The sequence below is a fragment of the Bombina bombina genome, unplaced genomic scaffold, assembly GCF_027579735.1.
Source record: "Bombina bombina isolate aBomBom1 unplaced genomic scaffold, aBomBom1.pri scaffold_708, whole genome shotgun sequence".
In the NCBI taxonomy this organism is placed as follows: domain Eukaryota; kingdom Metazoa; phylum Chordata; class Amphibia; order Anura; family Bombinatoridae; genus Bombina; species Bombina bombina.
In genome coordinates, this window is record NW_026510833.1 from 1 (window position 1) to 72,089 (window position 72,089).

The following is a 72,089-nucleotide window of genomic DNA, read 5'->3' on the forward strand; positions in this document are numbered from 1 at the left end:
CTCTCCTCTCCCTCCCCCTCTCTTTTCTCTCTCTCCTCTCCCCCCTCTCTCCCTCCCCCCCTCTCACTCTCCCTCCCCCCTCTCTCTCTCTCCCTCCCCCCTCGCTCTCCCCCCCCTCTCTCCCTCCCACCCCCCTCTCTCCCTCCCCCCCTCTCCCTCCCTCCCCCCTATCTCCCCTCCCTCTCTCCCTCCCTCCCCTCCTCTCTCCCCCGCTCCCCCTCTCTGTCCCTCCCTCTCCCCCTCTCTGTCCCTCCCTCTCCCCCCTCTCTGTCCCTCCCTCTCCCCCCTCTCTGTCCCTCCCTCTCCCCCCTCTCTGTCCCTCTCTCTCCCCTCTCCCTCCCCCCTCTCTCTCCCCTCTCCCTCCCCCCTCTCTCTCCCCTCTCCCTCCCCCCCCTCTCTGTCCCTCTCTCTCTCGCTCTCTCCTCTCTCTCCACAGTTTATATTTATGATACATACATATCTTTGGCAGACAAAGGGTTGAACCTCATGTTTTCTGTATTCTCTCACAGCTGTAGGTGTTTTTGCAGCCTCGGCTACAGTTATTGTGGGCGGAGTTTCTGTTTCACGGCACCTTCACTCTAAGCTTCTTCACAGCATCCTCCGATGCCCACTGAGTTTTTTTGAAAGAACTCCAAGCGGGAACCTTACCAACCGATTTGCCAAAGAAATGGACACAATTGACAACATTGTGCCCCAGGTCTTAATGCTGTTTATCATGATGTTTCTAACTATAGTGGAGATTCTGTTAGTCATTGCCATAGCCACGCCGCTTGCTGCTATAGCATTCATACCTTTGGGATTGCTTTACTTCTTCCTGCAGGTAAGTACTGTGTAGCTTGTGGACTCAGTTATACAAAGACCTCGTTTTTAGGAAGCTGTAGCGAAATGTTGTTTAGCTCCCTGCAGTGCATAAGGGTTTTGGACAAAACAAATTTCAAAGGGACATTTAATCAGCCATTAAATTGTTAGTGAAGGGAAATAAACCATTCCAGCCCACATTCCTTTTTTATTTTTTTTCCGCTTATTTTGCTGTAAAATACCTCTATAAATTATTCTTTTTCTGACCCCTGATTGAGATATATATATTTCATGTTAGTGGCAAGAGTCCATGAGCTAGGGACGTATGGGATATACATTCCTACCAGAAGGGGGCAAGGTTTCCCAAACCTCAAAATGCCTATAAATACACCTCCCACCTCACTTATACTTCAGTTTTACAAACTTTGCCTTCGTTGGAGGATGGTGAAGCAAGTTGTCCTTGATTTCTTGTGTGAAAGGTGCTTCTAAGCATTTTGAAGCCCAATTCCTCTAAAAGTACAGTGTTTGTCTGAGGGATGTGAAGGGAGTATTTACCTGATGATGCCATGTTATCACCTATGGGAAATCTATTCTAAGGCTCTCTGTAAATTTGGTCGTGGGGATTCATCTGCCACCTTCCTTTACAGATCGACATTATACTCCTCTACCATATGTTTCAGTACTGGTTTGGCTGTCTGCTATATGTGGATGGGTGTCTTCAGGTAAGTATATATTATTTTTTAAGACACTCTCAGCTAAGTCTAGCACTTTATATTTTTAAGTTTTTATATATATTGCATATAATTGCCATGAGTCAGGTCTATGTTTATTTCCCTTTTGCAGTCTAACAGTTTCAGCATGGAAATTATGTTTTTGGGAGTAATTTAATATTTTGTTTCTTATCTGGGGTTTCAGCTAGTTGTAACTTCGGACTTGCTTTTTCAAATTTTCGTGGGCAAAATAGGCTCGCGATGGCGCAAAATGCTATGATGCGAGTTGTGTCATTTCTTGTTAACTTTGGCGCCAATAGTTTTTTTCTCGTTATTTACGTCATCTTTGTTTGCATTATCATTGGCGCCAAAAATTTGTTATAGTAAGTCCCTCCCTCTTTTGCTCTCTGCTCTCATTTGTTTACAGAGGGCTAAGATGTTTGCTTTTTGATTTTATTTTTATTGAAGTATTTTAGCATAAGCATTTTTTCCCATTCCTGAAACTGCTATTTTGAGGAAATTGGATATTTTGTTTAAATGTTATTTTTTCTTTTTTTGTTACATTTTGCAAGATGTCTCAAACTGATCATGCCTCTGATGTTACTGTAGGAATTAAGCTGCCTGTACACAATTTCTACCAAAGCTAAATGTGTATATTGTTTAATTAGCTGATTTTATTTCTTCAGCAAATATGTGGCACTTGTTATGTTTTATTATTTCATACTGTTATTGTTTCTATAGTACAAATACATCTACTGTTAAACCTTCATAGTCTAATGTACATGATATTCCTGTAAGATATAAAGGATTATATTGCTACAGACATAGAGAAGGCTATGACTGCTATTCCGCCTTCAAATTAATGTAAAAGATCTCTCCTAACTTCTCATAAATCTAATGAAGTTTGTATTGATCGACAGCATACCGAGGTATTTCTGCTGATGAGGATCTCTCTGACTCAGAGGATCCTACTTCAGAGACTGATATTGATTAATCAACCTTTCTATTGAATGTATTAATTGTTTATTTAGGAAGTATTGTTTACTTTGAGTATTGAGGAATTTAATCCTTTTGATAACAAGAATAGTAAATGTTTGAATTCTGTTTGTTTTTTAAGCTTCTGAGGTTACCCTTGAAGTTTTTCTTATTCCAGATGCTATCTATAATATGTTTAGTGAGAAATCTAAACGTAGTGCTTCTTTTTATCTTTCTTCTAGGTTTAAAAAGCTATATCCTTTACCTATGGCTAATTTAGAGTAAAAGTCCCTAAGGTGGGGCTATTTCTTCTCTTACCTTATTTTAGAGAAGCATATTTACATATTGGCTATATTTTTAAACCTGCCATTTCTATGGCTGATGTTGCTGCTGTTTCCACTTTTTGGTTGGACAGTTTAGTTATCAGATCTTGAATTGTCTAAGCATCATTCTTTTACTTCAACATGCTAATCATTTCATTTGTGATGCTAATTTTATGTCATTTTAATTGATATTAAATCTTTGTTTTTAGCCATTTTTACTAGAAAAGTTTTATGGCTTAAATCTCTTATATGGTGTTTACGTTTAGATTACTACTTATTATTTTAGGATAGTATTTTTTTAGGTTTTCAATTGGTTTTTATTATCTCCTTTATTACTGGGGGGAAAGGGAGTCTTTTCTGAACCAAGATAACAAATCTAAGGATAATTTTTAAGCTCCCAATTGTTTTTTCATTCCCCAAGGCCTCTGTCTCTAATTTGCGATTTTCTCTGAGTTTGAATAAATCCAAGCCTTATAATTAAACTAATTTCAGCCCCTAAAACTGCATGAAGGTGCAGCCTTTAAACCAGATCAACTGGTGGGGGTGGGGCAGATTGAATTTATTTTAACACATTTGAACAGTTTCTGTTCAAAATCAGGGGATTCAGAATATTGTTTTCTCAGGGTTTTCAAATAGGTTTCAGAATAAAAACCTCCCATGGGAAGATTCTTTCCCATGTTAAAACAAACCCTATGAAAAGCTCAGGTTTTTCAGAAATGTGTTTCAGATTTAGATTTCTATGGGGTGATGGTTCCAGTTCCTCTGCAGGAACAGAGTTTGGGGTTCTATTCAAATCTATTCATTGTCCCAAAGAAAGAATTTGTTCAGACTAATTCTGGATCTAAAATTTTTAAATCGTTTTGTAAAAGTCCCAACTTTCAAGATGGTGACTATAGGGACTTTTCTGTCTTTCTATTCAGCAAGGTCACTTCATGTCCACAATAGACTTACAGTGCGCTTATTTTTACATTCCAAATGTTAGGGTGCCAGGAATCAGACTGAGACAAGAAGTGCAAAAATAATCACACCTTTATTAATAGCAAAAAATAATAAAAAGTCCAAAAGTCAAATAACGAGCCAGGAATGAAAACCAGAACTGGTAGTCAGACGAGCTGAGTCAGGAGCCAAAGCGAATAGTCAGACGAGCCGGAATCAGGAACAAGGAGAACAGCAGAGTCAGGAACAAGCCAGGGATCAGGAACCAGGAGGGACGTCAGACAGCCAGGTAATACACAGGAGCTCTCACAAACAGGTCTGAGACAACGCAAGGGCAAAGCATACTGAACAGAGGCCCTTTAAATAATAAGTGATGACATCACAATTCTGAGACTGCATCCTGTCTCACACGGATGATGTTCACCAGTCTGGCCATAAGAGGGCATGCAGGAAATGAGCAGCATCACACAGTATGTACCAGAGCCAGCAAGAGAGGTGAGTAAAATGGCTGCCAGCAGCACATGGCAAACAGATCAGGGAAAAAACCCTGACACCAATTCATTCAGACCACTATTGTTTTCTGATATTCTCTTTTCTAGATAAGCATTACCAATTTGTCTCTCGTCATTTTGGGCTAGCGACAGCCCAGAGATTCTTTTCAAAGATTATTGGTGCCCTTCTATCTGTAATCAGAGAGCAGGGTATTGCGGTGTTTCCTTATTTGGATGATATTTTGGTACTAGCTTTAATCTTTTCATTTAGCAGAATCTTATTTGAAACAACTAGTGTAGTTTCTTCAAGACATGGTTGGAGGATCAATTTACAATAGAGTTTCTTGATTCCTTAGACAAGGGTCACCTTTTAAGGTTTCCAAATAGGATTTAGTGTCTATGATTCTTTCTCTGATAGACTAGAGATGAATTAAGTTAGTTTTAGTTTGTCTAAACCTTCAGTCTCTATTATTTCCTTCAGTGGTTATGTGCATGGAAGTTTTAGGTCTCATGACTGCAGCATCAGGTGCGATCCTCTTTGCTCGTTTTCGTTTGAGGCCTCTATAGCTTTGCATGTTGCACCATAGGTGCAGGGATTATTTTCAGATATCACACCTGATATACTTAAATCCCAACACTCTTTTCTCTCTGATTTGGTGGTTGGACTATCACCGTATTGTTCAGGGAGCCTCATTTCTTCATCCTAACTGGACTGTATTCTCAACAGATGCAAGTTTTTCAGGTGGGGGAGCTGTCTAAGAGTCTCTGACAGCACTATGGGTTTGGAAACCTCAGCAGGTGAGGTTACCAATCAATATTTTAGAACTCCTTGCTATTTTTAGGGCTCTTCAGGTGTGGCCTCTCTTGAAGAGATAACTTTTACATTTGTTTTTAAACAGACAATATCACAACAGTGGCATATGTCAATTATCAAGGAGGGACTCGCAGTCCTTCAGTTATGTAGGAAGTATCTCAGAAACTTTCTTGGACGGAATACAACTCTTGTCTAATTTCTGTGATTCATATCCCAGGTGTAGACAATTGGGAAGGTGATTATCTCAGCCGTCAGACTTTATATCTGGGGGAGTGCTCTCCATCCGGATGTGTTTTTTTCATCTTGTACAGGTGTGGGGTCTTCCAGAAATAGATCTGATGGTCTCTTGTCTAAACGAGAAGCTTTCCAGATACCTTTCCAAGTCCAAGGATCCTCAGGCGGAGATGGTGAATGTTCTAGCAGTTCCTTGGTTTTTACCAACCTTTTTAAAAATTTTCGCCTGTGGTTCTTTTTCCAAGGGTGATCTCCAAGATCATAATGGAACAATCATATGTGTTTCTAAAAGCACCGTCTTGGCCTCTCAGGTTTTGGTATGCGGACCTTGCCAGGATGTCCAGTTGCCAGCCTTGGCCACTTCCTTTAAGGCCTGACCTTCTGCTTCAGGGGCCGTTTTTCCATCAGGATCTCAAATCTCTAAATTTGAAGGCATGGAAATTGAATGCTTAAGTGCTTAGTCATAGAGGTTTCTCTGATTCAGTTATTAGCACTATGATACAGGCCTGTAAGTCTGTTTCAAGGAGAATTTATTTTTGGGTTTGGGAAACCTATATTTCATGATGTTCAACTCATGATTATTCTTGGCATTCTTTTAGAATTCCTAGGATTTTACAGTTTCTTCAGGATGTGTCAGGGTGCCAGGAATCAGACTGAGACGAGGAGTGCAAAAATAATCACACCTTTATTAATAGCAAAAAATAATAAAAAGTCCACAAGTCAAATAACAAGCCAGGAGTCAAAACTAGAGCTGGTAGTCAGACAAGCTGAGTCAGGAGCCAAAGCGAGTAGTCAGACAAGCCGGAATCAGGAACAAGGAGAACAGCAGAGTCAGGAACAAGCCAGGGATCAGGAACCAGGAGGGACGTAAGACAGCCAGGTAATACACAGGAGCTCTCACAAACAGGTCTGAGACAACGCAAGGGCAAAGCATACTGAACAAAGGCCCTTTAAATAATAAGTGATGACATCACAATTCTGAGACTGCATCCTGTAAACCAGTCTGGCCATAAAAGGAAGTACAGGAAGTGAGCAGCATCTCCCAGAATGCACTAAAGTCAGCAAAAGAGGTGAGTAAAATGGCTGCCAGCAGCACATGGCAAACAAGTCAGGAAAAAACCCTGACAGGATGGTTTGGATTAAGGTTTTGTCTGCAAATACTTTGAAACAACAAATGTCTGCTCTTTCTGTCTTATTTCATAGAAAGATTGCTAAACTTCCTGATATTCACTGTTTTGTTCAGGCTTTGATTCATATTAAACCTGTTTTTAAATCTATTTCTCCTCCTTGGAGTCTCAATTTTGGTTTTGAAGATTTTACAGGCTCCTCCTTTTTAACCTATGCATTCTCTAGACATTAAATTACTTTCTTGGAAAGTGTTATTTCTTTTGGCTATCTCTTCTGCTTGAATAGTTTCTGTTTTATCTGCTCTCTCTTGTGAGTCTCTTTATCTGATTTTCCATCAAGATAAAGCTGTTTTGCAGACTTCATTTAAATGTTTGCCTAAAGTTGTGAATTCTAGCAACATCAATAAGGAAATTGTTGTTCCTTCTTTGTGTCCTAATCCAAATAATACTCTTGAAGGGTCTTTACATTCTTTGGATGTGTTAAGAGCTTTGAAATATTATGTTGAGGCTACTTAAGATTTCACATCAGAAAGCCTCTGTTATTTCTCTGGCTTTTTGGTTGAGACTTTTGAGTCACAAAGCTTATTTGGAGGCGGGGCAGTCTCCGCCTCAGAGAATTACAGCTCATTCTACTAGATCAGTTACCACTTCTTGGGCTCTCAGTAATGAAGCTTCAGTTGATTAAATTTGCAAAGCAGCAACTTGGTGGTCTTTGCATACTTTTTCTAAATTTTACCATTTTTATGTGTTTGCTTCTTCGGAAGCAGCCATTTGTAGAAAGGTTCTTCAGGCAGTTGTCTCAGCTTGATTCTAATGCCTTTGATTTGAGCTTGTTTGAAATTTTTAAGAAAACTTAATTATTTTTTGGGAAATAGTTGTTTTTATTTTATCCCTTCCTCTCTAGTAACTCGTGGACTTCCACATTTTGGGTATTATATCCCATACGTCACTAGCTCATGGACTCTTGCCACTTACATGAAAGAAAACATAATTTATGTAAGAACTTACCTGATAAATTAATTTCTTTCATAGTGGCAAGAGTCCATCAGACCCACCCTATTTTTGTGGTTATGATTTTTTTGTATAAAGCCCTTTTTTTCCCCAGTTCCTCTGTTTGTAAGCTTTTTCTCCTTTTTACCTCACTTCTTGGCTATACGTTAAACTAAGGTATGAGTGTAGTGGGGGGTGTATTTAAAGGCATTTTGAGGTTTGGGAAACTTTGCCCCCTCCTGGTAGGAATGTATATCCCATACATCACTAGCTCATGGACTCTTGCCACTATGAAATAAATTAATTTATCAGGTAAGTTCTTACATAAATTATTATATATATATATTAACACTAACAGCACTAATTTTGTGATTGGTGTAACAAAATTCAAAACATAACTTTTAATGAAAAATCAAATATTTTATTTAGTTACAATCATTCTATGTATAATAGTGAAAACTTGACAAAATTGTTTTAGTGTGACATAGACGTTTCTTCACACAAAGAAAATTCTTATCCATATTCGCAATGAAAACAGACTGAAAACAGACTGAAGGGTATTTCACACTGAACGGTTTATAAGTTTGTAAACAGTCAAGCAGCTGAATTCATCAGGGCAGCAAAAAGGAAGGAAACAGCACTCACTGGGCTTTACTTCAAAAAGTGTTCTTTATTCCAGTATAAAGAATATATATATATATATATATATATATATATATATATATATATATATATATATAAAGAAGAACACTTTTTGAAGTCAAGCCCAATGAGTGCTGTTTCCTTCTACATATATATATATATATATATATATATATATATATATATATATATATATATATATATATATATATATATGTGTGTGTGTGTGTGTGTGTATATGTATATATAGCAATAGCGGGGCAAAATCGGCCCATATATATGTGTGTGTGTGTGTATACATGGGTATTTGTGTGTGTTTATATGTGCCTTTTTTATATATATACAGGGAGTGCAGAATTATTAGGCAAGTTGTATTTTTGAGGATTAATGTTATTATTGAACAACAACCATGTTCTCAATGAACCCAAAAAACTAATTAATATCAAAGCTGAATATTTTTGGAAGTAGTTTTTAGTTTGTTTTTAGTTTTAGCTATTTTAGGGGGATATCTGTGTGTGCAGGTGACTATTACTGTGCATAATTATTAGGCAACTTAACAAAAAACAAATATATACCCATTTCAATTATTTATTTTTACCAGTGAAACCAATATAACATCTCAACATTCACAAATATACATTTCTGACATTCAAAAACAAAACAAAAACAAATCAGTGACCAATATAGCCACCTTTCTTTGCAAGGACACTCAAAAGCCTGCCATCCATGGATTCTGTCAGTGTTTTGATCTGTTCACCATCAACATTGCGTGCAGCAGCAACCACAGCCTCCCAGACACTGTTCAGAGAGGTGTACTGTTTTCCCTCCTTGTAAATCTCACATTTGATGATGGACCACAGGTTCTCAATTGGGTTCAGATCAGGTGAACAAGGAGGCCATGTCATTAGATTTTCTTCTTTTATACCCTTTCTTGCCAGCCACGCTGTGGAGTACTTGGACGCGTGTGATGGAGCATTGTCCTGCATGAAAATCATGTTTTTCTTGAAGGATGCAGACTTCTTCCTGTACCACTGCTTGAAGAAGGTGTCTTCCAGAAACTGGCAGTAGGACTGGGAGTTGAGCTTGACTCCATCCTCAACCCGAAAAGGCCCCACAAGCTCATCTTTGATGATACCAGCCCAAACCAGTACTCCACCTCCACCTTGCTGGCATCTGAGTCGGACTGGAGCTCTCTGCCCTTTACCAATCCAGCCACGGGCCCATCCATCTGGCCCATAAAGACTCACTCTCATTTCATCAGTCCATAAAACCTTAGAAAAATCAGTCTTGAGATATTTCTTGGCCCAGTCTTGACGTTTCAGCTTGTGTGTCTTGTTCAGTGGTGGTCATCTTTCAGCCTTTCTTACCTTGGCCATGTCTCTGAGTATTGCACACCTTGTGCTTTTGGGCACTCCAGTGATGTTGCAGCTCTGAAATATGGCCAAACTGGTGGCAAGTGGCATCTTGGCAGCTGCACGCTTGACTTTTCTCAGTTCATGGGCAGTTATTTTGCGCCTTGGTTTTTCCACACGCTTCTCGCGTCCCTGTTGACTATTTTGAATGAAACGCTTGATTGTTCGATGATCACGCTTCAGAAGCTTTGCAATTTTAAGAGTGCTGCATCCCTCTGCAAGATATCTCACTATTTTTGACTTTTCTGAGCCTGTCAAGTCCTTCTTTTGACCCATTTTGCCAAAGGAAAGGAAGTTGCCTAATAATTATGCACACCTGATATAGGGTGTTGATGTCATTAGACCACACCCCTTCTCATTACAGAGATGCACATCACCTAATATGCTTAATTGGTAGTAGGCTTTCGAGCCTATACAGCTTGGAGTAAGACAACATGCATAAAGAGGATGATGTGGTCAAAATACTCATTTGCCTAATAATTCTGCACTCCCTGTACATATATAAACACATAAATACACATGTACACTCATATGAACGTGTGTGTATGTATGTATATATATATATATATATGTGTTTATATATATATATATATATATACACACACATATGTGTAAATAAATATATATATATATACATACACACACATATTTAGACACGTATATACCTATTATAGCCCTTTCCAGTCAAACATCTTATTATCATATACCATATATCTTTTAACCCTGATATATTTTTTTTATAAGATAGTGTATAAATGATTGTAATACTTTCATTTTTGTTGTTATTGTGTTTAGTGTATCTTGTTGGCACTAATCCTTTACGCAAGGTCTTCACTTGTGCTAACCAGACAAGCACAAATTTAGATTGCGGTGCACGTTTACTTTCAACTTGTAATATGAGCGCAAGATAAAGCGGGCGTGATATTGCTTATTGCGTCCCACACTAATATTAGTGTGCCACTTGTAATCTAGCCTGTTATATTTAAAGTTCAATTTGTACAGTTATACAAAAACCTAAAGGATCAATAATAATATGTGTAAGAGCATTACATTATTGAATAATTGCTTGAACAGGACTATGTGTTTAACATGCACAAATGGGTTAAATGCATAGTTAAATTCAGCTCTGGAGCAGCAGTACACTTTCACTCTTGAGTTAAACACAGGCTAGTGATTGGTGAATATTCACATAAGATTCACATGTTTGGCTTAGCAGCCACATTAATCTATGAACCATTGGTGCTAGTCTCCTCTAGAGTTGACATTAATTATGTGTTTAACCTTTTCTTTTTGGGACGGGGGCTTTAAACCCATGGTTCTGTTTAGATTGCAATTCTAAAACACTCTAGTACCATAGGGCATATCCCTTTTAATGTATTCTTACAACTTTCTGCCTTGTCATGCGTATATTGTTTGTCACTTTCCCTTGTGTATTTTGGGACAGTTTATTATATGTTTGAAGAAATAGTTGTGTTTTTAGAATGAAGGATTTGTACCAAGTACCAATATTTAAAAGACAATTAAATACAGTAAAATTGCATAATCAGCAAATGCATAATAAATAGACAGTGCAACAACTTTTACTCTGAATATTAAATAAGCAGACTTTTTTCTGACAAATTTAAAAATTTCCTTCCATTTTCCTGAATGATGTGGCAGCCAATCGGCCAATTACAGGCTTATATATGTATACATTGTGAGCCCTTGCACATGCTCAGTAGTAGAAGATGGTGCCTCAGAATTGTGCATATAACTGTATCACGTGACAGCCATCAGCCAATCACAGACTCAAATAGGTGTACTGCAAACTCTTACACATGTTCAGTAGGAGCTTCAGAAAGTGTGCATATAAACAGACTGTGCACAATTTGATAACATAAGTAAATTGCATGCTTTATCTGAATTGTGAAAGTTTAATTTTGACTTTAATGTCCCCTTTAAATGTATATTTTAATTTTAGAGATTTTATGTAGCTACTTCTCGGCAGCTGAAACGTTTGGAGTCAGTCAGCAAATCCCCTCTCTACACACATTTCAATGAAACGCTACAAGGTGTGAATGTCGTCAGAGCCTTCAGAGAGCAGGAGCGCTTCATTCGAGAGAGCAATTTACGTCTCAACACAAACCAAAGATTTTATTACTCCAGCTTTGTTGCCAACAGGTATTTAGGTAGCGACATACTGCCAGTCATCTTCACTTATAGCGCTTCCATTCTAATTCTGCCGAATTCCTGAGCGAAATGCGTGGTATTGCTTTTTGGTGCATTTTATAATTCAGAGCCATCTTATTCTATTAGAAAAAATAGGTGTCCTTTGAAAATGTGTTTAACCCCCTCAAAAATGATTACACATCGGAAGTCCCAAAGCATAAAATCTCCTGAGCAGGAAACAGCTTGTGATTGACTGCTACATGCGTATGCTGTTCCAAATTGTCTCACTGCATGGGATGACTGGCAACAATTGGTCAAGGAGGCAAGTACAACTAAGTGACCACCAGGTTCAGCAACTCTGCCCCCCTTTACTGAAGCAAGTATCCAGGGAGCTGTTCTTAAATTTTAAGTGGTGCAGCACATCCCAAACACTTAAGAAGTAATTTCAAATGCTTTTAAGAAACAGGCACAGGAATAATTATTAATAATACATTATTAATATGTCACACTAATGTACCGATACAGAAATGGGTGAGGGTTCTGCTTTCATGGTAGGTGGTGAATGGGGTGGAAGAGACAAAAAGTTAGCCAATTATATTAGTCCTGATTATCTCCTATTTCCTTATGGGCACATTGTGCTATGTTTTTATTTTCTTTCTTTAAACAATAAAATAGATGTGAAGGTTCATGTACAAGAACCCCCCACCACCACCACCTGAACTCTGGAAGCTTTCCATAATGGGAATCCCACTGTGATTTCTAATTTTTCACAAACACTCTTTGATAATCCCTCTTGTCTCACGAGGTTTCTTTAACATACACATAGCCAGGCACAGACTGAGCATGGCGCATACAGATAATTTTCTTGGTGTTCCAGGGCATATTGTGGGTTGGTTCCTTTTGCCTTAGTTCCACCCAGTCACCTTCATAATTATTTGTGCATGATGTATAGCCACCTCCGCCCTGCTTCTCACTGCCTTGTTGTGTCTTTTTACACAAGTAAGGGCCAGTCTTGCCCTCCTCAAGTGCCTGTTTTTTTGACTACACAGACCGATGAGCAATAAATAGTTATTCTTTATTTAAATAGCTTCTGTTTTTTATCATTACATTTAGCTTTTTTACTATTTGATGACAACAAATGTATAAAATAACATGACAGAAAGATGTTTTAAGCTTTAAATGTTTTTTGTAAATCAAACTAGTACATTGTACTTGTCAGTTTTGGGGTGTGGTTAAAAAAGGGGGCTGCTCTGGCTTAAAATGCCCAGGCCTATGTTTGGTCCCGGTCTGGCCCTGCACAGACATAGCACGATACCCTCACATTATGTTGCTACTTCAGAGATGTCTTATCTTGAACACAGTACATGCTATTGTGCTATAAAATGAAAAAAAAAGAAAAATAGGTTCCAGCCTCCAAATTTTCTTAAAACTGTTTTTTTATTATTTCATAGCAGGGCCCAAGGGACAAAATAACAATATTTCAGGCCTACACTCGGCCCTTAAAGGGACACTCAAGTCAAAATTAAACATTTGTGATTCAGATAGAACATGCTATTTTAAACAACTTTCCAATTTGCTTCATTAACAAAATTTGCACAGTCGTTTAATATTTACACTTTTTGACTCACCAGCTCCTACTGAGCATGTGCAAGAATTCACAGAATATGATATGCATTAGTGATTGGCTGATGGCTGTCACATGATACAGGAGGAGTGGAAATAGACATAACTGAAATCTGTAAGAAAAAAAAAATCCACTATTAATTTAATGTCCAGACTAAGTGCTTTTACATTGTTTTTTTATCATGCATTTGTACATTATGTAAATTTACTGTATTTACTGGTCCTTTAAGTCAGTCATGCTATGAAATAATAAAGGTCCCTTTTTAAGAAAATTTGTAGGCTGGAAGGTATTTTTCTTTTCTGCAGCTGTGTGTTCCATAGCCAGTATTGTGTGCTGTTTTCCACTGATGATATTGTGTTGCTAAGAAATAATATTCATTCTGATTTCTAGGTGGCTGAGCATACGATGTGATCTCCTTAGTAATTTCATCGTTTTCACAGTATCAGTAGTTGGGGTCTTGTTCAGAGACAGCATCACCCCAGGACTTGTTGGCCTTGCAGTAGTAAACTCTTTACGGGTAAGTATTTTGCTTACAGCTCAGTTAAAGGGACGATCTAGACCCAATACATAGTTTTGATTACTTATTGTTACATACCAGAGAAGCAACTGGTCCCACATCTATACGCTTGTAAGGGGTACATGAAACATTTAAATATTCATGGTTTGTTAGGAGCCAAAATAGCTGCCAAACTCTGCCCACCTATTGCGTATATATGTTGGTATGTTAAGTTTCTCCAATCACGATCAACTCTCAAATGGACAGCCAACACCAGAATTTTGTTGTTTTAAAAGATAGATAATCCCTTTATTATCCATTTCCCAGTTTTGCAAAACCAACACAGTTATAATAATACACGTTTTACTTCTGTAATGACCTTGTATCTAAGCCTCTGCAGACTGCCCCCTTATTTCAGTTCTTTTGACTTGCATTTTAGCCAATCAGTGCTCACTCCTCGGTAAATTCACGTGCATGGGCTCAATGTTATCTATATGAAACACATGAACTAATGCCCTCTAGTGGTGAAAAACTGTCAAAATGCATTTAGATTAGAGGCGGCCTTCAAGGTCTAAGAAATTGGCATATGAACCTCCTAGGTTTAGCTTTCAACTAAGAATACCAAGAGAACAAAGCAAAATTGGTGATAAAAGTAAATTGGAAAGTTGTTTAAAATTACATGCCCTATCTGAATCATGAAAGTTTTATTTGGACTTGACTGTCCTTTAAATAAGTTTTCCTACTCGCAACATGTTTTGTGTATGTAAAATTTGAAATAGCTAACTGAAAAATATTAGACGTGCACTACTAAACAGTCTTATAAGAAAACGGCTAACTAGATAAGAAAGAAGGTGTGGGCGGAGCTTGGCGGCCATTTTCAGCTGCTAACAAAAGATGATTATTTAACTTTATAGGAACATAAATACTAGAGCAGGGCCAGCACTGGGTATCTTAACCCATTTGTTCCTTATTATGACACCACTAATGTGCAGTCATTCTTAGCAACCAGAAAATATGTTTCTGCTGTAAAAGAGCCTAAACCCGTATCCACATACAGAATGTAAGGTTATGGAGTTGAATGATTTGTCCCTGAGTGCTTCGGTGCATTTGCCACATATGTAAGGTTGATTTAAAGGGCTAGATTTAATTTCCCTGTAGAGGGGCAGCTTTGCAAATAGTGAACCTGCTCGCCTGCAATCACAACTTGTGATGTTACATCGCACAGCGAAATTTAACATTGCACAAGAGAACTCTTGTGCAGTGCAGCCGCCTGCTCCGGCGCAACCTATTGCGCTAGAGCAGGAAATGTCAATCACCCCGAACGAGTTGGGTTGTATGATCTCGCCGCTTCTGAGGTGGTGGAGAGGAAAAAGTAGCGGTTATTGCTTCTTAAAGGAACATGAAACCAAATTGTTTTCTTTCATTATTTAGGTAGAACATACAATTTTAAATAACTTTCCAAATTACTTCTATTAATACATTTTCTTCACTCTCTTGGTATCATTTGTTGAAGGAGCAGCTATGCACTACTGGTTTCTAACTGAACATATGGGTGAGCCAATGACAATCAGTATATATATGCAGCCACCAATCGACAGCTAGAACCTAGGTTATTTGCTGCTCCTGAGCTTTCCTAGATAAACCTTTCAGCAAAGGACAACAAGAGAAGGAAGCAAATTAAATAATAGAAATAAACTGGAAAGTTGTTTAAAATTGCTTGCTCTGTCTAAATCATGAATGTCTAATTATGACTTTACTGTCTCTTTATATCTTATATATGCAAAGCAAATAGAAGCAGGAATGCGTTGCATAAGATCTGCATACAAAATAATACTATTTTGTTTACTATGCATTATGACTTTACTGTCCCTAATACCACAGTAACATTATCTTCTCTCTGTGTCAAGTTAACAGGTGTCCTAAACGCAGCTGTTCACACCGCGACTGACTTAGAAACAAACTCTGTAGCTGTTGAGAGGGTGAAGGAATATTGTGATGTTGAACCAGAGGTAAACTTCCTGTATAGTATTTACCTTTTGTTTTAAACATTTTACAAACGGCACAAACATTTTTTTTTTTTTTTTTTTAAAACAAGCTTTATTAGTATAAATGATAATTTTACAATTGCCATGGATATAGTCCGGCGTAGTATATCATAAACAACAATGCAATGAAGAAGAGAGATACAAAGGGCCGGGTCTGTTCTATCTACTGCATACAGATCCAAAGGACTAAGTATTGGTAGAGTCTCACATAAAGTCCTGGCAAAGTTCGTAGTAGCTTGTGTTGATTTTTCTTTTTTTAAAATAACACTTGTGGATGAAACTTCCACTTAACATTTAAACTGAGCAATGTGACAGAGATCCTAGTTTTGCTATGAACTACGGGGGTTATTTGGCTACTCAAAGTATCTAAGTTCCAACGAATTTTTAGTTAGCTAAGGTGGAGTTCTAGCAAGTGTGTGGGTGTATGTTTCCCAATAGAAAGACATGGCGCAGTAGAAATCCATCCTTTTTGTTTTCTGATAGTGAAACCTTTCCAGGGAAAGAAGGAGAGTGACATTTTGTACCCACTCTTTCTGGGTAGGAATATGTTGCTGTTTCCACAGTCTAGGGACCAGTTGCTTTGCCCCACTCAACATAATATATAGTAAGACCTGTCTGTATTTGCATTTGATCTTAGGGGGTTTGTTGAATAATAGCGTTATAGGGTTGAAGGGGATAGTGATGTTGAGGACCTTTTGAATTTCCCTGTGGATGTCCAGCCAGAAAGGCTGAAGTGTGGGACAAGTCCACCAAATGTGGAGTAGTGTTCCTACTTGTTTGCAGTCTCTCCAACATAGTGGATCTGTGTGGGGGTAGATTTTAGCAAGCCTGCTGGGGTAAAGGTACCACCTTTCTAAAAGTTTTATGTTCGTCTCGGTGATGCTCATTGAGGAAGGGGCCTTCCCCATTTGTTGGAATATTATGCCCCATGTCTCAGATGGGATCTCATGCCCCAACTCGGCTTCCCATGCTTTTGTATATGACGGAAGGTTTTTGGAGTGCAGGGTAATTAAGATTTTATATATTTTTGAGAGAGTGCCCTGCGCAAATAATGGGGAATGACATAGTGTTTCGAATGGGTTTAAAGTTCTAACCAAGTTATGTTTATCTTTGTGGTGGGAGAAAAAGTGGGCTAGTTGTAAATATTCGAACCATCTTTCAAAAAAGCTTATGTTTCTGTCCGCAAGGGCGGTTTTTTGTATGATGGTGCCTTTTTCTAGGACTAGGTGGCAGGGTAAACCCGCAGCTAGTGTGTACAGTTCCGGAGACCGTTTTTGGAGTAGTGGAGGGAAGTCTTTGTTGTGTAGTAGGGGAGTAAGTGGCGAGGGTAAGGTCGAAATGCCTTTCTGTGAACTAATAAGGTGGTCCCATGTGGAGAGTGTATCGGTTACTAACGAGGGTGTGAGAGGTGATAATGTCCTATGTTGTCTATGTGTCCAACACACCGACCCTAGGCTTCTTGAAGTGGATAAGTCGTGTTCAAGCTTAACCCATTCTTTGTCAGTACTGTTTTTGCACCAGTCGACTATTCTAGTTAGTTGTGCTGCCTGTGAGTAAAATAAAAGGTTGGGTACCCCTAGTCCCCCCTCGTCTCTTTTCCTGTAGAGGGTGGTTTTAGAGATTCTAGGGCGTTTGTGGGCCCATATATAGCCATTAACGAAGGACTGCGCATTGCGAATGTAGTGTAGGGGAGGTTGGATGGGTAGGGTTTGGAACATGTATAAAAAGCGGGGCAGGATGCTCATCTTAAATGCTTGAACTCTGCCAAGCCAGGAAAGAGATTTGTTGCGCCAAGCTCCCATATCTGTTCTAATGGATTCTAAAAGGTGTTGGTGGTTTTGGCTATATAAAGCTTCTTTTGAGGTCGTTAGCTTTATCCCTAGATATTTTATGGAAGAAGGTTGGGCCCGAAATTGGTATAAATTAGTGATCTGCTGGGTTGTCTGGTTTGAGATATCGATACCTAGGAACTCTGATTTCTGCTTATTTATTTTGAAGTTAGAGAGGGCGCTATAAGCACCCATTACCGGCAGAAGTGCTTCTAGGGACTGTGAGGGGGAGGACAATGAAAATAAAATATCGTCCGCATAGAGAGTTAGTTTGTAGTGAGTGTCTGCTATGTGAATACCGTAAATATTTTCGTCGTTCCTAATCTTGGAGGCAAGCACCTCCATGGCCAGAATAAACAAGATGGGGGAAAGGGGGCAGCCCTGCCTCGTTCCATTTGATATAGGGAATGCATTTGACAAAGAATCATTTAACTTTATGCGGGCTTTCGGCATGTGGTATAAGGCAAATATTTTCTCAATGAGTCTATTTCCCAGGCCATATCGAGTGAGCGTAGACCGAAGGAACAACCAATCCAACCTATCGAAAGCCTTTTCGGCATCGATGGCTAGAAAGATAGATGAGATGTTTTGTGACTGGGTATATTCGATTAAATTTAGGATTTTGATGGTGTTGTCTCGCGCTTCTCTTCGGGGGACAAATCCCACTTGATTTGTGTGGATCAGTTGAGGGAGGATCTTATTGAGTCTGGTGGCTATGAGTTTAGCATAAAGCTTAACGTCTACGTTTAAAAGCGAGATGGGACGAAAGTTAGAGGGGTGGTCTAGGGGCTTTCCGGGTTTAGGGATCACAGAAATATGCGCCTCCAGCATGGGGGGGAGAAAGGGGTGTTCCTGGTCAACTAGGTTAAATAAGGTGCATAATTGTGGAAGCAAGCTAGATGCAAACTTTTTGTAATAAGCGACCGAGAGTCCATCTGGGCCAGGACTTTTGCCCGATGGTAAATCTTTCAGGGTGGTTATGAGTTCAGTCAATGAGAAGGGTTCATCTAATTCTGCCGCTTGTGCGTCAGTGAGTTGCGGTAACGGGGTGCTTAGGAGATAGTTGTTTATGGCATTACTGGGGTCAGGGGGGCGGTCAGGGTTAGTGAGGTTGTAGAGATTGGAATAATACGCCTCGAATTGGGAAAGTATTTCAGGGGTGGTATTAACAGTTTGGTTCGTAGGGGTTTTAATCTCATGAATAAAGGTTTTAAGTTTTTTAAGCTTTAAGGAGCGCGCTAGGAGTTTTCCCGCCCTGTTACTTTCGAAATAGAATTTTTGTTTAGTCAGTAAGGCCAGTGCATTAGCTTCACTAAGTTGTAAGTCATGAACTGCTTTCCTAGCTTTCATTAAGTCGGCTAAAAGATGGGGGGAGGAAGGGTTTCGTTTATGGTCATATTCAAGTTTGGCTAGGAGGTCAGTGGATGTTTTATACGTCTGTCGTGCAGTCTTTCTAGCTTGTGCTTGTTGTTTTATGAGTTCCCCCCTGATAAAACATTTGTGAGCCTCCCAGACAACAAAAGGGTCTGTTTCCGGTAGGGAATTAAATCTAAAATACTCCTGTAGAAGCTTTTCTAAATTGGAAACCAGGGTTGGGGAATCTAATAGTCTCTCATCTAGTTTCCACTGGAAGTTGCCACTGGGAGCCGATGGCCATTTGAGTGTTGTTAGTACTGCCGAGTGGTCTGACCATACTGTATGTGAGAGCTTGGAAGATAAAACATTGGAAAGGCCTCTTTGGTTGGTAATAAGGTAGTCAATTCTACTATATGAACTATGAGGGGCAGAGAAGAAGGTATAGTCCCTCTTCTCAGGGTGGATGAATCTCCAGGTGTCAAACAGTGTTTGGTCTAACAAAAGTTTCCATAGTTGTTTGATTGTGTGTTTAGATGTTGTGGGTCGGGGGTTCGAAGAATCTAAGTGTGGTTGAATGGGGAGGTTGAAATCTCCCCCAAGATATAGTGCACCTATTGTGTGGTCTAAAATCTGAGCAAAACTTTTCTTGAAAAAAGGGAGTTGTCTGGTGTTGGGAGCATAAAGATTAACTAGTGTCACCGGGGAGCCAAACAAGGTGCCAGTTACACATAAGAACCTACCCTCTGTATCAGTGAAAGTATGAATATGTGTAAAAGGAATCTGCCTGCTAATAAGAATGCTTACGCCGTGCCTTTTGTGATCAAATGAGCTGTGAAAACTTTGGGTATAGAAACCTCCAAAATAGCTAGGTTCCTTATGTTTTAAAAAATGGGTCTCTTGGAGGAAGAGAATGTCACCCCCTTTCCTACGTAAATCTCTCATAGCTAGTGAGCGTTTTTGTGCTGAATTCAAGCCCTTGGTATTTTGGCTCAGTAAGGTGAGGGTTTTAGTGGGGCCTTCCATGGTATTGGTGTATCTGGTGTCTATAGTTTGATGACTGCGATAGGTGATAGACATTCATGTGTGGGTGTAGGATATAGCAAGTATACTGTGTTGAATAGGCCCTAGGACCCGGATCTCTGTCACAAAGCAAAAATAACATGAATAAAAATAAAAATATAAAGTAAAACATACATTTTCTCATGTAAACTCTAGGTACAAATACTGACATTGAACTTTTGGTGTTAAAAGGGAGGGATTATGACCCTTTCCAAAGTAAATGTTATACGTTTAAGACTAACTAATGCTCAACTACAGTGATAAAATAATTCTAACAATACAATATAATAATTCCCAAATTCCTAAACTTCCAAAATTTCTGGACCAGGAGTCATTTAACAGTTAAAGATTAATGGCCATTGAGGCTATACATTACCCCACGACCAGATTGTAGCAGCGGGTAGGGCCTCAAACAGATTGTTCAAATCGTAGAGGAAACTGAAATAAAAATGACCAGCTAAGTTGTTGCTCTAGGGAGCGAGCCGGAGGACTTGGCCAGCGATTTAGGTTGGGATTTAGAAGGTATACGCTGCCACTCTCTCTGGGCAGCTCCTGTAGGTTTCTTTCTAGGAGGTTCGTGGGAGTTCTCTGAGGGAAGATCTTCTGGGGGGTCCAAATCTAGTGCCTGGCAAAAGGTGTTGACATCTTCCATGGTTCTGCAGACTAGCTTTCTGTTTCCATGAAGAACATAGAGATGAAAGGGGAATCCCCACCTATATAGAATTTTCTTCTGTCGGAGCAGAGACGTTACAGGAGCAAGGTCTCTCCTCCTTTGTAATGTGCGTTGGGAGAGATCCTGGAAAAATTGGAGAACAACCCCCCTGAATTTCACAGGCTGGTGCCTACGGGAGAGGTTTAGGAGCTCTTCCTTTTCATTGAATTCTCTAAACTTCATAATAATGTCCCTGGGGGGAGCAGCGTCTGGAGGCTTCGGTCTGAGGGCTCTGTGTGCCCGAACCCAAGGAATATCGGTGGAGGGGGTGGAGTTTCTGAGGTGTGCGAATAAAGCCGGGAGATAAATAGGAAAGTCTTTGGGTAATACCGATTCAGGTACACCTCTAATTCTAAGGTTTTTCCGGCGGCTCCTATTCTCCAGATCCTCAATTTTGTCAAAGAGATCTGCTATAAGAGCTGTATGATGGTTAGTTGAATCTTGAGTTGCACTGATTTCCACTTGAAGGTGGTCCGTGAATTCCTCCAAGGCCTCCACCCTGTTGCCCACTGAGTGAAGGTCTTGCTTTAATTCTGCTATCTCTTCCCTGATGCAAGAGCGAATTATGTCGGCTATATCCTGCTTGGATGCCAATGTAGAGAGGATAGTGTTAGGGATTGGTGTGCTCTCCTCAGTGTCATCCTCTTGTAATTGTGAGGCCTGAACTCTCTTTTTTGGTGACTTAGCAGATTCAACATTGTCACTAACTTTTGTAGCAGGGGGTGAGAAGAACTGAGCGACCATACTGTCCCTGTGGTTGTGCATCTTAGAGGGTTTAGTCAGTTTCGTGGAGCGCTTTGCATTCATTGTATTTAAGCAGTGGGAAGATGTAAAAGTATGTTGCTGTCTCCTTCTCAAAGCAAATGTGTCTATGAGGGAAGATAGGAGACCTAATCCAGGTGCGCTGTTTTATGGTATAATGTTCAATGATATAGTAAAGGCCAGGTGCAGATGTTAGTGCTGCTAGATATGTGGGCTTGCTAACTCCTGGGATCGATGTAGTGCTGGTAGATACACAGCCGCGTGGTTGCTCTGCCACGTGGTAAGCTGCGCTAGTAAAAAACTGTAGGCCCCGCGCCACTGGCTTTAGGCTAGGAGGTTAGTCTTCACAGGGTGTGTGCCTGCCCGTTAGAATTGGGCCTGTTACGTTCCCCCTGTCTTTAGTTTGAGCCCAGGTGGTGCTATTTCCCTCACCTTACCGGTATAAGAAGTGACCTCCGGGTCGGTGTCCTCCGGCTTCTTATGGTGCGGTTGCGGCCTCAGTGCTGCATGCGTGGGTTACTCCTAGCGATGGCGGTGGGACACGGGAGTGGGTAAGGGCTCTGTTACTACGCCGAGTGGCGTTCCAGGTCAGCGGTCAGGGTGGGGAGGGATTCCCCTAGGCGGACAAGGCATGAAGTTGAATCCCGGTTACCAATCCAGCTCCGGGCCGTATAAAAGTTAGTGCGTCGCCGGGTATTGATGCGATGGGGCCCAACGGCGGAAATAAATCCACTGGATCTGCTCAATAAAGTTTTCTTGCGACTCCTGGTCTATAAGGCATTCATGAGAGCATGTTATTATGCGGAGATTAGGGCTTTGTGTGTAGTTTTGAGCCTGTTTATGGAGCCGGGTCACGGAGCTCAGAAGTTACACAGCTTCCATCGCTGCTGCTGGCTCCGCCCTCCGGCACAAACATTTTTTAATTGTGATCTTATGAAATCACCTTAAACTAGCAGCTTTATAGATTCTAGTAAAATTGTAGTTTGTTTGCAAATTTTGTTTATAGTAAAAGTGTGAATGCGAGCAAAACTCACAAAAAGGATTTACAGGTATTTCATATTAATCATTTTCAACTTTGACTTTATTAACAAATGAACCCCATTGACTGTTAAAGAGATCTGTAATGCATTTTGCTAGACATGGGTAGCAGTGAATAATTTGTTTCGCTCAAACAAATGTTCTTTTTTTTAGAATGTTTGTTTGCTGCACAATTTGGTATTCGTTTAATTTAATTTGAAACGAATACTAAATATTCTGTAAGATTTACATTAGTTTTTGTTAAAATAAATGTAAAAGTTATTTTGCTGCAGGTGATATACAGGCTTATACTTACTTATAGCGTGCTGGTGGAGCCACGCTACTCCTGAACCTTCTTCACTGAGTCAAGGGCTGCGACAATTGAAGACTTATAGCGGCGGATTCCAGAGCCTGCGCTATAGGACCTTCTCCTCTTGTGTCCTCCCTACTAAGCCTTTAAATGCTAATTAAAAGGAAACAAATATATACTATTGAAATTTGTTGGTATAGATTAGGTTTCTTTAAAATAGTTAGTGCATTTCTTCGAATATTCGTTTTGTGAAAATGAATACGCATCTGCATTTTACCCCTCCCTTGACAGCTGCCCCTATATTCCTGAGGCAATCACATTCTTGTGCTCCTGTTCTGTATGTCCCCCATTTTAATAATCATCACTGAGGTGAGGACTTGGCATGGATGCCAATAAAAAATAATAATTTGCTGAACTGGCATCTGTGAATCTCCTGCAGTTTACAGATTAGAGCAGACATTATATTAACATTATAATTGTGTGCAAGTTACTTGGTGTGTTGTGGGGTGGAGCAGAGTAGGCGGAGTTATGCAGATGGGTGTGGCCAATCATTTTGAAAACTGCTTACTTTATTGTTCAGAAAAGTGCCCCAGATATATTTATTTTTGTCAGATGTTGACTGCTGTTGTAACTGCAAGGGAAATGACTCTTTAATTTTCTTTTTTTTTAATTTACTTTTCTCTCAGGCTCCATGGACATCAGATTATGCTCCAGAACTTGAGAATTGGCCCAGTGCTGGTAAAATAGATTTTCACAATTACGGTCTTAGATACAGAAAAGATCTAGATTTGTCACTGAAAAATGTCACTGCCTGTCTGCGCCAGGGGGAAAAGGTTTGTGCAAATTCTATTAGAGTAAATATAGTTTTATGACTTATTTCCTACCCACATATTACCTCTATATTAACAATACAAAATTAAATGCATGTTTAAAGGGACATGAAACCCAATTTTTTTCTCTCATGATTTAGAAAGAGTGTGCAATTTTTTTTTTTTTTAAATATTTATTTATAACCAACAATGAATACAATATCCATATCGGCACAAAAAAAAAAACAAGAGATATTTCAGTTTGTCATACATGTTATGATAACAGAGAAGAAAAGAAAACGAGAAACAATATCAACCAAACATGAAGTATATATTATAATTCATATATACAATAGATTAACCTGAATTATCCATCTATTTAGTCATTACTCATTGTTGGAATTTTTTTATTTTATTTAAATTAAAACAAAACAAAACAAAAACAATCCAAGAGGAAAAGGAAAAAAAAAAAAAAAAAAAAAAAAAAAAAAGGGGAGGGAGGGGAAAGGGAAGGTGGCCATCTCTCATTCATCTCGCCCAGCTACCAGATGCCTAGTAAGATTAGTTCAGAATTTTGAAATGGGAAGATCATATATTCTTTTTCATTTTCAGGGAGTGATTTAATATATACTGCCCATTTATTGAAAAAATTCCTTATGTCCTCTTCATTGTCTATGTCTGTGTCTTTTTGTTCTAATAAGCATTGTTTTTTTAGACAGTTTTGGATTTCGCATACGCTGGGCGCTGAGCGCGTTTTCCATTTTTTACAAATTAAGTATCTAGTGGCTAATATCGAGACAGAGATCAGGTTATCATTAGGGTGGCGTTCAGTTAGATTATCGTTACATAATATAATTTGATATAGGGTAAGAGTTACAGGGGGAATTTTCAGCACCTTATTCAACCAATATTCAAGCTTGCACCAAGTATTTCTTACTTTTGGACAGAACCAAAGCATGTGTTCTAAGTTGGCTGCCGGGAATGAGCATTTGGGGCATTTATCGAAGCCTGAGTTGTGAACCCTGCGACCCGTTTCCGGAGTAAAATATGCCCTATGAAGAATTTTGATATGTGCTTCCCGCCAAGTAGCTGAAAGAGTTGTTTTTTTCACTTTGCTTATGGAATGTTGCACTATTTTTGAGTCTACCCTATTTTGTTCTGACAGTAAAGTCCATGTTAGAGCAAGTCTTGCTAAATTCTGGTTGCCCCTGCTAATAGCCAAAAGATGATAGCATACAGAGATAGAGATCCGATCCACAGTCGTAAGTGTAAGCCAATTTTCAAGTTTACCTAATTTCCAAGACAATCCTACCTCTCTAGTTGTTTCCAGGAAATAATGCCTTATCTGTAAATAAGCAAAGAAGTCTTTGTTGGGTAAGTTATATTCCCCTTTTAGTTTTTCAAATGTTTTAATGGTTTTTCCGTCCCCATCTATCAGTAAGATTAGTTTATTTAGTCCATTATTGTGCCATCTATTGAAGACCTCGGACTGTAGACCGGGTTGAAACTTTGGGTTCCCTATCAAGGTGAGGTGTTTTGAAATTTTAGGGTTGAAAGATAAAAGCTTTGATATTTTCCACCAAGCCCTGATAGGGTTGGATATAGATTTCAGTCTTTTAATTTCTAGGGGTAGCTCTTTAGGAGGGGAGTGTAGGAGTGCTAGGGGAAGATAAGGATCGCAGACATTACTTTCAAGATGGTTATTTAGGATATAATCCTTAGATAAGATCCAGCTAGTAGCTATTCGTGCCAAGGAGCTGAGGTTGTATGCTCTGATATCTGGGAGTGCCATACCTCCAGAATCGCATGGGAGAGAGAGTTTTTTAAGGGAAATTCGTGCCTTTTTCCCTTGCCAGAGAAATTGGCTAATCAAGCTATTGATTAATCTTACATCCTTTTCGTACAAGATTACTGGGACATTCAGAAGTATATAAAGGAGTTTCGGGAGAAGAACCATCTTAAATATTGCCACTCGACCCGAGACCGAGAGTGGAAGTGTGTGCCAGGTTCTCAGCTTTTCTTTAATTTGCCTAATAATAGGGGGTATGTTAAGTTCATATAGTTTGTCGGCATTCACCGGGACATTTATTCCCAAGTATTTAAATGAATCTGTTATTCTCTTGAAAGGATTTTCTGTACAAGAGTCTTTATCCCTGCGGATCCAAAGAATTTCTGACTTAGCTGTATTTATTTTATATCCTGAGAAGGTAGCAAAATGGTCTATTATTTGCATAAGTTTTGGGATGTTAATTTTAGTGTTAGATATATATAATAGTACATCGTCTGCATATAGGCCGATTTTCATTTCATGATTTGAGATCTTAATTCCTTCCAAGTTTTGTCTTACCATGATTGCCAAAGGTTCAATGGCCACATTGAACAGGAGAGGGGAGAGAGGACACCCCTGGCGGGTTCCTCTTTCCAGAGTTATTGATGGGGATACCATGCCATTAATGATTAGGCGTGTAGCTGAGCCTTTATAAAGGTTCTTAACAAATTCAGGAAATTTACCCTTAATTCCGAATTTTGTCAGGGAGGTGTTGAGATGCTTGAAAGTGACAGAGTCAAACGCTTTTTCTGCGTCAATGGACAGAATAGCCATGTCCGGTGCTCCGGGCATTTCCTCTCTCCCCCCTCCCGCCTGCCGGGCCTTTTCCAAATATTCAAGTGTAAGTAATAATTCCCTTATTTTTGCCGAGGAGTTCCGTCCATTCATGAAGCCCGCTTGGTCCGGATGGATTACCTGTGGGAGTATTTGCTGTAATCGAGCTGCTAAGATAGAGGTGAGAATCTTATAATCTGAATTAAGTAAGGCTATTGGCCTATAAGATTCTTTGAGCCTTGGGTCCTTCCCTTCCTTGAGGATCAGAGTTGTATGTGATGCCGAGAATGAAGGAGGGATTGGTTTACCTTTGATATAGAGATCATTATATAAATTTATTAAATATGGAGAGATTTCTGAAGAAAGAATTTTGTAAAATTCACCAGGTAATCCATCCGGGCCTGCTGCCTTACCAGTGGGAAGACCAGAGATTGCCTCAGTTAGTTCTTGCGCTGATATAGGGGAGTTAAGGATACTGATATCTTCGTCCATTAGTGAAGGGCTTTTAATCATATTCCAGAACTCCGTGGCCTTGTCATGATCATAGCCTTTACAGGAATATAATTCCTGATAATAGTTCACCAATGTGGATGCGATTTTATCCGGATTTAGGATTTGCACACCCTTCTCTAGGAGTCCTTCGATATAGGGTTGCTTTTTTTCGTTATTGACCATTCTGGCAAGCATCTTTCCGGACTTGTTCCCGAATCTATAAAGTTTAGCCTGGGTTTTTAATTCCTTTTGTGTTTGTTGAGTCAAAGAGAATGTATCCCGGGCTTCCTTAGCCTGTACATACTTAGACCAGTTTAAGGCGTTCTTCTGTAATATGAATTTATTATATGCATTAGTTAATGCTTTTTGTATCTCTCTCTCCCTTACCTTCAATTTCTTGGTCAGGGCTATCTTGTAGGTTAGAATTTCTCCTCTAAGGACCGCCTTGGCGGCTTCCCAGAACAACTCTGGACGTTCGGTATATTCTGAATTAAACCGGAGATATTCCTCAAATTTAGATCTAATGTGGGTTTTGAATTTCAAATCTGTCGCTAAATAATATGGAAAGAAGAAGCGTGAAGATTTGAATCTTGATTGTTCAGGCTTAATGTCTAAAGTAATAGGGGCGTGATCTGATAGCAATATAGAGGTAATTCCTGCTTGGGCTCTCAAGGAGCCCAAGCGCTCATCTACGAGAAAGAGATCTATGCGAGACATAGTTTTATGCGCTTTTGAGAGGCACGTGAATTCCTGAACATCTGGATTCTGACTTCTCCAGATATCGTATAATGCTAGGTTTTGTTTTAGTTTCTTAAACATTTTAGATTCTAAATTATCCTTTTTCTGTTTTTTTTGCTTCATAGATTCTCTAAGTCTATCTAATGGGGAGTGCGGTGCCATGTTGAAATCGCCACCTATAATTGATAGCCCCTGATTGTACAGGAGAAATTTAGTTTGGATTCTATTCCAGAATTCTGGATCAAAGGTATTAGGGCCATATAGGTTGCAAATTGTATAGATTTCCTGGGCGATTTTTACTTTAATTAGGACATATCTCCCCTCCGGATCAGGCTCGCAGTGGATCACCTCAAGCTGAGCTCTTTTGCCAATTAAAATTGCCACTCCCCTTTTTTTGCCTATGCTTGGCGAGAAGTATACGTCTCTTACCCATGAGGACTTAAGTTTGTTAGATTCTTCTGAATTGAGATGGGTTTCCTGGATTAATCCTATATCCGTCTGATATTTCCTTAATTGTGTTAATATGGTTTTCCGTTTAATGGGGGTGGAGATCCCTCCCACATTCCACGAAACTATTCTAAGTTTTTCTATTTTTCTGTATCTTTATAGCATGAAAGTAAGATGAGGGAGAGAGGTAGGGAAAAGGGAATGGAGAGAGAAAAAAAAAAAAAAAAAAAAAAAAAAACAAGAAAAAACCACCTGACACATATGGAACTTGACCCATTTAGCCCTATATGAGAGGTCTTCCCAGTTATCGAACCTACACTGTTTAGGTGGGGGCTGCATCGTCTGTTGCTAGGGAGTCTAAGGACATGAAGAATTTCTCGGCTGCGTGTGCCTCCAGGAAAAGATGTGCCATTCCGTTCACAGTAACTTTTAATTTAGCTGGGTAAAGTATGGTCGCATTTATTCCGGAATTTATGAATTTAGTGCATATAGGTGCCAGATCTCTCCTTTTGGAAGCTGTCTCAGCCGAGAAATCCTGAAAAATAAGGATCTTAGCTCCATTAATAATGAGAGGTTGTGTTTTATGATAGTGCTGGAGAATAGAGATTTTGTCCTGGTAATTGAGTAGCTTTACAATAACAGGTCTAGGCCTATTAGATTTTTGAGCTAATTGTGGTGGGCCCAATCTGTGGGCCCTCTCTACCAAGATGTTGTTGTATAAGGGCGAGAGTTTGAGAGCTGTCTTTAGTGTGTCAGAAACAAAGAGGGCAAGGTCCTCATATTGTTTCTCCTCTGGAAGACCTATTATTCTGATGTTGTTTCTTCTGCTACGGTTTTCAAGGTCTTCTAGTCTCATAAGAGTTTTTTGATTACTGCAACTGATGCTGTCCAGCTTAGTGCCTTGTACTGCTACCGTATCTTCCAGATCCGATACTCTCTGCTCGACCTCCTGCATTCTTGAGGAGAATTGTCTGATTTCCTGAGATAGAGAGGAAATATCCTGCTTAATTTCCATCCTAAGAGCATCGAATTTGGGAGAGAGGGCATCAGAAATGCTGGCAACTAGATTTTGGACATTTAGTACTTCGGGTGTGGCTGCACTTAATAAAGTTGATTGAATCTCAGCTGTTGAGTCCTGTGTGTTTTTGGATTTCTTATCTCTTTGTCTACCTGCCATTCCTGGTGAGGATGCTTTAGAAGAGATACCAAGAAATTTATCCATGTACTTCTCTATAGAAGAGAGAGAAGAAGAGAGAAGGAAAGAAGGGGGGAGAGGGAGAGGAAAAAAAGAGAAAAGAAAAAAAAAAAAAAAAAAAAGGAAAGAAGGAACGTAGAGGTGCAAGGGAGGTGGGGGAATGTGGGGAGATGGTACGTGACCTATGGGAGGTGATTGAGTCGGGCAGGAAGTTGTGAGTACGCCAGATCTAGGGTAGTGCCTTCGTGTGGAATTTTCCAATTGTGTTGTTTGTGATAAAAAAAAAAAAAAAAAAAGAAAAAAAGAGGAAGAAGTGAGCTAAGGAAGAATATATCTCAAGATCCCTAAAAGGGAATCAGTGGGGTGGGCGTAGAGGAATGCGCCAATTCAGTATCGGGCTGTGACTTGTGATGCCCTATTTAAATTACGTGCTATTTGGGTGATTGTGTAGATAAGTGGAAAAAGAGGAGAGAGAGGGAAAAGAGGGGGGGAAGGGAGGGGGAAAAAAAAAGGAAAAGACGTTTAGAGAAACGTTGTGTATTCGCGTTTACCCTATATGTTATTTATCTGCTCGCTTTTTCTAAAGTATGAGGGCTTTAGTATTTTTAATCACTGGGTTTAGGATATTTGACAGATTAGTAACGACAGTAAGTTAATGGGAAACCTCTTTAGCAATAAGAAGTCAATTAGTGATATGAGTAAGCAGATAATATTGATTCAGGAAGTTCTTTAGTATCTAAGGGATTGATTTGAGGTATTTTATTTCTAAGAGAAGGAGCTAGGGGAGATTACCCCTGTTTACTATTATTGTGATAAGGTATTGAATACTACAGATAGGTCAGGGGATTGCTGCCTGTATCCCTATTGTATGTTTTTTTTTTTTTTTTCCTTCTTCTTCCCAGACACAGGGCAGGGAGGAAACTCAGGTAGTACAGATACATTTTGGTTTTCCAGCTATACTAGTTATCGTGTAGACCTTTCAAAGGGTCAGCGAGAGTGTTGATTAATAAGAAGATTCAGTTTGAGCCTTAGTGACCCAGCTTTAGTAAGATACCTGTATATATAGCGTAGTGACACCTTTAAAAAGCCATCAAACAAAAAACAATTCCTTTTTGCATATGCAGTATAAGTATGTACGCAATCTGGCAAAGCTAGACAGTGTTATATACAAAACAAGAAGAAAAGTGCAACATCATCAGTTGGTAGTATCAGGTTTTAAAACTTTTGTATCAAAAAAAAAAAAAAAAAAAAAAAAAAAACAAATTGAAGGAGCTTATTCAAATTTGTTAAAGGCTGAGGCTACCAGATATTGCGCAGTGCTAGATATATGCTTATTTCATGTGGCACAGTAATTTTCAGTATACTAAGTATCAGGAGTTACCACGCTCTTATTAGTATTAGGTGATATGAATAAGCAGGTAATATTGATTCAGGGAGTTCTTTAAAATCTAAAGACTTGATTAGAAATATTTTATTTTTAAGGGAAGAAACTAGGGGAGATTACCCCTGTTTATTATTGTTGTAGTAAAGTATTAAATACCACAGTTAGGTCAGGAGATTGCTGCCTGTATCCCTATTGTATCTTTTTCGTAGACAGAGAGCAGGGAAAAAACTCAGGTAATACAGTTAATTTTTGCTTTTTGCAGCTACACTAACTATCATGTAAACCTTTCAAAGGGTCAGTAAGAATGTTGGTTAGTGATATGATTCAATTTAAACCTAATGACCCATCTTTAGGAAGATATATGTAGCGTAGTAACGCTTTTTAAAAAGCCATCAAACAAAGACAATTCCTTTTTGCATAAATAGTATCAGTATATACGCAATCTAATAAAGCTAGATAGTGTTATATCCCAAATAAAAAGAGAAGTGCAAGTTAATCAGTTAATAATATCAGGTTTTGAAACTTTTGTAACAGGTAGGGGGAAAGTGAGAGAGCATATTCAAGTTGTTAAAGATTAAGCAAATATTCTCATAGAAGAAGTCTTTTTATTCTCGGTCTCTTCTTAAGTTCAAATTGCCCCTTTATATATTTTTAGTCCACAGTTAGGATATCAAGATAGGGGACAAGAGAGCTTGTTGAATATAATTAAGTGCTCTAGACGATTTTAGCGTCTCAGGTTTATCCCCCTTGGTAAGCTTCCAGGCCATTCGCCATCAGCCTGATTCTTTCTCTTTCTCCCCCCTTCCTCCTCCTATTCACCTCTGCCTTTAGGAAATTGACTTTTAGCGGGTCTAACCTGAAACTTTTAGGAGCCTCTTCAGGTATCCAGGAGCAGTGTCTGACCCACAGTGGAGTAAGAAAAAAGTTCAGGTAAACTCACCCCTTGCCTCCGCCTGTCCACTCGCCGTGTTCGCCAGCGACGTCCAGGTCCCCGCAAGCCGACACGGGGCTGCTTCCAGTAGCCGTTTCCCCTCCGCCCCTATCGAGGATCGCGCTCGGCTCTCCTCACGCAGCAACGGTGGGAGGAGAGCAAGAGGGCTGCATCAAACACCGGCGTCAGCCGGAGAGGAACGGCTCCAGCGTCAGAACCCCAATCCAAGATCGAGCCCAGCTCCCTCCCGCGCAGCACCGGTGGGGGAGGGAGAGGGCGGACACCAAGCTGCAACGCTGCAGGGGGGGCACTTCCAGCGGTACCGCAGGTGAGGTTCAGGTAATAACAGAGCGGTCAAAGATGCTGAAAATTTTCCTGGCGAGGGCTACAGGCGGAGTGGGGGAGATAAGGTTTGAAGTTTGAACGGAGTGGCAGAGTTTAGTTTGAAGGAGGAGGGAGATACAGTCTAAAGCAGAGAGGGTAGGTAGCGTGATGAGAGATAGTTTTTAGGCTGGGTAAGTCAAAATAGAGACAAGTTGAGTCCAGGCAATGAAAAGAGTTAGTATGAACCAGTGGGATGGTGGGCCACTGGTAGAGGGTTCCAGAGCTGCTTTTACCAAGCTGTCCTTACAAAGAGCCCCAGGACTTGGAGCAGGCGCGCAAAACAATCCACCGCCAGTATGTGTGTGGCTGGAGGTGTGGGCTCAGCAACACCTGTTGAGCTCCTCCTCCACCGGAACCCTAGAGCATCGTGAAAATCAAGAGTGTGCAATTTTAAACAACTTTCTATTTTACTTCAATTATCTATTTTGCTTCATTCTTTTGATATCCTTTGCTGAAAAGCATATCTAGATAGGCTCAGAAGCTGCTGAAATTAGATAATAGAAGTAAATTTGATTGATGTTTAAAATTGTATTCTCTACTTTAATCATGAAAGAAGATTTTTGGGTTTAGTGTCCCTTTAAGCTTTTTTTTATCTTGCTAAAAATTGCTATTCTAAAGTTGTTTTTACTCCACCAGTGACATTATTAGTAATGTTACTTGTTAGATGATGCTCTGAGTACTAGCACAAAGGCAAAAACATTTTAGCTTGAATATAATACCAATAGGTTTATGAGTAAAATGATCTAAGTGTCCTCTTGTAGCTAAAGCTTCTTATTTGCTTCCTGTGATTTGCCACAAAAATTATTGTATAGCCAATAAGCACATCTAGGCAAGTATCCCTGCTTGCTTTTCCAAGAAGTACTCTGTGTAAATTGTTAGCAAGGCACCAAAGAACTCTGGGTAAGATATGCAAATGAGATATACAACATCTCATGCTTTTTGCTTCTAGTATGGTGTTTAACCACAGAAATCCTCTTATAGGGTAGATGCAGCATAAACAAAACCACACCTAGACAGTTGTTTCAAGCTTATTAGCTCCCATCAGCAGAAAATAGGTTTGATTTGCTTCCTGTGGTTTTCTCTTTGATAAGCATCTGTTTTGCTGCGCAGGTTGGAATAGTTGGAAGAACAGGAGCTGGGAAATCGTCGCTAACTTTGGGTTTGTTCCGAATTCTTGAACCCGCAATGGGAAAAATTTGCATTGATGATATTGATATTTCAACACTGGGTCTTCATGAACTGCGATCAAAAATAACGATCATCCCTCAGGTAAGGGAGCGCTGCATCAACTTTTATGCTACAGCAATTCCTTTTTGAGTTCATGTGATGGGATTTTAAAAATGGCTTTGACCTGGATTTGATTATTGTTATTGTGAATTTGCTGTTGAATAGGTCTAAAATAAATACTGAAATATCTGTGTCCAAGATGTATTGGGGTGCCCCCTCTTCCGCAAATAAGCAAAGCTATTTTATTGGACAAGAACATGGTTTATAAATTATTCATGAAGTATTGGTCCCTATCTAGAAACGTACAGAGAAGATTAACAATTCCATCAATCCTTTATATATTTTGACCTTTCTATAGGATCCTGTTTTGTTTTCGGGATCCCTTCGGATGAATCTGGACCCATTTGATAATTATTCAGATGAAGAAATCTGGACTTCTTTGAAATTGGCTCACTTGAAAAACTTTGCTTCTAGCTTGCCCGGTGGATTGGAACACATTTGCTCGGAGGGAGGAGAGAATTTAAGGTAAATATTGAAACTGCCCCAGATATATATTTAGCATGAACTTAAATGTTTATATTGTTTCACTGTCACCTGACCAAAACTGTCTTTAAAATATTAATTTTGGTAATTTGCGTTGGTGAAATCCGTACAGCAAAATAAAATACTTCTATATATTATGCAAACAATGTATTTTGTACACAATTGAGCAATACTGTAAACTATATTTCCTTCTTTATTGAGACCATTTTTTTTTACACATACTTAAACATTTCATATCACTGTCTCCAAATATTTGATGCATCTTTTATTTGGTGCTTATCTTTTTAAGAACTGTGCTATTGGTACAAGGAGTTTTCTCTGTCTCCTAGTGTCGGCCAGCGTCAGTTGGTTTGCTTGGCCCGAGCTCTGCTTCGCAAGACAAGAATATTAGTGTTGGATGAAGCCACAGCTGCTGTGGACCTAGAGACAGATGACTTCATCCAGGCAACTATTAGAAAGGAATTTGAAGACTGCACTGTTATAACAATCGCTCATCGACTCAACACGATTATGGATTACACAAAGTAAGAACCTGTTTCCTAAACAATTCAGTTATTGCTATCTCCCTCCATTCTTGCTTTGGCTATACTAAAAGAGTTGTAGACATATACATATATGTGTGTGTGTGTGTGTGTGTGTGTGTCTGTATGTATATGTGTATATATATCTATATACTATATATATATATATATATATATATATATATATAACCAAACTTTAGGAAAAATGCACTCTCTGGATTTATAAAGCAAATTCTTCTCAAGAAGTTTTGAGGTTTCCCCCCTTCCTCAGACGTCATGTAGTAAAAAGAATTTGCTTTATAAATCCAGAGAGTGCATTTTTCTTCAAGTTTGGTTATAGTTTATTATTTATTTATTATACTTTATTTATAAAGCGCAACATATTCTGCAGTGCTGTCAATGGGTACAATTTAATTTAAATAAAACCATGATATAAAACTTGTAAGAGACAGGATAAAATTTTACAAACACATACAGGAGGAATTGAGGGCCCTATGTCCGTGGGAATTTACAATCTAGAAGGGTAGGAGGTTAGGACTGCAAGAATGAGACAGATGTTAATACAGAGTTAGATGAGAGAAATGTTAGGTAAGTGAAATTAATTTATTATTGAGTTGGGTTGTAGGCTTCTCTGAACAAAAAAGTCTTCAGGGAGCATCTAAAAGAAGAAAGATTAGGGCAAAGCCTGACAGCACGAGGGAGAGTGTTCCAGAGGGTAGGTGCTGCACAACAGAAGTCTTGCAGTCTAGCATGAGAAGAGGCGATAGTCGCAGATGCAAGGAGCAGGTCATCTTTGGATCTTAGTGGGCGGGCTGGAGTATACTTGTTGATTAGAGAGGATAGGTAGAGGGGAGCAGCGTTGGTGAGAGTTTTGTATGAAAGGGTGAAAATTTTGAATTCAATTCTGCTGTGAATTGGGGAGCCAATGAAGGGACTCACAGAGAGGTGCAGCAGATACAGAGCGACGGGAAAGGTGGATTAGCCTGGCAGAGGCATTTAAGATGGATTGAAGGGGGGAGAGGTGGGAAAGAGGAAGGCCAGTAAGTAGGTTATAAGCATAATTTGCCCAGGTAGATCTGACAATTGAAGGATAGCGACAGTGCTTTATCACCCTGCAATATATATATATATATATATATAATACAATACACACGCCAGTCGAATTGCTGAACCGGAATCAGTTGAATTAATGAGTGTTGCTCTCAGTAGTTGGTCTATAACCACACACACCATGTCACTATCAGCCCCCCAATATCTTTAATTCAAGAATACAAATTAAAAAGATTATTTCAGGAATTTTATTTATTAGGAAAGTTGATAGGGCAATTAACTCATAACCACTATACTACCAGCAAGTTTGTTATCCTTTACATTGTAAGCTTCTCAGGGAAGAACCCTCCTCCTATATCAATTCCACTGTCAAGTCTAATTGTGTGTACTGTACTGTATACTGATCATATATTCAGCAATGCAGATTATTGTGCAGCTTTACAAATAGATTATAATATCATTAATAACCTGCAAAGGGGAGAGTTGATCCATCTAAACTCATACACATTGAATTGTGACTAGTCTTGCAAACCACTTCCATGAACATATACATTTAAAGGGATATGAAACCCAATTTTTTTCTTTCAGGATTCAGATAGAGTATGTAATTTTAAGTAACTTTCAAATTTACTTCTATTATCAATTTTTCTTTGTTCTCTTGGTATCTTTATTTGAAAAAGCAGGGATGTAAGCTGGCCCATTTTTGGTTCAGCACCTGGGTTGCGCTTGCTGATTGTTGGCTAAATGTAGCTACCAATCAGCAAGCGCTACCCATGTGCGGAACCAAAAATGGGCCGGATTCTAAACTTACATTCTTGCTTTTTCAAATAAAGATAGCAAGAGAATGAAGAACATTTGATCATAGAAGTAAATTAGAAAGTTGCTTAAAATTGCTGCTCTATCTGAATCATGAAAGAAAAAAAATTGGGTTTCATATCACTTTAAATTGATTGTTTAAAGGGAAAGAGAAGTGAAAATTAAACAATCATGATTCAGATTGAACGTTTGTTCAGTTTACTTTTATAATCAAAGTTAATTGGAAAGTTGTTTAAAATGACATAATGTATCTAATACATGAAAGTTTAATTTTTATTTTACTATCCCTTTAAGATAGGTAGGCTCAGGAGCTTGCATGTGTCTTTAGCACTGTATGGCAGCAGTTTCTGCAACAATGTATAACAATATTACAAACATTGTTGCCAAAACTGATGCTGTAGAATGCTCAAGACATGTACACGCTCCTGAGAACACATAGGTTTACTCTTACACAAAGGGTACTAAGAGAACAAAACTTAATAGAAGTACGTTTGGAATATATTTAATCTTGTCTTCACTGTCCTTTTAACCCTTTCAGTGCTAATGACGGCTCTGAGCCGTCACAGAGTTTCTCACTCTGGTGCTAATGGCAGCTCACAGCCGTCATGAGCACTCTCCCACCTTGAGGGAGATCTGGGGGCTCCTTACTGCTCCTACCCCGGCGATCGTGTCTGTAGAGTGACAGGCATCGCCGGGGCTTCACGTGATGCACGGTGACCTCACGCGCAATTACGTGATGACGTCACCGCGCAACTTTATTTATACTTAACAATGTTAAGTATAGGAGGAGGGGGCATGCTGCTTAGAAGCCTGTATCTCAGGCATCTAAGCAGCTACAGACCCCCAAGATAATCATCTAACCTTTCCAACAGTGTAAGTATTGGGAGTCTGTAAAAAAAAATCAAAAAGTAAAAAAAAAAGAAAAAGAAAAGAAAATATTAGCACCCAGGTGGGAAATGGCTTAGCAGCCAAAGGGTTAATTAAAGTTTAAAAATAGCTATTTTTTGTTTTAACATGTAGTAAGATTTTTTTTCTCTGTACAAAGGCCTTTATTGATATAAGATTTTAAAATCTCATCCTCTCTAATAGGTGAATTGTTTAGTTAGTTTATATTAGACATGTGCACGGGCGAAAAATTAGTTTCCTCCGAAAGATTTGTTCTGAATTTTTAAAAACATTTGGTTCGGCTGAATTTTGTCCATGCAGCATTCTGTTCAGATGAATATTGGATTCAGATTTTTTACCCTTATTTCCAATGGAAACCGCTAATATAGACAATTAATATTAACAAAATCGTACATTATAGGATTCAAACATTTAAAAAAACTTATCTTTCAATGTTAAAAGAACATACAACTCCTGTATGACTTAAATCCAGTATTTAGTGCCTGACTGGCTGTCCCTAACGTCAGTCATTAGCAATTCTATAGCAGGATTGGACAGGGGTACGATGGACAAATAAATGGTCAGACCCCCTGTTCATCATTACAAACAAAGGAGCTTATTAACCAAACAATATAACTCCTTCCCCTCATTCCTGCACCTTTGTCCTTTTTTGGCATCAAACTGCATGAACGAATGAATCAATTTAGTCAAACAGTCATTCATTTTTCCTCTGTTTCGTCCAATATCGTATTCGCCTGTTTGTGTATTAAATGACTCGACAAATCATCAAAATTCAGACAAATTTGTATTCATCTGAATGAGCAACTCTATTTTATATGCAACATCATTTTTATGTTGGGGTTTTATATTTTACTATATTATACAATTCTGTCATGCCCATAACCTACACTAACCTTCCTATCTCCACTGCTATCCCCTAAAACCCCATAGCATGTAAGCGTGTGAGCCCAGCTGTTTGTAGTTCACCTTCATAAGAGCCGACTACAACAGTTCAACTCTCGGCAGGACCCTCTCTCCCCATTTGATCCCTATAAATGTTATCTTGTATACGCCTATGTTTATAGCGCTGCGGAACCTGTTGGCGCTCTACAAATTCCCGATAATAATAATAATAAATGGCCAGAGGCAGAACCTTTTTTCACTTTCTGTTTTTTTAGTGAAAGTTTTTCTGCAGGTCATTTTAAGTAAAATTCAATTTTAAGTTAGGAAGTTACACTAAAGCACATTAAATTACAATGTGTTGGTTAACTAAAGAATAAAACAATTTTTAACATTTTATTATATAGTGCAGTAGTTGAAAATTGCATTGCAAATTAGTTGCAGGCAAAAAATGAAACTGTAAAATGTCTTTTGAATAAATTTGTTTCCTTTTCTCTTGGTCTAACATAGAAATGTAGTAATAAAAAGGTGCAATGCTCATAAGAACGTCTTACATTCAGAACAAACCACTTTGCAGACTGGGAAAGGCTAGGGGAGGGTTTGAAAAAATCTCTGAGAGCCAGTAAATGATTAATGCACTGCTGCTTTGCAGTGCTACTGCATATATGACTGTTAACATCAAATAGCACTTTGCTCTGGATGCACAGTGTTAAGGAAAACCTATACAGTGCAACCAGAGCACAGCTCTGTTTGAAGAGAACTGTCTAATGTGGAGCAGAGCTGCAAAGTTAAAGCACTAACAGTACTTGCATGGGTACTGTTCTTTCTGCAGACATGCCGCATTTTCTGCAATGGCATCTCGGATCACTGTATGTTCTGCCTTGGGGCTGCTTGTTTACATTTAGTTGCTTATTTCATAGTGCAGTTTGTCAATTTGTATATCTGTATTTTTTTTTATACAGGATTGTGGTGTTTGACAAGGGTGAAATTGTGGAATTCGATACCCCTACAAATCTGCTTGAAAGAAAAGGACAGTTTTACTCCATGGCCAAAGATGCTAATATAATTTAGTGGTGATTGAAGCAGACTTCATCGAACAGCTAATGCTACAAGGCAATAATATGTGTAAATAAAAAAACAAACCTTTCTGAATAATACCAGACATAGAGCCAATGGGATCAAACAACAGATATAGCACTCAATTGTGTTCTGGTCTCAAATATCAAGATGTGTCAAGGAAGATTATTCAGGACTGATCTCACCCCCCCCTACAGATTTGCTCTTCAGTGATCACCTCTTCCCTTTTTAAGTGGAAACTAATTTAAAGGGATATTTAATATGTTCTTATATATATATATATATATATATATATATATATATATATATATATATATATATATATATATATATATATATATACATATATATATATATATATATATATATATATTATAAGCACTCCATTGCAGATCTGCATAAAAAAATAAATGTTTGCAGTCTAAGAACACACCCTTAGAAATAATTTTTGAATGTGTTTATTTTATCCTTTTTGCTCTGATCAGCTAGGGAGAGCTATAAATTAGTTCCAACACTGATCAAATAATTACTGTGTAAAATGATGCAAAGTCAGGATTCATAATAATACAACAAATACTCTTGCATCACGGTGTCCGCAGTGTTCAGGTCTTATTTACAAGTAACTTGCGCAAAATAATCACAGCACAATTAAACATTTGTGGGATGAAATTCTTTTATGCCATTATAACATTTTACAGTTTTAGTCTAATTTTGGACTAATTAAAACCCTACCTATCATTGGGACTATGAAAGGCTAAATATCCTTTAGATTATATTTGGAGCTTTTATTATGCACAATGAAACCATAAATCTACAATACAAACATTACCCTAAGTTTCCTGATACTTAGAAACATCTGTGCCGAAAGATAGTAGAAAAAAACAAAAGTGTATTAAACCTGCTGTCATCTCTGTAAAGATTTGTAAAGATCTCAATTAAAGGGACATGAGTGTTCCATATTCCATGATTTTTAGATTGTGGTTTATATATTAGAATGTAAATAATAATGCATGAAAATATAGTAGGTAAAAATAGGGATTCAGACGTGTAAGCATATTTTAATCTTGCAGCACTGGTGCTATGTGTAATCATGCATGCAGTTTATAAATGGACTTGTTCTTGACGAGCCAGTAATAGTATTAATTGCATTCATTTCTATACAAATGTCCTCTATTAACTTTTAGGATGGATTTGCAAATCCAGTCTACGAGGCCTCTAACAAGTCAGGATTTAAGGCTGTGGTAGTTCTATAGGGTACAAAGTAGCCTAATATTTTGCTTTGCACCCATGTTTTTTTTTTGCATAGCCCTTAAAGGGACACTGTACCCAATTTTTTTCTTTCATGATTCAGATAGAGCATGAAATTTTAAGCAACTTTCTAATTTACTCCAATTATCAAATTTTCTTTATTCTCTTGGTATCTTTATTTGAAATGCAAGAATGTAAGTTTAGATGCCGGCCCATTTTTGGTGAACAACCTGGGTTGTCCTTGCTGATTGGTGGATAAATTCATCCACCAATAAAAAACTGCTGTCCAGAGTGCTGAACCAAGAAAAAAAGCTTAGGTGCCTTCTTTTTTAAATAAAGATAGCAAGAGAATGTAGAAAAATTGATAATAGGAGTAAATTAGAAAGTTGCTTAAAATTGCATGCTCTTTCTAAATCACGAAAGAAAAAATTTGGGTTCAGTGTCCGTTTAATAGCTCATTTTGGACATGCCTTCTGCAACATAATTCATTTACTATGAGGCCTTTGATTGGCTGCAATGGCAAAGCCTATTTGTAAACACTTTACAAGGCCGAGAAAAGAGACAAAAGCAGCCATTAGGGAGTGACAGAAAATAAACTGAGATCATTAATACACAAACACAAAAATCCTCTCAGCTAAGTAAATTTTATTTTATTTTTTTATATTTTCAGGAAACCTGACATGTGAAAATACATGCTAAAATATTGACCTCTCACTACTGTTGTTTTTTATTGTTTCCTAATTAAATTAATATATTATTATTTTTAATGTATTTTGTTTCCAACTAGAGTGTTTGACTAGATACAAAATATAAAATATTTACTTAGGATTTTTTTTTAATATAACAAATACTAAATATACAGTGCATTGTAGCTGCAGACACTAGTTTGTTGTATATAAAGTGTGAGATGAGACAGTTAGTAATATAATATAAGCATGTGTCAAAATTAGAAACAGTTTTTACATATTTTAAGTTCCCAAAAAATCTTATAAAACATTTTAAGCAGAAAATTAAGAGGCATGAAACACAAAATGTTTGTTTTATGATTCAGATAGAGCATACAATTTTAAACTTTACAATTCACTTCTGTTATTAAATTTGCTTCATTATCTTGGTATCCTTTGATGAAGGAGCAGCACTGCACTACTGGGAGCTAGCTGAACACATCAGGTGAGCAAATGACAAAAGGCAGCCATCAATAAACAGCTAGCTCCCAGTAGGGTATTGCTGCAGCTGCTACATACATATTGTTTCTAATGCCAAAAGAAGAAAGTAAATTTGATAACAGAAATTAAAGTGTCTTAATATTATATGTGCTATCTGAATCGTACATGTTTAATGTTGACTTTCCTGTCTTTATAAGTGCTCTTATGTATTTTTTTCTGTAAAATGTGTGTTGCATACACACTTAAGTGATACTGTACTGTTTAAAGGGACAGTCTAGGCCAAAATAAACTTTCATGATTCAGATAGAGCATGTAATTTTAAACAATTTTCCAATTTACTTTTATCACCAATTTTGCTTTGTTCTCTTGGTATTCTTAGTTGAATCTTAACCTAGGAGGTTCATATGCTAATTTCTTAGACCTTGAAGCCCAACTCTTTCAGATTGCATTTTAACAGTTTTTCACCACTAGAGGGTGTTAGTTCACGTATTTCATATAGATAACACTGTACTCGTGCACGAGAAGTTATCTGGGAGCAGGCACTGATTGGCTAGACTGCAAGTCTGTCAAAAGAACTGAAAAAGGGGCAGTTTGCAGAGGCTTAGATACAAGATAATCACAGAGGTTAAAAGTATATTATTATAACTGTGTTAGTTATGCAAAACTGGGAAATGGGTAATAAAGGGATTATCTATATTTTAAAACAATAAAAATTCTGGTGTAGACTGTCCCTTTAATGTGTTTCCAATGATTTGTTATATCAGCTGTAGAGTATAAAATGTAAGGAGATCACTCTTTTTGGTTTATTTTATATATGAAATATCTGCTTTTGCTTATTGAAATCACAATCCATTCAAATGGTTTAAGCTTGCAGGAAGAGCAGCCCTCCTTATCCTATCTCTTGCTATATACACAAAGGCACCCATCTTATCTTTCTCTCTGTCTACAAAGGCTAATATGTAGAGCGATTGAAAAATGAACATTTTAGTACTCATAGCTGCATATTGTTTGCATAGCTTTTCTACAGATGATACTACAATATACATTTGTTCAGTATAGGTGGTAGTTTAACTGGCAAAAGCAGCTATTTCAAATGACTAAGTCAAGTAGAGGAGCTGTTTGTACACAATATAATACACAGATAAAATGGATCATTAGGAACACATTAATAAAATAAAAAATTACAGTGCTACGTCCCCCAAAAAATTAATTTCATCAATCAGATAAAATATACAATTTGAAACAAATTCCCAATGTACTTCTGTTATCAAATTTGCTTCATTCTCTAGCAATGCAGTACTGGGAGCTAAACACATTGGGTGAGCCAATGACAAGGGGCATATATTTGCAGTCGCCAATCAGCAGCTACCTCCCAGTAGGAATTGCTGCTTCTTAGCTTACCTAGGTAGGCTTTTCATTAAAGAATACTAAGGGAACAAAGCAACTTAGATAATAGAAATATAAAAGAAAGTTGTTTAAAATTGCATGCTCTATTTGAATCATTTTTGGGTTTCATGTCCCTTTAAGACACAACAGTGCATTAAAACACATAGTTTGCCCTTCCCACCGGTGCTCTGTCTTTGTGGGTTAACATGATAGATTGTTGTGTTTATGCAAATATGTATATTACACACGGGAGGTAGGAATGTAAATTGTACGATTCTATTTTTTGCCTTAATGAATTATAAAAAACGACAGAAGTGCACTCTGTTTATGTATAAAACATTACAAATAAGGCTACACTGTGTACCAAAGTATTTATGTTATAATAAACATCAGCAGGTTATATTTTCTGATTTACATAGAAATCTGTATACACAGTAAATACATTTTGATATATTTTTTACTACAGTGTTTTTGTTTTCTAAGAATTTCTGATTACTAAATATTTTATGCAATACATAGATCTCTTTGTGACTGGGAAACAAATTAAATGCAATGTATTATTGTGATAACTCAGGAATATTGTATTACATACTAATAAATATCTGTCATAATGGTTTAAAAGCAACATGGTCACTGAATATTCTGTCTTGCTTAAAAATCGATTTGTTTAAACCTGTTTTCTTAATATCCTGAGTTACTAGTGTGCCTTTTTATGTTTGGTTTATATACTGTATATATATATATATATATATATATATATATATATATATATATATATATATATATTGCAAAAAGAAAAGCATAGACAAAAAATGCAATTAAACCCTGTGAGATTTTGTTTAAAGATATCACACATGATATTGATGACATCAGCTCTGACAGCATGCATGACATCATCTACAACATAACGATATCACATATGACATATATAAGTGTGTCCTATCTTCAGTAGTAGAAGCTTCTAAACTGCCTTGGGTTGGTTTTGCAGCACTATTGTAGTATGCAGACTTTTGGATTTTTAAAGAGAAAACAACACTTTACTAAACCACAACGGAGTAACATATAGCCTTATTTTAGAGTCTCCAGAAAGCTCACTTTTTTGAGCTTTGGATATCATTGAACAATATAAGGTGCTGTTAATTAAAAGAGAATATTGTAAAATTAAAATGTAATGATTTTTTTTTTAACTGGTAATACGACAGCATTTTCTGCTTTACCAAAGCAAATGTTATATTAACTTGACCTTTTTAAACATACTGTATTACCTTATGCAGTGTTCATTCCTGCCTTATATTCACAGTTTAAGTACAATAAAAAAGTGCCTTTTATGAGAAAGATCAGGGGTTAAAAAGCTATTTAAAGGGACACTGAAGACAATTTTTTTCTTTCTTGGTTCATATAGAACATGTAATTTTAAGCAACTTTCTAATTACTTCTATTATCAAATTTTCTTCGTTCTCTAGCTATCTTTATTTGAAAAAGAAGGCATCTAAGCTAAGGAGCCAGCCAATTGTTGGTTCAGACCATGGACAGCACTTGTTTATTGGTGCTGTCCAATCAGCAAGGACATCCCAGGTTGTTCACCAAAAATGGTCCGGAATCTAAACTTACATTCTTGCTCAAATAAAGATACTAAGAGAATGAAGAAAATTTAATAGTAGGATTAGATTAGAAAGTTGCTTAAAATTGCATGCTCTATCTGAATGACGAAAAACATTTTTTTTAGGTTCAGTGTTCCTTTAAATCTAAAGTGACACAAACAGGAAGGTCATATATGTATACTGCCAATATCTAGGTATGTGTTGCTTAGTAACTATAAGTTACCATTCCTACTGATAAAGTAGGCTCATTCGGCACAGGGAGATCTATTAAAAAAATTAATAATCAATAGTAATAATCAATAATTAATTTTGAAATGATTAGTTGTAGATAAAAGTGAAAATATTTATACAATGTCCTTTTAAAAACAATGAAATATATTCTAGTCCTGTGTTGTTAATATATTTTACTACACTTATGCTTTGCAGAATTTATAGTGACCACAATGTTTTAACCAGTCTACCTCAAAATTCAATAATCCAATGTTTTTTTTTGTCTTTTTTTAATATTAGTAGGGAAAAATATAAATTTATAGTGTCATTGTATCTTGTTACAATATACCTCATGAAAATGTTGAAAATCAAATGCAATATGCTTTAATAAACACTGATGAAAACATTTAGAGCCAGATTATGGTTTGCAATAAGCAATATAGCTCCCGTGCTAACTTGTGTGCCTATTACAAGTTGAAAGTAAACGCGTTTGCTTGAGCATAAACTAAATTTGCACTTGTCAGTTTAGCGAGAGTGGAGACCTAGCATAAAGAGTAAGAGTTAAAAAGTGCACCAAACACAACATAAATACATTATGTTACACTCATATATACACTATCTGATAAATTATTATTTGTATAAATATTAATACATTTTTTATATAAGGATTTTAAAGCTATATGGCAAGGTGTTTGAATGGACAGGGCTATAATTATATATATATATATATATATATATATATATATATATATCTAAATATATGCATGCCGAATGCCGAAGTAAGCAGCGGCTAGTGCCCTTTGGATATTTTGCACCTGGATTAATTCCTGTAAAAGATCCCCACACTAAGATCTAGATTTGCAGAGATCTTAGTGCGGGGATCTTTTAGAGGAATATCGCTACGAAAACATACCGAAGGGCACAAGCTGCTGCTTACTTCCGCATTCGGATCCTCACAAAATATCAGTATGCACATCTCTAATCTATGGGGGCGATTTATTAACTGACTGACGGACATGATCCGCTGTAGCGATCATGTCCGCCAGACATTGATAAATACCGACAGCATACGCATTGTGCAGTGTCGCCCCCTGCAGATTCGCGGCCAATCAAGGGGTGTCAATCAACCGCTAGCAAGGGGTGTCAACCCGATCGTATGAGATCGGGTGGATTGATGTCCGCAGCCTCAGAGGAGGCGTACGAGTTAAGGAGCAGCAGTCTTAAGACCGCTGCTTCTTAACTCCTGTTTCTGGCGAGCCTGAGGGCTTATGCGGAAACGGGTATATGGCCCCATTTAGGCCGTGATAAATCACCCCCTATGTCTGTATATATTCATATAGATATAAAGGTAAAGCTATATATTTTAAAAAACAATAATTATATAAATATATATTTAAAAATTAAAAGAATATTTTCTTCTGTGTGAAATATTTGGATTTAGCGCTATAGGTCTAACATGGCATTGGGTTAGCACTCAAGTCTATGGAGAGCTGAAGTTAAAGAAGCTGCGATATTCCAAGTCCTAAAGTTAAGAGGCATCAGATTTCGCTTGCACGCAAAAATGTACTTTTAACTTGTAATACGCATGCTAACCCGCCCACTTTAAAAGTTTGCTTCCAGTGTTGTTAGCGCGAGAGCAAAACCGCTATATAGCACGCCACTTGTAATCTGGCCCTCAATCAGTAATTTGTTGAATGTAGTGCAAGTGATACAATATCTGCTTTACTATAAACAGCTGTAAACTGCCTGTGTCTACTTAAGAAGACTGCAATGCCTTACTATGCTAGTTATAGCCCTTCCTGGCTGCTGTGTAATTAGTCAATTGCAGCTTTATGGTTTAATGTGTATGGTTACAATGCTTATCTACAGTACTGTTATGCAGATTGGCTAGTCTTAGACTCGCCTGTCCACTGATATGTTCTGTGTTGTCTCCTAACAATGTGATGTAATTATAGTTTAATAAATACTGAAGGAATAAGCTGTGTGTTGTCTTCCTTATAGAATTTTGACACAACCATTTACTGCAATAATTTGCTAAGTTTAGACACCTCATTCATGAATAGAAACAATGTTTGTGGCTAATTCCCTATCATCTTGCAGTGTGACAGAATACCCACTATGCAGGGCTGGATTGGCCTACCAGGATACCAGGATATTTCCCGGTGGGCTGCAGCAACTGGGGCTGGAAAGCTACAATTTAAATGGGGTATTAATGGATGCAATAGGGTTGTAGGGTGACTATATAACATTAATCTGACATTTTTATTTAATACAAAGTAATATAATTTAATTCTGTAAAAATATTGGGGAAGGAGTAACCCTGTAATCCCCTTTGAGAAAAATGGGGCATGTGCAATCTACCAACTTAACAGAAAATAGGGCTGGTCTTCATATTTTTCCAGGGCTGCTTTTTATTGCCAGTCACTATGCAATGTACCAAAAACACACTAGAACCTCAGCCTTACAAGCACAGAATACTAAATCATCTACCATTATTACAACATGAAAGAAAAGAGTATTCTCTTAATGTAAAGAGACACTAGACACAAAATAAATGCTAGCATGAATGATGTATTCAATGCAAACAGTCTGATTAAAATATGCAGGTTATTTGTTATATATTAGTTGTTTAAATACTATAAAAAGTGTGAAATTTTAGTGTCCATATAGCAATGTGCACCTCCACGATGTAACCTAGATTTCCTTTCCTACTGAGATCAATAAGGACCGGTTAAAAATGGGTCATTAGAGTGGGAAACCAATGGCTGTGTTAATATAGCAGTATTGAAGAGACACTTAAATGGATAGTAAAGTCCAAATTAAAGGGACACTGAACCCAAAATTTTTCTTTCGTGATTCAGATAGAGCATGCAATTTTAAGCAACTTTCTAATTTACTCCTATTATCAGTTTTTCTTAGTTCTCTTGCTATCTTTATTTGAAAAAGAAGGCATCTAAGCTTTTTTCTTGGTTTAGAACTCTGGACAATCGATCTGAGTAAAAGAGAGCAGCGCAAAGGGACACGATTCAAGGCAGTTTTATTAACAGGTATAACAGTACAATACAAGTACTACTTACAAAAAGTAAGTGCATTCAGGCATTTCACAAATTATGTTGTGAACATATGGGGTCTCAGTCCGCCAATACAGGTCACCACACCTAACCGATAGTTCTGACAGGGGATGTTCTCCTCCCGAATTTAGCCTCCAGCAACAGGGCACCTTCTCTGACAGCAGACTTGACTGGTAGAGCTCAACGCGTTTCCCCCGGAGTACGCCCGGGCTTTTTCAAGAGCAGAATGTTTCAGTAGGAGTGTGTGTCAGTATTTCTAGCAGATGGTAGCTTCTCATTGGTCTGTATATTAACCAATGCAAGGCTAACTATCCTTACACACCCATATCACAACAAACATTATTTTAGTAAAACACATACGGTCTATGCAATTGGGCTCACATACATTGTAAATATTTACCGTATTGCAAAATCATGATAGTAATAAAAGAACTAATTTGATTCAAGTTGCATAACAATCATATTCAAAATATACATATAAAATAATACTAAAATACATAGTGAAGTGCATAATAAAAATACATAATGGAATACATCATATTAAAAACAATAAATAATAATAAATATATACAATTGAAAATAAATATATACAAACACTAGAATAATATCTATACACTATAGTGATATCTATACATCTGAATTAAATAAATTCATATTTATTAAAAGTAATCTCATCCTAAAAATCGATAACAATAGTTAAAATAGTACAATAATTCAATTATAAAAAGAGAAAGAAAAAAGGGGATTCAATGAAGTTTGATGTATATGAAATCCACAAAATGTCTATATAGATACCCACACATATACATATATATATATATACATACATACATGTGCATGCACTATTCCATACAAAAATAAATTTAAAATTTCATATATAATACTGCACATATATGCATACATACATATACACATGCACATACACACATACATGTACAAGTAAACACATATATTTCAAAAGTGATGTCCTGAAACGAGATAAAACAAGAAGACCCATAATTAATCAACATGCAGGGATAATATGACAGAACAGGGTAAAATAGAATAAGATAGGATAAACCAATTGGACAGGATGCATCATGACAAAGAGATCACAAAAAGGCCTGAACATCCAAATCAATATTTAATCCATATGGATCCAAGGTTTTCAGTTTATATATCCATTCTGTTTCTCTTTGTCTCAATGCTCTCAGTCTATTTTTGTTATCAGAGGGTATCCAGTCAATAATCTGTATCTCAAGGCCCCTAGGATCACTCCCATGGACTAATGAAAAATGATTTGGAACACTATGTTTATTAAGACCATTCTTTATATTATATAGATGTTCATTAAACCTGGTTCTTGTCTTTCTTTTAGTGCGCCCTACATAGAGCAACTCACATTTACACCTCAAAAGGTATACAGTGTATGTGGTCTCACAGTTACATCTATGTCTGATCTCAAAATGTTTTGACCCCTCGGAATTTACAAACTCATTGCCTCTTTTTACATGTGAGCACATATTGCATTTCCCTTTATTACATTTATATGTGCCCATAGGTAGGGATAACCAATTTTGAAGTGTACCTCCCTTCTCATTTATCTTCCTTGGCCCAGCCTCTAACTTTTTTAACTTGCTGGGTGCCAAATGAATCTTTAAATTTCTATTTTTTCTAAAGGTAATGAGTGGTTTATCTCCTATCATATCACCCAAGATGGGGTCAGATTTTAAAATACCCCAATGTTTCCTCATTACTTTCTTAATTACTCGGGCTCCCTCATTATAAGTTGTAATAAAACGTACTTCATTGTCCCCAGACCTATTGGACTTTGAAGTATTCTTATTTCTAATAAGTTTTACTCTATCCATCTCCCTGGCTCTTTGTTTAGCTGTAGTAAGAAGACCAGTGTCATATCCCTTAGATAAAAATTTATTATCTAGTTCTTTAGCCTCTTGTTCAAAATCACTTAGCAATGTACAATTTCTTCTAATTCTAGTGTACTGGCTTACAGGAATGTTAGCCTTCCAGTTCCTTAGATGGCCGCTCTTAGCAAACACAAAGCTGTTCCTGTCCACATTTTTCCTCTGATTTTTAACTATCACCTTGTTATCTAAGGGATTTTTCATGAGGCATATATCAAGGAAAATAATCTTCTCCTGAGAGCTAGTACCTGTAAATTCCAGATCAAAATAATTCCTATTTATATACTCTGTAAACTGTGCTAAAGATACTGATGAACCTTTCCATAATATAATAACGTCATCTATATATCTATAATACTTAAAGGGACAGTTTACTCAAAAATTTTCTCCCCTTTAATTTGTTCCCAATGATCCACTTTACCTGCTGGAGTGTATTAAATTGTTTACAAGTAGCTCCTTTACCCTTATATTGGCATTTGAAATTGTTAATTTAGCATGTGGTATCCCCACCTATTCTGAAAGTTTGTGGCCGCGCGTACCAGCTATAGATAAGCTTTGTAAACACAGCCAGCAGAAGAAATTACACTCCCAGTGTGATAAAGCAGATATAAGGTAATAAAAGGTTGATTTTCCATTGTTCTCTCAAAGTATTGGTGATTGTTTTAAGGACCGATATAAGATAAAGAAGCAGGTATATGTGCACAATGTGATACAGTAATGAGATCTGATTATACCTACAAGCTCAACCTATTTTATTAGGCTGTGGCTTCAAAACACAAAATCAGAGCTTTAATATACAGAAATAAACCTTAAAAAGCTAATTTTCATACATCTTTTACTCTGCAGTTGGTAAAAAAAGCAATTGTAAACACATTAAGGGAAAAACTATTTTACATTATACTGTCCCTTTAATAATATTACCGCTAAAGGGGTTGTTATTCCATATGCAATCTTTCTCAAAATTATCCATAAAAATGTTAGCATAAGAGGGGGCAAAGAACTCTGGACAGCACTTTTTTATTGGAGGTTGAATGTATCCACCAATCAGCAAGGACAACCCAGGTTGTTCACCAAAAATGGGCCGGCATCTAAACTTACATTCTTGCATTTCAAATAAAGATACCAAGAGAATAAAGAAAATTTGATAATAGGAGTAAATTAGAAAGTTGCTTAAATTTCCATGCTCTATCTGAATCACAAAAGAAAAAAATTGGGTTCAGTGTCCCTTTAAACTTTCATGATTCAGGTAGGGCATGTAATTTTAAACAACTTTCAAATTTACTTTTATCAAATTTGCTTTGTTTTTGGTATTCTTAGTTGAAAGCTAAACCTGGGTAGGCTCATATGCTAATTTCTAAGCCCTTGAAGGCCGTCTCTTATCTGTGTGCATTTGACAGTTTTTCACAGCTAGAGGGCGTTAGTTCATGTATTTCATATAAATAACCTTGTGCACATGGAGTTTTTTAAGAGTCAGTGCTAACTGCCTGAAATGCAGTCTGTCAAAAGATCTTAGATAAGGAGGCAGTCTGCAGAAGCTTAGATACAAGGTAATTACAGAGGTAAAAAAGTATATTTCTATAACAGTGTTGGTTATGGAAAACTGGGGATTGGGTAATAAAGGGATTATCTATCTTTTTAAACAATAACATTTTTGGTGTTTAGTATCCCTTTAACACTAAATACATTTCATTCACCTCCCTCTAATCATTGGTGCCGCCATCTTGGAACCGAGGTTACACTGTAGGTATCTGAAGCAGATTGGTTGCACATGTGCAAACACATCTGCACTGGAATGTAGTGAAAACTAAATTTCAACATGGCAGCACCCATAAGTAGAGGGAGGTTGGGAATAACTTCAATACTATGCTTACAAAATATATTTAGTGAGTCTGCACTTCCATGTCTAACAGGAATGAGAAAGACCACCATTTAAAGGGTTATAGCAACAGGAAATAAATAAAATATAATGTATTTTTACTACACATAATTAACCCTTTGAGTGCTAATGACGGCAGGAATGAGAAAGACCACCATTTAAAGGGTTATAGCAACAGGAAATAAATAAAATATAATGTATTTTTACTACACATAATTAACCCTTTGAGTGCTAGAGCCGTCATGAGCACTCTCCCACCTTGAGGGAGATCTGGGGGCTCCTTACTGCTCCTACCCTGGCGATCATGCCTGTAGAGTGACAGGCATTGCCGGGGCTTCACGTGATGCTCGTTGACGTCACGCGCAATTACGTGATGACGTCACTGCGCAACTTTATTTATACTTAACAATGTTAAGTATAGGAGGAGGCATGCTGCTTAGAAGCCTGCATCTCAGGCATCTAAGCAGCTACAGACCCCCAAGACCCATTGTTGGAAAAGTAATCGTCAACAGTGTAAGTCTTGGGGGGCTGTAAAAAAAATAAAAATAAATGTTTTCAAAAATTTCAAAAATAAAAAATTAAAATAAAATATTAGCACCCAGGTGGGAAATGGCTTAGCAGCCAAAGGGTTAAAAATGTTGTAGTACAATCTAAAGGTGTTTAAAGGGATATAGAGGTACCAAAACAAAATGCCTTAATGTGCACAAGCATTTTATGAGTTTGTTTCACAAACCTCAGTGACAATGAAACAGAATAACCAGTAAATTATTTAGTTATGTCAGATTATAAATTGCCAGAATGAATATGAATATAATATTAAAGGGACGTTCTAGTTACTTTGCTCTGAAGAGGCATTTAGAGAAATGTTATTACACAAATAAATTAACTTTTTTTTTACTGACATTGTTATATTTTCTAGACAAGTGCATTTGTTACTTTCCAGTAGCAACACATGTGAGAAGGGTCTAGCTGCAGACTGGAACGCCACTCTAGACAGGAAACATGTGACCTCCACTGACTCTAGACAGGAAACATGTGACCTCCACTCAAAGCTTTTTTTTCTTTGCTTTTTTTTTTTTAAATCAACTTTAATGTAACAAACAACCTATAGACAATCATTCTGAAAACAAAAAAATGTGCAGCTTTCTTGTTCTTAATGTTCATTCACACACAGTGGTTTATGCTGATTGTCATTTATAAGGTAGCTACTGTGAATGAGCATTAAGTACAAGGCTAAAGTTGTCTTCTTAACCAGACAGCTTCTTATTCTGCAATTTGTAAAATAAAGATCTCTATAGTTATGTTTATTGTAAATAAAATAATACACTTTCCAAAAACCTTAAACAAAATTACATTTTATAAAAAAAAATCATCTTATATTGCAATAAACAGATGGCAAACATGGCACAATTTTGAGTAACTGATATTTTAAATGGGTTAAAATCCTGTGGGCCACTCATTTACATGTAGATATATACAGGGCGTGAATCCATCATACAACAGACATGTTAACAGCCTGACCCAATGCTCTTTATGGCAAATAAATTGGTGACAACCTTGTCACTTCATATATTTTGTAATCCCCCCAAAAAAGAAAAAAGAACACCCCTATTTGGCACACACTTTTTTATTATTATCATTATTATCAGGTATTTGTAGAGCGCCAACAGATTCCGCAGCACACTTAAACACATAGGTCGATCTGTAGAACGGGAGCAAAAAAATAACTAAAACAACTTTTACTGTCAAATCGTTGAGGCTCTAAAAAAGCCCAGGAGAAAAGTGCGTTAGGCGTTCGCCTGTCTGTGAGTAATCTGCACATGGTTATACTTTATTTGTGTGCTCTCTGTGATTGATACACAGGTAATTCTGGCCATATCTTAGTCACTGCAAGCCGTATCTTTTTCACAATAATTGTAAGCAGTTGCCTACCAAGAGATCGTCTGATAAGCCTAGGGTTGCCACCTCAGCCATGTTTTCCTGGACACTTATGAGTTACACATGCTGCAGGGTGTGCAGGGAGGAACATGTATTGTGTTTCTGGACAGCACTATTCCTATTCCCCCCTGTACACCCTGCAGCATGTGTAACTTATAATGGTTCTGTATTTTAAGGGACGGGTGGCAACCCTAGATAAGCCCCACCCTTCACCCATCTATGTGGGTAGCACCAAATCATAGTCAGTAGTTTTTTAGGGATCTTTTTCTATCTCGGTAGACATCTTACAATGGGCTTCTGACAGTATTGGAATCTGCTTAATTTTGCAAACTTAGAGCCTCAACGATTATTGTCTTATTTTGAAATAGACAATTGTAGTGTGTTTAATCCAGATTCTCCAATATTTGTATTTTAATATTTGACAGTAAAAGTTGTTTTATTTTTTGGCTCCCTTTCTGTGGATCTACCTATGTGTTTAAGTGTGTGCCAAATAGTGGTTTTCTTTTTCTTTGGGATTACACTGTATACCAACCACTAGGGCACCACCTGCACTCCCCTAAGGAATATGAGTGTATGGTTTATAGATGGAACCATAATTTGATGAATAAGGCAGTTCTATACCTATCTCATTGATATACACTTCATATATTTTACCTTTTCTGAATAAGTAACTGGTATTTTAAAAGGATTAAAATCCTTTCGGCCATTCATTACTGTGTGGATACATACATGGCGTGAAGCCCTACATAGGATAAACATGTTTTCAGCCTGGCCCAATGGTTTCTATAGCAAAAAAAGTTTTTTTGCCAACCTTGCCACTTTATTTGACCTTTTCTAAATAAATAACTGGTATTTCAAATGGCTTAAAATCCTTTGGGCCACACTTTACTGTGTGGATATATACCAGGAGTGAGTCCCTTCATAGGATAAATATGTTCTTAGCCTGGCCCAACTCTTTTTGTAGCAAACAAACTGGTGCCAACGTTGCCATCTCATATATTTTTAAATTTCTGAATAAGTAACTAGTATTTTAAAAGGGCTAAAATCCTTTGGACCACTCACTTTTTTGTGGAAATATACAGTGTGTGAACCTCTCCATAGAATAAACATGTTCTCACCCTGGCCCAATGCTTTTTGAAGCAAACAAACTGGTGACAACCTTGTCACCCCATATATTTTACCTTTTTTCTAAAAAGGAATCATATATTTTAAAAGGGTTAAAATCCTTTGGGCCCTCATTGCTGTGTGGATATATACAAGGAGTGAGCCCCTTCATATACAAGGAGTGAGCCCCTTCATAGAATAAACATGTTTTCAGCCTGGCCCAAAGCTTTTTATAGAAAACAAACTTGTGCCAACATGGTCATCTCATTTACATTTTCTGAATAAGTAACTGGTATTTTGAAAGGGTAAAATACTTTGGGCCACTCATTTCTGTGTGGATTTATACAGAATGTGAGCCCCATGATAGGAGAGACATGTTCTCAGCCTGGCCCAACGCTATTTATGGCAAATAAACTGGTGCCAACCTTGCCACTTTATATATTTTACCTTTTCTAAGTAAGTAAATAGTATTTAAAAATGGTTAAAATCCTTTGGGCCACTGATTTCTGTGTGGTTATATAGGGCATGAGCCCCTTTGTACAATCCAAGTGTTTTCAGAATGTCCCAAAGATTTATATGGCAAAGAAACCCTTTAAATAGCAGTAACTTATTTAGAAAAGGTAAAATATGTGATTTGACAAGGTCGGCACCAGTTTGTTTGTCATAAAAAGGGCCAGGCTGAGAACAATGTCTGTGCTATAAAGGGGCTCATGCCCTGTATATATCCACACAAAAATGAGTGGCCCACAGGATTTTAACCCTTTTAAAATATCACTTATTCAGAAAAGGTAAAATATATGAAGTGGCAAGGTTGTCACCAATTTGTTTGCCATAAAGAGCGTTGGGCCGGGCTGAGTGACAACATGTCTGTCCTATGAAGGGTTGATGCCTTGTATATGCCACACATAAATGAGTGGCCCAAAATATTTTAACCTTTTCAAATGACCAGTTACTTATTCAGAAAAGGTAAAATATATGAGATGGTAAGTTTGGCACAAGTTTGTTTGCTATAAAAATCATTCGGCCAGGCTAAAAACATGCTTATCCTATGATGGGCTTCACGCCGTGTTTGTATCCACACAAAAATTAGTGTCACAAAGGATTTTAACCCTTTTAAAATACCTGTTACTTATTCAGAAAAGGTAAAATGTATGAAGTGGCAAGGATGGCACCAGATTGTTTGCCTTAAAAAGCATTGGGTCAGGCTGAAAATGTGTCTAATCTATAAATGGTGTTAAAGCCCTGTATATATCTACACAGAAATGAGTGACCCAAATAATTTTAACCCTTTTAAAATACCAATTACTTATTAAGAAAAGGTAAGATATATGAAGTGGCAAGGTTGGCACCAATTTGTTTGCAATAAAGGGCGCTGGGCTAGGCTGATAATATGTCTATCCTATGATGGTTTCATGCCTTGTGTGTATATATACATACATAAATGAGTGGCGCAAAGGATGGCATTCTTTTTTAAATACCAATGATTTATTTAGAAAAGGTAAAATATATAAAGTGGCAAGGTTGGCACCAATTTGTTTGCCATAAAGAGTGTTGGACAAGGCTGATAACATGTCTGTCCCATGAAGAGGCTCACGCATTGTATATTCCACACATAAATGAGTGGCGCAAAGGATTTTAACCCTTTTATAATATCAGTTACTTATTAGAAACAATCAAAATTAATCCCTGTTTGCCATCTAATTATTGCAATATAATTTTTTTTTATTTTTATAAAATGTAAGTTTGTTTAGGTTTTTTGAAAGTGTATTATTTTATTTAAAATAAAAATAATGCTAGATATCTTTATTTTGCAAATTGTAATCAGTTGCAGAATAAGAAGCTGACTAAGAAGACAACTTCAGCCTTGTACATTTTGCAGCTTTCTTGTTCTTAAAGTAAAGGTAAATTTTCAACAATGAGTGCTCGGTTTTTTAAAATACTTTTAAAAACAGGGGCACTTTCATTGATGAAAGTTTACATTGCACCGGATTTGTAGAAATACTTACCTTTTACTTCTCCAAAACCGGATCGCCGATCCCAGCCTCAGTTCCTCTGTACTGACGTCAGAAATGACAAAAATGTCTTTTTCCAATCATGGCTTTACCCCCAGAGTGTCCATCTCGTGATGCCCGGCTGTGATTGGAGGAAGCCGGATTCGTCATTGCTGTGTTTGTACAGCAGGAAGAAGAAGGCGGGGATCGGCGATCCGGTTTTAGAGAAGTAAAAGGTAAGTATTTCTACAAATCCGGTGCAATGTAAACTTTCCTCAATGAAAGTGCCCCTGTTTTTAAAAGTATTTTTAAAAACTGGGCACTCATTTCTGAAAATTTACCTTTACTTTAATGTTCATTTACAGTGGTTACCTTATAAATGACAGTCACAGTTGTTACCTTATAAATGACAATCACATACCCCCCAACTGTCCCGATTTTCGCGGGACAGTCCCGATTTTAGGGGTCTGTCCCTCTTTCCCGAGTTGCTAGCCATCTGTCCCGATTTTCCCCAGGCATTTTTAAAAAAAAAAAAAAAAAAAAAATTTTTTTTTTTTTTACAATTCTATTGGGCCCATACTCAGAAGCAGCTGGCTTTGCTCTCAAAGGGTTAAATACCTGTTATATTCCCTGTGGAAAAGGAATGGTGTGTGGGTTAAGCAGGAATAAGAAGGCTGTATACACTCTGACCACGGGTAATGGTGACCTCTCTAACCTACCTCTGGTAATGATGATATCTAACCCCTGGTGATAATACTAGCATGCTTTCAGTTTTATACAATGAGCAGTGCTAATACCAGGGTAACAAACAGTTTAACGAACAGTGGCAGCCGCAGACTGCCAGCTAATGTGCTTGCCAACCCCAGGACCCCATACAATGAATTACAGATACCCATTGTGATGATCTTTATAATGTATTAGCAAACAGCAAGGAGAGAGAACAGGAATACAGACTTTATTCAGCAGCATCCATCTTAACAATAACTGCCCGCCCCCTCCAATCACATGACTAAAATGTTAACTGTTTGTAGTGCACAGAGTGAACTAAGCATAACTATTGAACTTAAACTATAACATAAAGCATACACATCATTACATCTTCCCCTTCAAATATGAAACACTTAATATGAGACAAAGTCTTCCCATATTTTTGGTTTGATAGCTCGACCATAACGAGAGAAAGTAACTGCTGGCTCACTAGCAGTACAATCAGTGTCAGGTTGAGAGTCATTCCCAGCATTATCGCAAGCTGATACACTTATGTTGTCCTCAAAGTCCTCAGTAGACTTTACATCCATGTTAGGGAATTCTGTGCATTCATTGCTTTGCTCTTTATTGTCATTGCTGCTTGGTTCCTCGAGTAGAGTATCAGCTGCAGTGTCTGGGCGAAGATGACGCCTGTTGCGTCTCAGTTTCTGTCCACACTTGGTTTTGATTATATATGACCTTGGTGAATTAGCTTCACTGACAATTCGAGCAGGTTCCCATGTATCCCCAGTGACTCTGTGTCTCACAGCTTGCCCAACCCTGAGTGGACCAAGTAACTTGGTAGATTTGTCGAAATACAGCTTTTGCTTTTTCATGTTTATGTTCCTCTGACCTGTTACCTGATCCTGTGGGATAGTCTGAGGCTGCAATTTCTGTGGTGCAATAGGCACTGTGGTCCTCAGTGCTCTACCCATGAGCAGCTGTGCAGGTGAACATAAACCCTCCATGGGTGTTGCACGATAGTTTAACAGGCCTAGGTACACATCCTGCCCTGATGATTGTGCTTTTCTGATAATGGATTTGGCTATGCCAACATACTTCTCAGCTAAACCATTGGCCTGTGAGTGATACGGACTTACTGGTTTGTGCCTGACTCCCCATTCACGCAGAAAGCACTGGAATTCAGCACTTGAGAATTGCGGGCCATTATCAGACACAAGTTCTTCACACACTCCATGTCTCGAGAGTATTGTTTTGAAAGCCCATATGATTGCTGATGCTTTTAGATTTCTCAGCTGTACTAACTCAAAGAATTTGCTGTAGTAATCTACTACTATCAGGTAGTGGTTGTCCTCAAAATGAAAAATATCTGTGGCCAGTCTCTGCCATGCCCGTGAAGGAGTGTTCCATGGTGTGAGAGGTTCTTTTGCATTGTTTTTTTGAAATGTCTGGCAGGTTTCACATGTCTTCACAAGTGTCTCAATATCAAGGTCCAAATTAGGCCAGTAAACCACATCCCGTGCTCTGCGCTTACAAAGAGTAATGCCCAAATGTCCCTGGTGAATTTGCTCCAATATTTCTGCCTGCTGTGATTTAGGAATAACAATACGGTCACCCATGAATATGATATCCGTATGAAAGGATAGTTCATTTCTCACAGGCCAGAATCCCTGCAACTCAGGAGAAAGCTTCTTTCGTTTTTCTGGCCAGCCATTGCACATGACACGAATTAGTTTTTCTAGTACTTTATCTTGTTTGGTATCTTGTCTAATTTTTTCCAGCCGTACATCAGCTATTGGAATATTTACTAGTACTGTATGTACCTGTTCTTCCAATTCAGGTTCATCCCGTGCTTCATGTCCTTCTGGAAACACCCTAGACAGCGTATCTGCCATCGGAATTTCCTTTCCTGGTTTATATTTCACTGTGAGATCATACTGTTGTAGTTTCATAACCATCCTCTGCAGGCGTGGAGGTATAGCAGATAGTGGTTTTTGCATGATGTACTCCAATGGTTTGTGATCAGTTTCCACAACCACTGGGCGACCATAGATATACTGGTGAAATTTCTCACATCCATTTACAATGGCCAACATCTCCTTCTCAATTTGAGCATAATTGGCTTGTGTTGTTGTCAGAGCTCGTGAAGCATATGCAACAGGATGTCCTTGTTGCATTAGCACAGCACCTAACCCAAACTGGGATGCATCCACTTGAAGCACAGTGTTGCAGTTTACGTCAAAATATTTCAGTATTGGCCCCGGATGTTTAGTGATCAGTTTTTTTACTTTCTCAAATGTCTTTTCCATGTTTGCGTCCCAAGACCAAATAGCATCCCTTTGTAGCAATGCACGTAGTGGGGCTGTCAGCTGAGCGAGGCCCTGAGAAAACTTGGATAGATAATTAAAAATGCCTAATGATGTCTCTAGTTCCTTCCTGGAGGATGGGGCCTTCATGCTAATAACTGCTGTTATCTTCTTTGGATCAGGCTTTAAACCCTCTTTGGTTAGAAGGTGTCCAAAATATGTAACCTCTTCTACCCCAATTTGCATTTTGTTTGGATTGAGTTTAAGATTTTTCTCCCGACACCGCTTGAGTAAGGCAATAAGGTTTTCGTCATGTTCTGTACGATCCTTTCCATAAACCAGCAAATCATCAATTATTACTTCAACACCATGTAGACCAGCAATCAACTCATGTGATTTCTTTTGAAATATCTCCTGAGCAGAAGCAATGCCGAAAGGTACCCTTGTGAAACGCCATCGTCCAAAGGGGGAGTTGAAAGTGGTCAGGTGACTGCTGGGTTCATCAAGACGCAATTGCCAGTAACCAGATTGTGCATCTAGTACACTAAACACTGTTGCTCCTACTAGCTTGTGAGCTATATCATCTATGGTGGGGAGTTTGTAGTGTTCTCTCATTATTACTTTGTTCAAATCACGTGGGTCAATGCAAATACGAATTGCGCCTGTGTTTTTCTTCTCTACCACAACCATAGAACTGACCCATTCTGATGGTTCTGTGACCTTTTTTACTACCCCCAACTTCTCCATCCTAGTTAATTCTTGTTTGACTTTAGCCTCAAGGGATAGAGGTATTTTCCTTGGGGCATGAATGACAGGCTGTGCACCCTCTTTTATACGTATGCGGCTAATCCCCGGGAGGCACCCTAGGCCTTTGAATAGATCACTGTACTCATGCTTAATGTTGTCCTTTGACAGTTCGCTGCACCCACCATCCACAGCCATAATGATCTTTACAAGTCCAATATCTTTACTTGTTTTTAGACCTAATACTGCTGGGGCTTTTGTTTCTATCACAAACAATTGTAAGACCTTTTCAGATCCCTTGTAAAAACATTTTGCATGGCAGCGACCCATCACTTTCAGCTTTTCACCACCATATCCCAACAGTTTTGGTAGGTCTTGAGTCTCTAAGGGGAATTCATTTCTAAGGAGTTCCAGGTATGTGTGGCTTGGCACACAGTTTACTTGTGCCCCTGTATCTATTTTGAATGTGACTGGAGTTTTGTGAGCCCCTATCTGTAGGGTTACATTTGCTTCATCTGCAGACTTGTGTGATTTCTGTACTGCTGCAAGATATATTGGGGTGCAATCTGAGTCTAACCCTGCATTGTCATCATTGTCCTCTATGGCGTGTACAGCCTGTGTTTGTGTCCTTGCAATATGTGAAAACAGTTTACACACCCTGGCAAAATGTCCTCTTTTCTTGCATTTATTACATATCTGCCACCTTGCAGGACAGGCAGCATTTTTGTTGTGCATGTTTCCACAGTAGCCACAGGTTGCTTGTGTGTTACTTGTCCCAGTGTCCCACTTGCCTTTCATCCCCTTGTGTCCTCTTTCTTGCCAGTATCTGCTGCTTTGATTTTCTATAGCACTGATCTGGTGTTGTGTTCCTTCCAGTACCTGCATGTCCTTTCTTGACATTTCATATGCTCTAGCAATCCTGATGGCTTTCTCAAGATTTAAATCTTCTTCCTGCAGCAGCTTTTCCTGAACTTCTTTAAACTTACTGCCCATCAGAATACGGTCTTTTATCATATCACCTGCATCATAAAAAGCACAGTCTTTGGCAAGCAAGCGCAGCTGTGTCACCCATTCATCCACAGATTCACCTCCACACTGATTCCTCTCATAAAACATTTTCCTCTGCACTGTGGTGTTTTTCCTTGGATTGCAGTATGCTTCAAACTTTGCAAACAATACCTCTGGTTTTTTTTTGTCATCTGCAGTGATATCCCCACTTGCCTGCCAGGCTCTGCATACATCACGTCCCTTTTGTCCCACACATATCAAAAAGTGTGCTGCCTTCTGTTGATCAGTCCATCTGTCTGCATCTGGGCCTGCAAACACAAGTTCAATCAGCTCCCTCCATTTTGACCAATTGTCAGAAATGTTCCCTGACTCTAAATCCAGAGAAGGAATGTTCTTTGTGTTGCTGTTTGCTGCCATGTCACTTTTCACCCCACTTCTGGTACCATGTGATGATCTTTATAATGTATTAGCAAACAGCAAGGAGAGAGAACAGGAATACAGACTTTATTCAGCAGCATCCATCTTAACAATAACTGCCCGCCCCCTCCAATCACATGACTAAAATGTTAACTGTTTGTAGTGCACAGAGTGAACTAAGCATAACTATTGAACTTAAACTATAACATAAAGCATACACATCATTACACCCATATATGATGTAGTGTGTGTGTCTATCTGTATCCATAACTGTGTGTGTGTATCTGTATGTATAAGTTTATGCTATGTAGTGTGTGTGTGTCTGCATGTATAAATGTAAGCTATGTAGTGTGTGTATGTGTATCTGCATGTATAAGTGTGTATCTGCATGTATAAGTGTATGCTATGTAGTGTGTGTGTGTGTGTCTGCATGTATAAGTGTATACTATGTAGTGTCTGTGTATCTGCATGTATAAGTGTATGCTATGTAGTGTGTATGTATCTGCATGTATAAGTGTATGCTATGTAGTGTGTGTGTATCTGCATGTATAAGTGTATGCTGCATGTATAAGTGTATGCTATGTAGTGTGTGTGTGTGTGTCTGCATGTATAAGTGTATACTATGTAGTGTCTGTGTATCTGCATGTATAAGTGTATGCTATGTAGTGTGTGTGTATCTGCATGTATAAGTGTATGCTGCATGTATAAGTGTATGCTATGTAGTGTGTGTGTGTGTCTGCATGTATAAGTGTATACTATGTAGTGTCTGTGTATCTGCATGTATAAGTGTATGCTGCATATGTAAGTGTATGCTATGTAGTGTGTGTGTATCTGCATGTGTAAGTGTATGCTATGTAGTGTGTGTATATGCATGTATAAGTGTATGCTATGTAGTGTCTGTGTATCTGCATGTACAGGTATACCTCACTTTACAGCGCTTCACTTTACAGCGATTCGCTAATACAGCGCTCTGTGGAGCTGAAGTTCAGCCTCCAAGGATTTTTAAACAGTGCTGTAATCATTGTGAGATTGCGATAAAAGTGACTGGCACCATTTTGTTATGCGCAGTTCACTCTGTTTACAGCATTACAGTGCAATCTGTGTCTCAGTGCTATAGTCTGGCAAATTTTACTACAGTAATTGTTACTATTTTACAGGTACAGTATTTATTGAATCCTAATAGAATACTGTGCTGTGCTAATTTTAAACTAAACGTAGCACTAATGCACCCCTAATATAAGTTAGTTCAAACATTTTTTAAAGTCTTTAAACACACTGGCAAGTGAATAAAAAGCTAAAACTGCCTTGTTTCACTTTAAGGCGGTTTTCACTTTACAGCGGGGCTCCGGTCCCTAACCCGCTGTATGAGCGGGGTATACCTGTATAAGTGTATGCTATGTAGTGTGTGTATCTGCATGTGTAAGTGTATGCTATGTAGCGTGCTACTGTGCATTTTTGCTGACTTTAAAGGCCAGAATATAGAATATTAATGGGGAATGCAGAGAGTAGTTTTAAAGAATTTATTAATAAATGTGCAATTAAGATAAAAATATTTAGCAATGTCTTTGCAAAGGCTAATTAAATACAGCGCTCACATAGCCATACCAGTGGTTTGAGCTTGTGTTTGATTTGCTGCCTAAGTGTATTAAAATATATGACTTTATTTAGAATTTTATTTTTATTACTTTGGTCTTATGATTTTTAAGCCCCGCCCACCACATTTCAATTTTTTTTGCCGGGGGGGGGGGGGGGGGGGGTGTCCCTCTTTTGAATTTTGAAATGTTGGGTGGTATGCAATCAGCATAAACAACTGTGAATGAACATTAAGAACAAGAAAGCTGCAAAATGTTTTGTTTTCAAAATGATTGTCTATAGATTGTTTGTTACATTAAAGTTGATTAAAAAAAAAAGCTTTAAGTGGAGGTCACATGTTTCCTGTCTAGAGTGGAGCTCCAGTCTGCAGCTAGACTACTTTGACAAATGTTGAATATGGTGGCCACCAGCGGAATTTGTCTCTTTTCAAAGTCAGATATCTTTATTTGAAAGTGCAACACACAAAGATCTGTGAAAATCCAGATTTTTGTGTTTTGCACTTTCCAACGATGATATCTGACTGCAAAAAGATGGTGGTCACCATATTTGCCATTTGTTGCTACCTGAATGCAATAAATGCACATGTCTAATAATACACAGTTCTTCTGTAAATTAAAATCCTGTTTAAAGGACAATGTACTCAGGAAATCAGCGGATAAGTTTATTATATTCAAAGCAGCTGCAAGATACCCTTTCAAATGTGTTAAAGGGATAGTAAACCCAATTTTTTATTTCATAATTCAGATAGAGAATGCGATTGTAAGTAACTTTCTAATTTACTCCTATTATCACATTTTCTTTGTTCTCTTGGTATCTTTATTTGAAAAATCAGGAATGAAAGCTTTGGAGCTGGCCTATTTTTGGTTCAGTACACTGGATAGGGCTTGTTTATTGATGGCTATATTTAGCCATCCAATCAGCAAGCGCAACCCAGGTTCTGAACCTAAAATGGGCCGGCTCCAAAACTTTTATTCCTTCAGTAGGGCAGTGGTGGCTTTAAGCCGTTAGGAACTTGTAAAGTGGGCCTTGCTGCATTTTCCTGACTTTGCTGCCCTAGTATAGAAAGCCAGAGTAGGATTACTCTATTTTTTTTATGTAATTGGCAAGAGTCCATGAGGTAGTGACGTATGGGATATACAATCCTACAAGGAGGGGCAAAGTTTCCCAAACCTCAAAATGCCTATAAATACACCCCTCACCACACCCACAATAAAGTTTTACAAACGTTGCCTCCCTTTGGAGGTAATGAAGTAAGTTTGTGCTTGATTTTCTTCTGTGATATGCGCTTCTCAGCATTTTGAAGCCCGATTCCTCTCAGAGTACAGTGTTTATCAGAGGGATGTGAAGGGAGTATCACCTATTAATCTTTTTATAGGTTCTCTTTTATCGGTCGTAGAGATTAATCTCCTACCTCCCTTTTCAGATCGACGATAAACTCTTATATTTCATTACCTCTACTGATACTGTTTCAGTACTGGTTTGGCTATCTGCTATATGTGGATGGGTGTCTTTCCGTAAGTAGGTTTTCATTACTTAAGACACTCTCAGCTATGGTTTGGCACATTATGTATTAATATAAAGTTTTAAATATATGTATTGTACTTATATTTGCCATGAGTCAGGTTTATGTATATTTCCTTTTGCAGACTATCAGTTTAAAAATTGGGAAACATATTTATGAAGTTCTTACCTGGAGCATAGTCTTTTCTTCAAATTGACTGTTTTTTCATTATATTTCACGGGAAAAATTAGACTCGTGAGGTCGCAAAATGCTGATATTTATTGCTTCATTTTTGGCGCGAGAATTTTTTTGGTGCGAAGGTACGTTCGGTGACGCAAATTCGTCATTTTCGTTGTCTTAGTTGACTCCGGGTTTCCTTGCACAAGGTTGCGTCTGCCATGACACGAGTTGTGTCATTTCCAGATGTTGCATTGTGCGTCATACTTGGAGCCAAATAATTTAATTATTTAAACCCCACTTCCTATATGCCTCTTGCCTTTTTTTATGCTTAGAGGGCTATGCTGATTGCATTTTTTCCCATTCCTGAAACTGCCATATAAGAAATTTATAATTTTGCAAGATGTCTCAATCTGATCCTGTCTCAGAATAAACTGTTGGAACCCTGCTGCCTGATAACAGTTCTACCAAAGCTAAGTGTATCTGTTGTAAGTTAGCGGAGATTATATCTCCAGCTGTAGTATGTAACAGTTGTCATGATAAGCTTTTACATGCAGAGAATGTATCCATCAGTACTAGTACAATGCCTGTTGTTTCTTCAACATCTAATGTACATGATATCCCTGTGAATATAAAATATTTTATTGCTGATGCGATTCAGAAGGCTTTGTCTGCTATTTCACCTTCTAATAAACGTAAATAGTCTTTTAAAACTTCTCATAAAGTTGATGAATATTCAAATGACTGACAACATACTGAATTATCCTCCTCTGATGAGGATCTATCTGATTCAGAAGATTCTACCTCAGATATTGACAATGACAAATCTGCTTATCTCTTTAAGATGGAGTATATACGTTCCTTGTTAAAAGAGGTGTTGATTACTTTAGATATTGAGGAATCTAGTCCTCTTGATACTAAAACTAGTAAACGTTTAAATTCTGTTTATAAAATTCCTGTGGTTACTTCAGAGGTTTTTCCAGTTCCTGATGCTATTTCTGATATGATTTCAAAGGAATGGGATAGGCCTGGTACTTCTTTTATTCCTTCTTCTAGGTTTAAAAAGTTGTATCCTTTGCCAGCAGCTAGATTGGGGATTTTTTCCCAATACTCCAAAGTTGATGGGGCTATTTCTACTCTTGCCAAATGTAGTGCTATTCATATGGAACATAGTACTTCTTTTAAGGATCCTTTAGATAGGCCTGCTATATCTATGTCTGATGTTGCAGCTGCATCAACTTTTTGGTTGGAAAGCTTAGTGCAACAGGAAACAGATCCTGATTTGTCTAGCATTGTTCACTTGCTTCAACATGCTAATCATTTTATCTGTGATGCTAATTTTGTTATCATCTAAATTGATGTTAAATCTATGAGGCCTATTTATTAAAGGTCTTGCGGACCTGATCCGACAGTGCGGATCAGGTCCGCAAGACCTCGCTGAATGCAGAGAGCAATACGTTCTCCGTATTCAGCATTGCACCAGCAGCTCACAAGAGCCAGCCAGCAGGGAGGTGTCAATTAACCCGATCAAACTCGATCATGTTGCATTGTGGCGATTCCTGTCTGCCTGCTCAGAGCGGCGGACAGGGTTATGGAGCAGCAGTCTTTAGACTGCTGCTTCATAACTGCTGTTTCTGGTGAGTCTGAAGACTCGCCAGAAACACGGGCCCCCAATCTCCATAAGGAGCTTGATAAATGGGCCTCTATGTCTTTAGCTATTTTAGCTAGAAGAGTTTTGTGGCTTCAATATTGGAATGCTGACATGGTATCTAAGTCTAGATTACTATCTCTTTCTTTCCAAGGTAACAATTTATTTGGTTCTCAGTTGGATTCAATTATTTCAACTGTCACTGGGGGGAAGTGAGTTTTTTTGCCACAGGATAAAAGATCTAAGGATAAATCTAAAACTTCTAATCGTTTTCGTTCTTTTCAACAGAATAACGAACCGAAAGCCAATCATTCCCCAAAGAATCTGGTTCCAATTGGAAACCTTCTTCAAGTTGGAATAAATCCAAGCCTTTTAAGAAACCAAAGCCAGCCCCCAAGTCTGCATAAAGGTGCGGCCCTCATTCCAGCTCAGCTGGTGGGGGGCAGATTCAAATTTTTCCAAAACATTTGGGCAGATTCTGTCAAATCATAGGATTCAGAGTAAGACCTCCTGTGAGAAGATTTTTTCTCTCACACGTTCCAGCAAATCCAGTGAAGGCTCAGGCTTTTCTGAAGTGTGTTTCAGATCTAGAGCTTTCAGGGGTAATCATACCAGTTCCGTTTCAGGAATAGGGTCTGGAGTTTTATTCAAATCTGTTCATTGCCCCAAAGAAAGAAAATTCATTCAGGTCAGTTCTGGATCTGAAAACTTTGAATTGTTTTGTAAGAGTGCCAACTTTCAAAATTCTGCCTTTTGTTCAGCAAGGTCATTATATGTCCACGATAGACTTACAGGATGCATATCTTCATATTCCGATTCATCCAGACCACTATCGGTTTCTGAGATTCTCTTTTCTAGACAAGCATTACCAATTTGTCGCTCTTCCATTTGACCTAGCGACAGCTCCAAGAATTTTTTCGAAGGTTGTCGGTGCCCTACTCTCTGTAATCAGAGAACAGGGTATTGCAGTGTTTCCTTATTTGGACGATATCTTGGTACTAGCTCAGTCTTTACATTCTGCCGAATCTCACACAAATCAACTAGTGTTATTTCTTCAAAGACATGGTTCGAGAATCAATTTACCGAAAAGTTCCTTGATTTCTCAGACAAGGGTCACCTTTTCGGTTTCTAGATAGATTCAGTGTCCATGACTCTGTCTCTAACAAACAAGAGACAAATTAAATTGGTTTCAGCTTGTCGAAACCTTCAGTCTCAATCATTCCCTTCAGTGGCTATGTGCATGGAAGTTTTAGGTCTTATGACTGAAGCATCGGACACGATCCCCTTTGCACGTTTCTATATGAGACCTCTTCAGCTTTGTATGCTGAATCAATGGTGTAGGGATTATACAAGGATATCACAATTAATATCCTTAAATCCCAATGTTCGACTCTCTCTGACTTGGTGGTTAGATCACCATCGTATAGTTCAAGCGGCTTCTTTTGTTCGTCCAACCTGGACTGTGATCACAACAGATGCAAGTCTTTCAGGTTGGGGAGCTGTCTGAGGATCTCTGACAGGACAGGGGGTTTGGAAATCTCAAGAGGCGAGGTTACGAATCAATATTTTTGAACTCCGTGCTATTTTCAGGGCTCTTTAGGTTTGGTATCTGTTTAAGAGAGAACCATTTATTTCTTTTCAGACGAACAATATCACAACTGTGGCATATGTCAATCATCAGGGTGGGACTCACAGTCCCCTAGCTATGAAAGAAGTATCTTGGTTACTTTCTTGGGTGGAATCCAGTTCTTGTCTAATTTCTGCGGTACATATCCCAGGTGTAGACAATCGAGAAGTGGATTATCTTAGCCGTCAGACTTTACATCCGGGGGAGTGGTCTCTCCATCCAAATGTGTTTTTTAAGATTGTTCAGATGTGGGGTCTTCCAGAAATAGATCTGATGGCTTCCCATCTAAACAAGAAACTTCCAAGGCACTTGTCCAGGTCCAGGGATCCTCATGCAGAGTCAGTGGATGCGTTAGGAGTTCCTTGCTTTTACCAACCTGCTTATATCTTTACGCCTCTAGTTCTTCTTCCAAGAGTGATCTCCAAGATCATCATGGAACAATCATTTGTGTTTCTGGTAGCACCAGCATGGCCTCACCGTTTCTGGTATGCAGATCTTGTCCGGATGTCCAGTTGCAAACCTTGGCCACTTCCTTTGAGATCAGACCTTTTGTCTCAAGAACCGTTTTTTCCATCAGTATTTCAAATCGTTAAATTTGAAGGTATGGAAATTGAACGCTTAGTCATAGAGGTTTCTCTGACTCAGTGATTGATACTATGTTACAGGCTCATAAAACTGTTTCTAGGAAGATTTATTATCGAGTTTGGAAGACTTATATTTCATGGTGTTCTCATAAATTCTCTTGGTATTCTTTTATAATTTCTAGAATTTTACAGTTTCTTCAGGATGGTTTGGATAAAGGTTTGTCTGCAAGTTCCTTGAAGGGACAAATCTCTGCTCTTTCTGTTTTATTTCACAGAAAGATTGCTAAACTTCCTGATATTCATTGTTTTGTACAGGCTTTGGTCCGTATCAAGCCTGTCATTAAATCAATCTCTCCTCCTTGGAGTCTTAATTTGGTTTTGAAGGCTTTACAGGCTCTTCCTTTTGAACCTATGCCTTCTTTGGATATTAAACTACTTTCTTTCTTTTGGCTATCTCTTCTGCTAGAAGAGTTTCCGAATTATCTTCTCTTTCTTGTGAGTCTCCTTTTCTGATTTTCCATCAGGATAAAGCAGTTTTGCGGACTTCATTTAAATTTTTAACTAAAGTTGTGAATTCTAACAACATTAATAGGGAAATTGTTGTTCCATTTTTGTGTCCTAAACCTAAGAATTATTTGAAGAGATCCTTACATTTTCTGAATGTTGTAAGAGCTTTGAAATATTATGTTGAAGCTACTAAAGATTTCAGGAAGACTTCTAGTCTATTTGTTGTCTTTTCTGGTTCTAGGAAAGGTCAGAAAGCTTCTGCCATTTCCTTGGCATCTTGGTTAAAGCTTTTGATTCATCAGGCTTATTTGAAGTCGGGTCAGGCTCCACCTCAGAGAATCACAGCTAATTCTACTAGATCAGTCTCCACTTTGTGGGCTTTTAAGAATGACGCTTCAGTTGATCAGATTTATAAAGCAGCAACTTGGTCTTCTTTGCATACATTTACTAAATTCTACCGTTTTTATGTATTTGCCTCTTCGGAAGCAGTTTTTGGTAGAAAAGTTCTTCAGGCAGCTGTTTCAGTTTGATTCCTCTTCTTATGTTTTAATTTTTTTCTTTTCAATTATGAGAAAAACTTATTTTTTTGGATGTGGATTTAATTTTTTCAGCGGAAAATGGCTGTTTTTATTTTTATCCCTCCCTCTCTAGTGACTCTTCTGTGGAGTACCACATCTTGGGTATTACTATCCCATATGTCACTAGCTCATGGACTATTGCCAATTACATGAAAGAAAACACAATTTATGTAAGAACTTACCTGATAAATTAATTTCTTTCATATTGGCAAGAGTCCATGTGACCCACCCTTTTTATGGTGGTTATGTTTTTTGTATAAAGCACAATTATATTTCGAGTTCCTTTTTTGATGCTTTTTACTCCTTTTTCTATCACCCCACTACTTGGCTATTCATTAAACTGAATTGTGGGTGTGGTGAGGGGTGTATATCCCACACCGGGTATGCTGTCCTCCGGCCGGACGGCTAGATGCAGGTAAGTGCTCGGTCTTCATTGTTTTGGGGACTTGCACTTCTGAAAGAATTAGGCCCCTATGTATCAAGCCGTCATCTTACCTGCAATCGATGGCCCCAATACGCTCGCCTAAGTTCGCCTAACATCGCTGCCGAGGGCCTGAATACGTTCTCCAAAATTATCAAAATTTTTACAGCTTTTTACAGCTTTATTGCTACCCTGTCATTCTATCAGCCAATCGGAATTGAAGGGAAGCCATCTTGGATGATGCCATTTAAAGGAACCTTTATTCAGTTGTCGGCAGTGGAAAGAAGAGGATGCTCCGCGTCGGATGTCTTGAAAATGGAAACGCTCTGCACCGGATGGATGAAGATAGAAGATGCCGTCTGGATGAAGACTTCTGCCCGTCTGGAGGACCACTTCTGCCCGGTTGGATGAAGACTTCTGCCCGTCTGGAGGACCACTTCTGCCTGGTTGGATGAAGACTTCTGCCCGTCTGGAGGACCGCTTCTGCCCGGTTGGATGAAGACTTCTGCCTGTCTGGAGGACCACTTCTGCCCAGTTGGGTGAAGACGTCTCCCGGTAAGGTGATCTTCAAGGGGTTAGTGTTAGGTTTTTTTAAGGGGGTATTGGATGGGTTTAAGAGTAGGGTTGGTTGTGTGGTGGGTTTTAATGTTGGGGGGAATTGTAATTTTTTTTTCAGGTAAAAGAGCTGATTACTTTGGGGCAATGCCCTGCAAAAGGCCCTTTTAAGGGCTATTTGTAATTTGTGTAGGATAGGGCTTTTTTTTATTTTGGGGGGGCCTTTTTTATTTTGTTAGGGGGATTAGATTAGGTGTAATTAATTTAAAAATCTTGTAATTTCTTTATTATTTTCTGTAATTTAGTTTTTTTTTTGTACTTTAGATAATTTTATTTAATTATAATTAATTGTATTTAATTTAGGTAATACATTTAATTGTAGTGTAGTGTTAGGTGTTAGTGTAACTTAGGTTAGGTCTTATTTTACAGGTAAATTGGTATTTATTTTAACTAGGTAGTTATTAAATAGTTAATAACTATTTAATAACTATTCTACCTAGTTAAAATAAATACAAAGTTGCCTGTAAAATAAAAATAAACCCTAAGCTAGCTACAATGTAACTATTATTTATATTGTAGCTAGCTTAGGGTTTATTTTATAGGTAAGTATTTAGTTTTAAATAGGAATTATTTAGTTAATTATTGTATTTTTATTTATATTTTTTTTAAATTATATTTAAGTTAGGGGGGGTTAGGGTTAGACTTAGGTTTAGGGGTTAATAACTTTATTATAGTGGCGGCGATGTTGGCGGCGGCAGATTAGGGGTTAATAAATGTAGGTAGGTTGCGGCGACATTGGGGGCGGCAGAGTAGGGGTTAATAAATAAAATGTAGGTGTCGGCAATGTTGGGGGCGGCCGATTAGGGGTTCATAAGTATAATGTAGGTGGCAGCGGTGTCCGGAGCGGCAGATTAGGGGTTAATAATATAATGCAGGTGTCAGCGATGTCGGGGGCGGCAGATTACGGGTTAATAAGTGTAAGATTAGGGGTGTTTAGACTCGGGGTTCATGTTAGGGTGTTAGGTGTAGACATAAATGTATTTTCCCCATAGGAATCAATGGGGCTGCGTTAGGAGCTGAATGCTGCTTTTTTGCAGGTGTTATTTTTTTCCTATGGGGAAATTGTGCACGAGCACGTTTAGCCAGCTCACCGCTAACGTAAGCAGCGCTGGTATTGAGGTGAGATGTGGAGCTAAATTTTGCTCTTCGCTCACTTTTTTGCGGCTAACGCCGGGTTTGTAAAAACCCGTAATACCAGCGCTGTCTGTAAGTGATCGGTGAGCATAAACTGCTCGTTAGCACCGCACCCCTGTTAACGCAAAACTCGTAATCTAGGTGTGTGAGATTATAATATAAAATGTTTCATTATGAAATAGTAAAACAACTTTGCAATATAAATTTTTATTTTT

The 72,089-nt window shown here is 38.0% G+C and overlaps 1 protein-coding gene across 1 annotated transcript; it reads left to right on the forward strand.

The window, feature by feature from the left end:
- Window positions 1-502: 502 nt before the first annotated feature.
- LOC128643480 (multidrug resistance-associated protein 1-like) lies at window positions 503-46,400 on the forward strand (the record flags this gene model as incomplete). The annotated part of the gene is made up of 9 exons (XM_053696326.1): window positions 503-820; window positions 11,413-11,612; window positions 13,615-13,741; window positions 15,628-15,729; window positions 23,497-23,643; window positions 32,903-33,061; window positions 33,378-33,544; window positions 33,892-34,086; window positions 38,697-46,400. Coding segments are annotated over 9 exons (1,524 nt in total), but the record flags the coding sequence as incomplete, so codon positions are not given.
- Window positions 46,401-72,089: the final 25,689 nt, after the last annotated feature.